The 71,888-nt window shown below is 45.6% G+C and overlaps 1 protein-coding gene across 2 annotated transcripts; it reads right to left on the reverse strand.

The window, feature by feature from the left end:
• Window positions 1-1,238: 1,238 nt before the first annotated feature.
• NTN4 (netrin 4) lies at window positions 1,239-49,002 on the reverse strand. Of its 2 annotated transcripts, none has more exons than XM_053944076.1 (10): window positions 48,933-49,002; window positions 44,867-45,396; window positions 28,018-28,296; window positions 18,336-18,462; window positions 16,829-17,017; window positions 10,454-10,670; window positions 9,661-9,773; window positions 8,423-8,491; window positions 6,570-6,740; window positions 1,239-2,953 (listed from the first exon to the last, which is right to left on the reverse strand). In XM_053944076.1, the coding sequence occupies exons 1-10, from the start codon at window positions 48,988-48,990 to the stop codon at window positions 2,817-2,819; spliced, it is 1,890 nt and encodes a 629-aa protein (XP_053800051.1). In that variant the 5' UTR covers window positions 48,991-49,002; the 3' UTR covers window positions 1,239-2,816. The 2 variants fall into 2 exon arrangements, with proteins under 2 accessions (XP_053800051.1, XP_053800052.1); XM_053944077.1 differs by lacking the exon at window positions 48,933-49,002 and adding an exon at window positions 48,058-48,362.
• Between the last annotated feature and the right edge of the window lie 22,886 nt (window positions 49,003-71,888).

Raw genomic sequence — 71,888 nt, forward strand, 5'->3', positions numbered from 1 at the left:
GAGGCAAGACAGTCAAGAGGACACAGTCTCAAGCTGTGCCAGGGGAGGTTCAGGTTGGACATCAGGAAGAATTCCTTCACAGGAAGGATGTTAAACACTGTAATGGGCTCCCCATCCCTGGAGGTTTTCAAGAAACATCTAGACATGGCACTTAGTGCCATGGTCTAGCTGATCAGGTGGTGATTGGTCGAAGCTTGAATTCAATGATATCAGATATCAGATGTCTTTTCCAACCCAACCGATTCTGTGATTCTTTGATATCCAGCTCACCCACTCCTGGTAATGGGACACTTCTTCCAGCCAAAATCCCCTGACAGAAATTTCTCATGGGCAAATTCACTCCTCAGAAGTTAACCCTTTTCCTCCATAAAACCATCAGTGCCCAGCTCCAAGCCTAGGACAGGAGTCAGACAAGATGCCATAGGCAGCACTGCTGACAAAGCCATCCTGATTTCCCACAGTGTTTGAGCTGGCTGGGACAGTGGGATCACGCCCTCCAGCTTTCACAAGGTCACATGAATCACCTAGCCATTGCAAATGTATTTTTAGTGGCATTAAAATAAAATGAAGCTAAAGATGTGTCAAGCAGGTAAACACACAGTTTTTAATCAAAACAGAGCTATTGGGGGCTCTTGGTCTCTGAGTGCCTCCATAGGAGAGTCTGTGCCTGCACTCTCCTCCACCAGGGAGATGGGTGCTGCTGCGGTCACTGATTAACCACCCACCTGGGGAGCTGCTGCCCACACTGCAGATTATGTCTTGACCCCCTGGCCACTAATTTCTGATGCTTGACTTCACTCTGCAGTGTTTCTGTAGACCTTTTGCCACAGCACTTCTTTCCCACAGCCTTTTGTTTCCCCTTAGTAGTTTCAAATGTAGGCAACAAACCTTATTTCTGCCATCCCCGACTTGCTTCTTATAAGTACTTGCTCTGCAGCTCAGTCTTCAAGACTGTGTGAAGGCAAGGATCTGGCCAGTTTTGAAAATATTTAGGTACAGTTCCCCTTCTTAGGAAAAGAGCTTATAAACCTCACAAAACAAAAAGTGAAATGGGATTTTTGTGAGCAATCCATGCTACTTCGCTTTCTACCACATGTTGCATTTTATCCCCCAGCCAGAGAGGAAAATATCCCCCATGGCAGCTTCTCCTCACCCAGTGCAATCTTTGCTTGTGCTCTTTTGTGCAGGCATGAAGACCCTGCTGCCATTGGCATAAGCAGTAACAGGAGAAGAGGATGTTGAAATCATATTATATTTATTACATACATGAGATACAAAAACAAATTACCAAAATAGCATCTTTTCTTTGTGAGTCCACAGGACCTTGAAAGAAAAATACATACTTAAAGTGGATTGGTAGACTAGTGACTTTTCTGGTGTTGTATGTCTTCTTTCCCCTCACAGTCATAAACAAAATACACTCTATGCAATGTGGTTTAAGGATGCTTTACAGAAAGGATATATTTTAGTGCTGAAAACTGCAGTAAATTGTGCTATATTTCATACTGGTGTTAATGAGGAAGTATAATGGCAGTATATATTGCAAACAATAACACAGAAGAAAACAAATAAAATATTCAGTTTTAAATACTAACATAAAAATAAAATAAACTCCAGGCCCACCATGAATTGCTGGGTTGTGATATGTAAATGCAAGTCCTTTCTGTTCTCTGCATCCACTCCTTTTCCTGCAGTAGGATTTTTTCTCCTCTGGCAATTGCATTTTTATCTCAAAGTCTCTTCTCCCCACTCTGTTTGCAAAGTCTTGCTGGAGTCCTGCCCACAGGGTCCAAGTGCTGGTCTGAAGCTGGGACTTCAGTGCAAATACTTTATCTTTCAGATTGCATCCTCAAATATTCTGAGTGGCCAGTGCCAGGCTGGCCATTCCCTTTATACTGTTAACGCTGTCCAACTGCGGGGGGCCCTCAGGAGTGCTTCTGTTTCAGGGAGTTTTTTTTTCATGTGCCACCTTCAAATTCTTCTTTCCCCAACACAATTAGACTTCCCGCACCGTGAAGTGGCAGGTAGTAAAGTGCTTTATACAATGAAATATTTACACTAGGGCTAGGTTCATTTTTTAACACTTCAAGGACAAAAGGTCAGAGACACTGCACCCTCTGCAGCTGTCTCTTCTCTGCAGCCATGCAGTGGGTGGAGAGCTGGCCTCTGCCCTGCATCATGCCTGTGCCAAGGCAGAGGGATTCAATTCACTCCAGCAGCTCTCTCCTCAGCAGCATCAGCAGAGAATCTAGCCCTTGAAACCTTCAGCAGGGCAAACAGGTTAAAAGCAAGTGCCACCCAATTCTCTTCCATGAGTGCCATGTCCTAACCTGTAAGGGGGTGTTTCTAAAGAGTGGTTCTCATTGCCACGCTGGTAGCAGCACCTACCCATTGCCTTCCCCACAGCATCCTCTGGGAGCCTCTGGAAGTCACTCAGGATCCACACTAGTGCACTGGCAGTGTTTTGCTTCTCAGCAGTAGCTCTTCTAGGGTGGCAATTTAGTCTTGGATGATCAGTGGCTTCATGGGAGTTGCTCCAACATTGCACTGGAGCGAGACAAGCTTCCACCACCCTTCCTTTTGTTTCCCTCAACATAACAATGAGCAGGGCTCAGGGTGAGGCCCTGACAAGGAAGCTATAGGCAAGTGAAAGAACATTGGCCAGAAAGGGTTAAATTAGCGCCTACAACTCTGAATGCCTCACTACATGTTTTGGCACTATTTTCTTACATTCCAGTTTTCATGCTAGAGGTCTTCTCTTTGTGGAGGCTGTTGCATTTTGTGCATAAAGAAATGCCCTAGGCAGTTGTACACCTCTAGTTGCAGTCTCTTTTCAAAATCTCCAAGACCTTTCTTCCAAGAGTCGACTTCCACTGATGGACAAAACTTTTCATGTTGACAATGAGTCTGCCTGTTCGGACATCCTCGTGTCCTGCCACAAGATACTCCAAGCCTGCAAACCAGCAAAGTGGTCAGGGACTGCTCGGTACCATGCTTAAGAGGCCTATTGAGCTGCAAATTCAGCCTGGATATCTAGTCTCATGCAAAAAAGCACTTACATAAAGAAATATTTGTATATATTGACTCTCACATATTGCTGTATTATCTATAGCTCTATCTGTATCTATGGCAAAATGACCCCTGTGGCTACTTGTCAGAGAGATGCAGTACACAAAACGTGACTTTGTGAGCTTCTAAATAGAAATGAAAGCTGAACTCTGGGGGCAGCAATGCAAGTTTTTACACCTCTTCTGGGAACTGCTATTACCTTCATTTGGCAGCCATCTGCCTCACTTCTCCCTGAATAAATATGGGCCTGGAAATCAGTTCAGTGAATTCAAGGAATGGAACAGTGCAGGACAGTCCAATGCTTGGTATCTTGCTTGGAGTGGCCACTGTCCCCTCGGAGGCAAAGGCATGCCAGACCCCAGTGAGAGGCAACACTAAATGTGCTGGCACCAGTGCCCTAGAAGAGCCTGAAGGAGTGGCTGTCACACTGAAAAAAACTGCTAATTTCTGCCTCTGCCAGATGTTTTAGAAACATGACAGCAGACTCTGACAACCTCAACTGGTTGTCCAGAAACAGATAGAAAGGGCTGGAGTGTGTCCCTATAGTGAGTGCCCTGCTGCAGGTCTTTCCTCAGGCATCTGCGCTTGACTTTCGGGAGACAACTCAAAAGAGTGCTTGGAACCAGATAACAACTGCTAAACAGGGGGATAGAGCAAAGCCTTTGGCTTGAATTAGCTAAAGAAACACTGCCACAGATCCAAACAGCCTAAGTGGGCCACAAATGTGCCATAAATGGGGATAATAAGGAGGATAATCCCTTTCATGGCAGGAGGAGCTCCCTGCCAGGGTGAGCATGCCACTGCAGCACATTTAGGGTACAGCCAGCATTAGACCTCTTCTGTACCCACTCCTTCTTGCACCAGTCTGGGGAGCACAACACGCCGGTGCAAACCAAGCATGGGACATGGGCCTTCCTCGGCGCTCTCAGCCAACCCACTCCATCCTGGCTGCAGCTTGTGTTGTCTTGGGCTTCCATTTTGCAGTCCAGAAAAAAGGGAGGGTGCCTCCCAATTTAAAGGTCAAGCAGTATAATTTGCTTTCTACTTTATCTGAGTTTTTGGGCACAAACATCATCTATTCTGCCAAGTAAACACAGGATATGTGTGTGGCAGCATTGCCCTTCAAAAGACATTAATTTTGGCCAAGTCAATCTTGCAGTTAAAAATATCACTTTTCAAGGGTTCCCAGATTTATTTCCCTTGAGAGAGAAATATGGTACACACACTCAGAGAGCAAGCAAATATTGCCGTGGTTGCTGACTGTGTCGGGCTTTCTAGATTTTCAATCTGATGCTACAGAACTGAACAATTAAAATGAGTCAAATGACTGAGATGCCACAGGCCAGGACTTGAGGCTGTGCAGTTTGCCCTGGCAGGCTGCTCTCTGCCTCTCTGACTGTGCTTGACAGAGCCATGGAAGGGATGGGCTCCTGTTACCTGGCAAACAGGTGAGACCTTTAAATCTTTCAGCCCAGTGTCCCCCAGAAGCAGAATCTGCCTCTGTGTGTGTGTGAGGAGCACAAGGTGTGCAAGGGTGGTGAAAGGGTTCCCCTTGTATGAACTTAAGCACATTTTTCACCTGAAAATAGCCTGCAGAGATTTGATAAATGTTTTCAGTTTTTTTTTTTTTTTGCCTTGTCAGAGCCTTTAAGAGCCTACTCTCCTTTTGGTATCCATTTACTTCTGTAAAATAGTATAATAAAAACACATCTGTCTTACTTTTACCTTTATCTTTGATCTCCTCTATGTTTTTGAAGATGTGATTTCCATTATAGCTGTATGTCAGAAAATTGTTTTATGTCAGCTTGACATTTCATCCAGCTGGTTTTGGTTAATTCACCTGTAGGCCATAAGCTCTTACTGTGATAGAGGGTTGAATCTGCTAATATTGTATTGCAAGCCACTCAGAAATGAATGCGGTAGCTAAAGAAAATAATGAATTAAAAAATAATCTGGGATCCTTTTTTCCCTCTTTGACATTATTGAATCTTAAAGATTCACTAAATGGATGTTCTCAAGTTTCCTATTAGCAACAAACATCACAACTTCTTTTCAACATGAAGGCTGAGACTAATTTGTACTCATGGGACCAGCAGCTGCATTTCAAAACAATACCAAGCTTTGCAGTATAAATCATGAGAGCTGGCAAGGAAGTAACAAGGGAGTAACACCTGATGTGTCACATACCTGGACTGCCACTAAGGACAGTTGCATCTCCCTCTTTCTGCTGTTGTCTAAGAGACCTCCACTGATTCAGTGATTAATGCTGTCTTTTCATCTGTTGGGGAAAATCAGTGAAGCTCCTCTGAAATTAGTCGAGTGGCAAATCTGGGTGTCAGGTGTGGGGCTGCCCTGCAGGCTCAGTTTTGGACAGCTTCTATTGCATTCCTTCAGGTTCATATTAAGGCAGCTGCATCTGGACTTTCTTGCTTGAGTTTTCATTGCATATGGAAAAATACACCATCTATAGCTATGTGATTAGTGATTTATGGTGTTCCAGCAATATCCAAAGTCTTACTGCACTTAAACAGTAGAGCCCTACCTAATGCTGCTGGTTCATCTGACCTTTGCACCTGACAAGACTTCCTAGCTACAGCTGTGCTATCACAGCAGCTTGCCTTCAAAACCAGACAGTCACTCCTGAGGACATGAAAGAAGGCTGCAAACACCTCATCAGTGAATAACCTTTCTGCATGACCCAGCCCCACAGACAGCCCTGTACCCCCTAGTTCCTAGTGCTGCACATGAAAGGGATGTCCCAGCACCTACATCAATGCTTCCATTGCCAATTTCCCAGTGGTGCATACACTCATGGAAAGAAAGCCCTTTATTTGAATTAGTTGGTAACTGCTCATTTATCTTGGAGTTGTAAAGAGAGGTGTGTCAGCTGGAGCTTAGTTTTGCTCTGTGGAAGAAACCCCTGAACCTGCATGTCCTTGTCCATGCTGGAGACTGCATGCACTGTTTAGCCACCGTTGCTTATACTCCATTTCAGTGAAAGAAGACAAGAAAAAATTGTGGCGCTCTCCCCTCACTGCATAAGAAAATTTCTTCCAAAACTTGTAGATGTGAGTTTGTGTTACTTTCAAAGAGAAATCTTCCCTTGAGTTTAGATAAGAACTTCAGTAGAGTATCACAACTCAAATTATATTTAAATGTGTTTTTATGGATTCAAATTAGCTTTAGCTTTGAAAGATGTATCATGCAATTGTGGCGTGATGTGCACCTCCCTCCCTCTGAGAACAGAGACTGGTAAAACAGAAAGCCTGTTACTATGCTATGTAAAGAGAACTGTGTGTTTCAAAGTCTATAGGATGAACCAAGTTTTCTCTACGAAATTTTAATTTGATGGAGATTGCTTTGGAATCCAAGTGATGTAACAGAGAATAATTTTTAATCAGCACTGGGCTGCAATCCCAGCTCATTGGTATGAGGGGATAGAGGGGCATGAAATCTGTGTATATGTGGTGGGGATGTACTGTCCAGGGAGTCAAACTTACCAGGATTGAGGATGGGACAAGTGCAGCCTCTGTTAGTCCAGGATTCAGGGTAGAGTGTCCTCTTGCCCCGGAGGATCTTCAGCTTTGTAGATTTCAAGACTTTCTTGATCTTCACACTGACTTCTGCATGGGAGCCTTTGTCATGAGCTGACAAGATCTTTGTCTTGATCACTGGGAACACAGGAATTCAAAACCAGGAATATACAAACTATATACAGGGCTCTTTTTTTTTTTTTTTTTTTCTTTTCTTGGTCTAGTGCTGGTGTCTGGGTGAAGCAGTGAGGACAATTGTTTTGTTACAGTGGAGTTGGCCCAGTGCTCCTTGCTGGGGAGCTCAGGATCAGGGCAGCTACTGGGAAGCACGTACATCTCCACACCCATGGGCAGAAATACTGCCAGCTGTTTTGGCCATGGCCCCTAGAACTGCCATGAGAGTGTGAGGTCACATTTTCCCCCAGAGTTCAGCAAACCCTTTGTGTTCCTTATCTCTTTTGGAAACCAATTGGATTTAGGGATGGACCTGGAGGCTTTGCTGGCCTCAGCCTCATCTCACCCTGGTGCCAGTCCTGCTGCTTTGCACAGCTGCCAAATCCAAATTCAGTGGAGGAGAACGAGACATTGGAGGGGACCAGAGCAAATCAGGGAGTATTTTGAGCTCACTCATACCCACATTTCCAGCACCTGACGTTCCACTGCTGAGTCCCTGTGTGGTGGAGGCTCAGGGCTCAGTTCCTCCACCTGACCTGTACTGGTAGGTATCCCCATATGGTGGTGCTTTATTCAGCACTCACGTTGGGAAGCTCAGGGCAGCCTCTCACAGTGTGACCTCCTGGAGCTCATGACGAGCCCCGTAATGCATCTGTCTCTCTAGTTTAGCTGATACCTTCACATGTTGACTGATGAAAGCTGGGGAAGCCTGAGTGCACTTTAGATAAGATTTATGAACTTGGAAGTTTTGTGACTTTTTTTTTTCAGTTTCTTATCTTTTGCAAGATTAAACACAGTTACTATCGTGGCTGGGAAGCAAAACAGAGCAGAATCAAATTTTTTCCTAATATCGCTAATCCAGGGCTACATTTCAACAACTGGAAACCCCTTGAACTCCACTTCATGGGCTGCTCTGCAGCCTGCAGAGGTATGGGCTATCTCTCTGTGCATTTTCAACTTCAGTGTGAGACGAATCAGGTGCAAGAGACCCCTGCAAGAGATTCCTTGTGAAGGAAGGGAGTGCTGCACAGAGCATTCCTTGCTCTGCCACAGTATGAAGGAGGCAGTTCATTGGCACACACCGGGGAGGTCTTGGGAAACAGAATGCCTCTTCTCATTCATTTAAGTCCAAGAGACACATAGACAATATACATCATCCCATTGCAATAGCTGAACTTTGTTGACAGTTGGAGTTCCCAGTAGCTGCGGAATTGTTTTATCCATGGAGTGGTGATCACAGTCCCTCTTTACATTCTGGATCATTCAGACACAGTCATTTCTAGACTCTGATTGGGGTACCTTGTCTACAGACACCGTTTCAGTGACCCATTTTGGGTAACAGTGGTTTATAGTTTGTCTTGGATCTAGACAACCTCCCAGGGACCTTTCCAGCTCTTTTCCTCCCATGATTTCTGTACAAGGGTGTTTTGATAGCAAGAGAGATGGGTGACAGAACAAGATGCTTCACCCACCTTGACTTAGAAACACGATACCTGTACATTTTGGCTGAAGATCTGCCTTTAGACTAAGTATCCCGTGGGTTTGCCAGGATGGAGTGGTGCACGCACAGCAACTCTCATGTTTTATATACACTTTTGCACTACCTTGCAGTACCTTCCTTTACAGCCCTCTCACCCACAACTCACCATAGGTATACTTCATCCCGCAGAAGACCTTGGGATTCCCTAAAACTTGCTCTTTACATTCGCATTTACCTGGGGAAAAAGAAGGAAGTAAATGGCTATGAATTGTGCTTAAAAGACAGGAGCATTTGCAGGCAGAGCCCAGGAACTGCCAGAGGTTTTTCAAGTGGTCCACAAGCCTCATGCGAAAAAAAAAAAAGGAATTTGCAACTGTTTTCAGATTGAGAGTGAATACAGACTCTTAGTCCAAGGGCAATTACTCCTTGTTTACAATTAGAAGAGAAGGAAAACAAAGGCCTTATTATTTTGCCTTGGGATGCAAATAACATGCGTATCTTTCCCTGTGGTATTTTCCACACCGTAATGTACCAGACAAAATTTTAAAAGGAAATGTTGCAGAGGTTAAGGCAGATTAATGACTTCCGTGATCTTAGAACAAAGAATAACATGATATACTTATTTACGTTTAAAATGAAGTCGCCTTGACAAATGATGGAGCCTTCCCCTCAATTAACTCAATTATTGTATCTTCGAGATGTTATCAAGCCTCTCTCTGAAAAATGGAGGAAATGACGCTTGCCTGCTTGCATGCAGCAGCTGCAAGGGAGGAGAGCTTGATGCTGCCCCACTGGACCAGCCTGCCTTGCACCAACCTTCATTAGGCACCCACCTCCCCCAGGCTGGGAACACGGGAGGGAAATAACTTCTCCAGCTGCATGCTAGACCATCTCAAATCACATCATAAGCAGCAAGCGATGCCAAAATTGTTGTGGGTATCGGGGAAATAAATTCTGAGTTAGAAATCCCCTAACTGCCAGTGAAGTGGCAAACCCCACCCTTTACATAAAGTTGCTGGTTTGTTGAGTTTGAGGGAATAGAAGGATACCTTTAAAACATGATGGTCAAGTAAAACATGATGGCACTCAGCCTTGAAATTCAGAGCTGGGACTGCAAATTCTTGCCTTACAACTGCTAAATGCTGGGTACAGGCATTCAGCATGGAGCATCTGTCGAATGGATTTGCACATCCTTGCATTGATGGGATGAGCCATGAGGCACCTCTGGCTCTCGGAGGGCAAGGAGGTGGTCACAAGGACATTCCTCCACATGTTAGTGGGGGAATGTCCATTCCCCCCTGCAACTGCCAGGGTGCTAACTACAAGTCAGTGCAGAAGACTAGGTCTGCAGTGGCTGCTGACGGGAGGGATTGGGCAGGTGGAACAGGAAAGCCGCAGTCCTACCAGAGTGCCGGAGTGCTGAGAAGCCCTGCTCATCCTCCCAGCCCCAGGTGGGCTCGCTCTCGTTGAGCACTGCCTGGAAAGGAGGTGCTTCATTGTGCCAGGAAACATCTGAGCTGTTGAGGGGAAAGGGAGATGATCAACCTTCTTCCAGGAGCCAGTGGAAAGCAGGGCCACTACCAGCCCATCCTCCAGACAAAACATGACTGCATGTCTTGATGATGGTTAAATGCAAGAGGCGGTTTTGGAAGGTGAAGAGGTTGAGTGTTGTCAGAGAGGATCACGGATCCATTTTGGGTTTAAAATACATTGTAGGGATTTATATACCACAAATATCTTCAGACTGGTAAAAAAAGCTACGTGTCAGATTTGGAGAGTGGGGTATTATTAAAATGTGATGTTTTCTAAAAGTCAGAGCTCGACTCCAAGCCACAGTCAACATAAGCTGAGTTACAACAGCAAAATTAAGCCTTCAATCTCATTCAGATGTCCCTGAGGCTCAGATTTTGCTTGTGGAGAGGAAACAATTGTGAAGGTTATGGGAAACACCTGATACATCAACACAAGCACAGAGAGCAAAAATTCCAACATTGCTGGTGCCCTGCCATGCTGTGCCAGGTACCCAAGGGAACTACAGCCTCAGCTCCCACTCTATGCCCACCTCTTGGCCATACCAAACCCATACCAAGCCCCGAGTATTTTACATAATGGATGCTTTTCAGCCTGCTTGCCATGTGCAAATAGAGCCTTCCCTGGAACTGAGATCACAGAGATGGGGTGAGACCCCCCAGCTCACCTGCTGCTGTGGCAGTCACCAGTGTGGGGGTCGCAGCTGCGGGCGCAGTCGCAGGGGCGGCAGCCGTAGGGCCCGAAGCCCCAGTAGCCGGGGAGGCAGTGGTCACAGCGGGGCCCTGCCACGCCGGGCTTGCAGGGGCAGTCCCCGGTGCTGGGGTCACAGAAGGTGCCGGGGCCCAGGGGGAGCACAGCCGATCCCACGGGGTGGCAGGAGCAAGCTGCAGGGGAGGGACACCGTGAGGGACAGAGCATCTGTGAGTGCACAACCTCTGCATCACAAAGGTGCAGGAGATGCCTGCAAAACCACCTCTCTGCTGAGGGACACCTCCGGGGTTTCTGGGCTTTTTTATCCCTCACCCATACAAATCTGAGCAGAGTTTCCCTTTGGAATCTGTAAAATTTTAAGTTTTATGAGCTAGTTTTTAATTAGTCAACCTACCCTGGTGTCATGTTATGTTTTGCCAAACAGGCCTTTATTACTTTCCTTGTAGCATCTGGATTCTAACCCAGCCGAGTACCCAGGGATGTGCCTGCCTCACTGTGATCTTAAAGCAGCTGCGGGTGCTTCATTGTAGAAGTGAATCAGAGCATAATTGCTTTTTAAAATAATAACAACTTTCTTGCATCCAGGAGGTTAAAAAACCCGTCAGAACAGTCATTTTAATTAAAGTGAAAGCTGAGCAAAATGTGCCTGTCTCTGTCTGATTTTTAAAGCCATCAATTAAAAACATTAGGAAAAAATAATGAGGAAACTGACAGCTCAGAGATAGGCTTTTGCATATTCTCCAGAACACGGGTTTGCAGAGTGCACGTCAGAAATGCCAGCTGCTCTCTTTTCTCCCTCACAGCCCCTTGCATCAGAACAATGCACTACAATTGTGCTGGGACGTACTGGGCTCTCAGAAAAGATGCTATATAATAGGTGGTGTAAAGTTTTCCTTACCTACTCCTTAATTTTTTTTTTTTTTTTTTTTACACAGACATAATGTCTGTTACAGGGCTACTTTCCCCCATAGAACAGAATTACAGTTATCAAAAGCATGAGCCAAACCTCTGACCATGTGGCCAGAGGTCAGCAGGTGATGCTGTGGCCTGCAGGACCAGGACTGGGTGACCTGTGTTCTTCTTGCCTCAGTGTTTGCTTCTCTGACTAGGACATGGTAAAGTCAGCCTTACACTTTATGGCAAAAAAATCCCTGCCTTTGCCCAAAGCATAATTTACATAAAATTGAGTTTCCTGAGTAAATTATACTGGTAGGGAATATTTTCACTAAATTGTAATACCAGTCTTTCTATTTTGCAACTCTGAAGGCAATAGAGCAGGAAAGCCATTACAGGCAACATATTTCTTTCTCTTAAAATACTTATTGCTGCACATATACATTTAATTGTGCTCTGACAACATTTTTGTGGTTTCAGGAATCTGACATACCTGGAGTATAGTTTCAAAATATTAAAGATAGATTAATATTGGCAGTTAACTTGGAGGCGACTATGATTCCAACATCTTTGCCAAAGTAATCCCCAAATTTTCCCCACCCTTTTCACTTGCAAACAAATATAATTATATAAAATTAAAAGATTAGAAAGCCTCTCCACAAACTGCGTAAGTAGCTGCAGGCAGTGAACTCTGGTACCTTTAATAGCATAGTTTTCAACAGCGTGCACTGAGACTTGCATACCTTTCTCCTGAAGTCTGTGAAGTGTTTTACACCTGATACATACAGCCAAATGCTCTATTTTCCTACTAGATGAGGAGGGTATTTCTGGCATTCCTCAGGCCCTTCAGGGGAAATATCAGGGACTTAAGGCTCTTCTATTCCCCTCCAGTTAATGAGATAAACCCACTGCTCAGCCAGAGATTTGGTCCTGTTTTGGTCAGATTTCAGCTGAATTTTACATACAGCCCCATTGAGGTTGGATTTTTCTGTTTTAGACAATTCTTTTACACACTTTTTTCCCCCTAATATAAAATTTAACATCAGTGGCAACACTATGGTGAAGCAACAATATTAAATTTACAAAAGTTGTTATGAAAAAGAGCAGCAAACTCATAGGCAATTAAAAAAACAACTAAAAATGAGAAAGTATCTGGCTGTACTTTTTAATAAAAGCCACAAAGAGATGTGTTGTAAAGCCTGGTAATTTCTAAGAGGCCTGAATATCCACTTCCATGGATCCCATCCTTCCTGGCTGCTCCTCAATGAGCCACCAAGGTGTCAACCTGCTTTCCAATGGTGGCTGGCAAATTGAAGGTTTTTGCTCTTGGATTGTGAATGAAGGCCAAGATGACACTAAAGGGCATTAATCTGAATGGTTTGTGTGGCAAGGTTTCAACACATTAAATGTTTCTGATGGGCTACAGTGGGAACTTGCTGAGCAATGCAGACATAAAGTGAAGCCCATCGCTATGCACCAAGCGCAGAAATGAGGCTCTAGAGCTCAGATGTGAGCGTGTTATACCACATTTGAAAGAAATGCATGGAAATAGGATGGAGTGCTTCCATACTATGGCAAGGGCAGGAAGGAAAAGATTGCAGGACTGGTTATACAATGTTTGAAAGCTGGAGCTATTGGTCCCTCATGGGCAGCTGTGCTGTGTTGGTTTTAGACCCCATTTTCCTCTTTCCGCACAATTTGCAGCTCACTGTAGCACAGGTAAGGAGACCCACATCCATGAAGGTGAGAGGAGCAGCTGAGCAGCAGAAAAAGTAGCTACAGGCAGTGTTGGATGGCATTTCATTGTGGATACACAGGTGCAGAGTGTAAGACTCAGTGAGAGGCTTCTGTACAATGCCTGTCTCATGCGCCGTGGCCGCTTCACCAGAGAGGCTGGGAATCTCCACAGCCAAGGGAGCTCCTGCAAGAGAAGGAATGGCTGGGCGCTAGCCTTGGATCAAGAGAAACTTTCCACAAGCTTGATCCTTTTGCTTTCTTTTTGATTTGTAAGCATCATTGCTAAAAATGCCAATTTACCAGCCAGTACTACATAGCAGTATTCTGCATGTGACTTTCATACACATATGAATTAACAGCTGCCTGTCCTGGCATTGCATGTGCTGACTGAGATGGAAAATCAGTGAGTGGGATGCCAGCAGAACTGGATTTCCCTGCCCTGAATTGGTGATACTGTTGTGGTTTCCTCGGCTGCCAGCTAACCTTTGGAAATCACAAATATTTACCCTCAAAACCCTACAGTTGAAAATCAAAATAAACTTGGCAATTATAAAACTCAATTTTATTGTCTGCAATTGCACTGTAGCTGAGGCTTAAAAACTCATGAGGATGGAAAGAAAAGGACTCATAGGTATAACAGGGGGAAAGAGTCATCAGATTGGTGTTTTAAACACCAGAATATTTCATTTTATCAGGTACACGCCTACTCCTGAGCAAATATTATATACACTCTTTGCCTACAAGAATCTTTAAAGTATCCTTAAAGATTATGGCTTAACAACTCCTTTATTTACTTTGACCTAGGTATTTTTAAATTTTCAATGGTTGAATAATAATGGTGTCTTGAGCCAGAAACAAGCAGGCAATGCCATGGCCTTCCCAAGAAAGAATAATAGGGCTCCACACACATCCCTTGTTATTGCAGACCACGCTATGGTGCTTGGAAATGTTCCAGGCATAGGCTGTAATTGATCTTATATAATTCAATTTAACAGTCATTAGTAATTTTCTACGGCCCTGCAGCTGCCATCTCCCCTGTGAGATGTTGAGTCCCTGGGTGCAGGGAGCATTCCCAGCAGCAGGAGACCAGAACTGTAGAGGTGAAGGGGTCTTAGGGAGGAGTGCATTTGTGAGAGTTTGAAAAGCCCAGAGAGAAATGATCTGGGAGTTTGTAGTAACAGGGTCTCTGAAAAGAAAGCATTCAGATAATCCCTACATTTGTGGAATTCAGTTTGTGCTAGGAAAAGTTGTCTTCCTCAGATACTTGAGGAAGTATCATGCTCTGCAAGTCATAAATGAAGAAAAAAAAGAGTGATGAAGTAGAGGTACGTAATGCAGAAGGTAAATAAATGTAAACTTTTTCTCACTATACTCAAGAGTATCTTTCTGTTCTTTTTATATATATGTTATCTTTGGCTCTTAAATACCGGAGTTCATGAATATCTAGTGTTCCATAAACCTGGATTGTTGCAATAAAGAGTAATGGAAGCAGACTTTTTTTTTTTTTTTTAATGTGGAAAGTGGAATGCCATGGGCCAGTGATTCAGAGATGAATGCAGAAAGCCAAGAGAACCAAGCACTGGCATATGTTGACAAAAAAACCCCATTAATCATCTAATATTCACAGCTTTCTCTGGCCCATAAAGGTGGGGAGAAACCTTTTATGCAAGAACCCTGAAACTTGGCTAACACATAGTTAATGATGTGATGTACTGCCTGACTTCATTAACAATGGTCTAACTTGCACACAGGCACATGCTCAGGGCTGGCAGTCTTGTCTTTGAGCAGGGGCTGCTTTGCAGCAATATGTCCTGAGACTTCTTGTTTCCATCTGGCTTTGCAAAGAAGGGGGCTCTGTGCTGGCCAGCCCAGGAGGTGCCATTTGACTTCTTCTTGGACCCTGCAAACAGCCACAGATTATGGACTGGGCAGTCTGGCACAAGGACAAGCCTATGAGTCCCTCATGAAACTCTACCCCCTCAATGGGCTGAATGAGGTGACAAAGGAGATAGAGCCAATTTTACTGCTTCCAAAGTGAGGGGTGGTGTCTTTAGGTGTCCAGAACACCACACTCAGCTCAGGGCCAAAGCTTCACTTGTCTTCAAAGACCTCAGAAAAGTGCATAATCTTCCCTGATGGGAGCTGGCATGTAAAGAATATCAGGAATTACAACCCTAGCAAAGGTACCAGAAGCACAATACAATGGTGTTTCAGAACTTGAGGGTCCCATGTAGCATTCATTTCAATCTTCTGTCCTGCATTATCTACCAGCAGTCAACTAATACTATTTGTTCTTTTTTAAATCAGCAAGGATGAATCCATGAGTTAGAAAAAACCATATAACCTCCACTCTGGGTGTAAATGCAAGACTTAAGCCTGTTTTTTCCTAATGAGACTCCAAAACAAAAGTTCATTGCCTAAGTTCTGGCTATAATTAAGGAGGGAAAGTATCTGATGTTACAGAGGAGACTTAGAACTTTGATATATACAAGTAGGTAATGAAACTTTTTAAAGTCGTTAAAATCACTGTTAAAAAAAAATCATTGTGTACATAATACAGCAGTGAAGTAATTATTTACACAAGCAATGAACTGTGGTCAATTCTGTTTCCATGAAGAGAACTAGGGCTGTAAAACAGGCAGTTCAGCTGTTGCTGCCCCTCCTTGCAATGAGTGAAAGGTGGAGAGGAGGAGGACCTCTGCAACAGACTGGTGGGGCTGCCAGGAATCTCATGAGGATTATGTGCAGCAAAGGAACAGGACAAAAGCAGCTGTTCCCTGCCAGACCTCGATGAACAACTGAAACCTCACACATCCTCCCAGCCCGGGGTGCAGCTCCCCACCGCAGGAGGGTTCCTTCTTCCTTTACACTCAGGTACTTCTCCTTGAGAGGAGAGAGATGTGCTCAGAGTCACCTCAAAAGACACAGGCAGGGTGTCAGTTGGATTTCATTCTGTCACTTGTGAAGGTCCCCCTCATAGTAAGTGAGTCAGGGAGGAGAAATGTGTTGAAGCTGGTGGGTGGCTGTAGACTCAGAGAGGAGGGCATGCCTGCACCCTGGATTTAGCTGACCAGTATAAAGTTCTCAGCATAATTTGGGGATCTGGAGTCCCCCATGGTGAGTCACCATCCTCACAGTGGTCCCTGGGGAGTGTGACTTTTGGATTGCTTCATTGTTTGGGAAAGATTTAATTTCACATGTGCCCGAATCATTGCTTTTAGTCTTGCCTCCTCAGTGTCCCACCTTCTGGAATATCAGTTAACTTGTGTTCCTTCCATACCCACCTGCTGCTGCTGCGAACATGAACTGGTGGGCGATGCTATTTGTCAGCTGCACCCCTGCTGGCTGAGGAACCCAATTCTGAGGTTGCAACAATCGCCAAACAAGGAGAACATGAAAACAAGATGCAGCTTTTCCTCTCCAAAAATAGCAATGGGAGAAAGTAAATGAATCATCTCTCTTCCCCTGCCCTCAGGCTACAGGGATCCTTGGGACAGATTTGTCAACAGCATCTGCAGACTTTCACCCTGCAAACATCATCACTGTTTTTTGCAAATAGTATCACAAAGAGGATTCAAAGAGCTCCCTGTCCTTCACTGAAGCAAGAAGATTGCTCCAAGGAGGGGCAAGAAGATCTCACCTTTTGTTTGACACTTTCCCACCTGAGAAGCCCTTCAGTAGTAGGTGGTCCCTGACTTACGTTTGCAGGCGTCGGGGGCAGAGAAGGGCTTCCTGAGGTCGCGGTAGAAGCCCAGCTTGCAGCGCTGGCAGTGCTGCCCTTCCGTGTTGTGCTGACAGTTGTCACAGACGCCGCCACTGCGATTGCCCGACGCCAGCCACGCATCCATGTCAAAATGACAAGTGTCGGCGTGCCCATTACACTTGCATGCTGAGGCAAAGCCAAAGGGAACAGAAAGGCTCATTAAGGCAGTGAAAGATACTGGTTTATACTGGTTTATAGAAAGGAGACAAAAACTCAAAACTACATTTCAGAATGGGGACTTGACCTATGAACCTGTTATCCATTCAAATGCATGAAGTATCACTACATTTTCATCTACACATACCAATTTCTGGAGATAACATTAAAAAAAAGTATTTTCTTTAACTTTTATTTCCACTACAGGTTTTCCAGTACCACAGGTGGTCAGGCCAGAACAGAGAGACCCACATTCACTGGTCATGTTGAGGAAGGATCCTTCCCTCTCAGCTTTAGAAATCAGCACTGCCCTATACAACATCTGCCATGAGGGTGCTGTCAGGATGTTCCCTGCAGCTGAGGGAGGAAAAAGGCAGGTGGAGGAGAGGTGTGTGAGAGAGTACAAGCATCCTCCTTACCCTGTGTTGCCAGTGGAGGAAGTCTGCATGCCCACACAACTGAAGTCAAGGGTCAAGTGAGATCTATTCCAACGCCTGCTCATCAAATGCTGCTGGTGTAAGTAGGAATTCACTGTCATTCCCTCAGGGATCATCCATACTGCAGTGAGCATGACCATAGCTCACATAGGCAGGTTGATGGCTACCTATGTATGGATAGTATTGTAGCCAGGGCAGGATGGCACTCAGCAGGCCTGCAAGCCTTCCTGGGGTGGTGTGGGTAGTCCTCAGCACCCTTCTGGCTAGACTGCTGCTCTTACTGAAGCAGATGGCCCCATGACCTCTGCATTCCCCTGCTAGTAGCACTCTCCCTAAACATCCTCCCTGGCACTGCAGAGCTGATCTTCAAACCTCCAGAGCCCATGGCTCCTCCTGCCCTCAGTGCCCAGGGGTGAGCAGAGCCCACATCCAGCAGCAGAAAGTCATACTTCCTGCAAATGTGTTTGTCAGTGGTGTCCATGGAGAGGAGAAATCTGGCCCCTTGTCACCTCCAAGGTACTCTGGTAGGCTGCAGTCTGCCCACAGCAGCAGACCTTACTGCAGTAGATGCACTTAGGTCCCAGAGAAAGGCCAAACCAACAGACATCACAGTCTCGTGAGGACTGCCAAGTGAGGGGCTGCACAAACAGGGCTGTCCTTGCCACACAAACACGTGGTGGGTGCTGGGCAGGGGTGTGGCAGTGCCTCTTCACTCACTGAGCTGCTTGGAAAGCACCTGCCCACCACCTCAGGATGTGCTGCCTCTCGGACAAACGGGAGGAATGCACGCATGGAGGAAGCATTTCACTCTGGCAGAGGATCTGGAGACACCGTTCCTAATGGCTACTTACACTGACACTCCTTGGGGGCTCCGGTTTTGCCATCGGCAGCCTGCCAAGGCTGGTCATTGTAGAGCGGGGCGCAGTGCTGGCAGTGGGACCCTGCAGTGTTGTGCTTGCACATGCATTTCCCATGGACCTAGTAAGGGAAAGAGAGCAAGGATCACCCACAGCAAAGGCCAGAGTCTCCAGGGCTCAAGCAATGCCCACACACAGGAATAGCATGCAAGCTACACGCTCTTGCATTGCCTAGAAGGAGGGATATAGCATCGTGTCCAGTTCAGCCAAGGGCAAATATTCTGTAGTTATACTTTCAGTTAGGTTAGTATGTGTAGATCTGCATGTCATGGTATTGTATAATCTTACCTTTTTTTTTTTTTTTTCTTTTAAGATCCAAAAGGGTCTTTAGCCATTTCCAGATGCAGTATGAATTTCCAGAAGAGATTAAAAAATGATGGGATTCAAGGTGTCCTTGGGAAATACTGTAAAACCTTTCTCTTTTTCTCTCATAAACATGAATACACCTTTGCAGTACTGCAGGAATAGCACCTACAATCTCAGCACCCAGCTCTGTGCACCCAGCTATCTCCAGTACAAATAAGTATGAGAAAAAAGAAAATCAACTCCCTAAAACATAAGTATCTACACATCCTAGGCAGAATTTTTGCCTCACAAAGGAAGAATCAAGGATAGCACAAGGCCTGTAACTGACTATACTCGGACATGTTCATGACAGATAATTTAAGAGCTAGACAGCCCAGTGTAAGGGGGTAATTAGAGATGAAAAGCCAGCACAGCACACTTGGTGCCAGCTGCCCTGTCAGTTGCTGGCATTACTCACCCTGCTGGCAAATGCAAAGAAAACAGGATGTAGCCAGAGGGCACGAGCAGCCGGCAGTGCTTGGATGCAACAAGATCAAGCTCTGCAGCAGCATGGCTCTGCTGGCAACACTGAAGGCCCTGCCTTTTCCCATGGAGCATGGCGGGTAGCTACTTACTGTAGCTATTTTGATATGTGCCTTTTGATATGCAGCTTTACTCTGCTCCACATTTTGCTTTTAAAAGCAGGGTTCAGCTTCTCCTGCTGCTCATGATCGAGCCAGGGGCCTCAGTCTGCCCTGCCAGCGTGGCCCAGTGCTCATGCCACAAGCTGGCCGTAAAACCACCGGAGCTGCACCAGCTGCCGGCTGCTTTTGGCATCGAGAGGAGCACAGGGTGGTTGGGGTGCCTGGTGATCCAGCCTGGAGCTGAGGCATGGCTTTAACTGCTACTGGAAAATGCTGCCTTCCACAGAGTTTAGCTTGTGGTTTTACAAGTGTGTTGTTCCTAACTGCATGACTTGCTGTCAAGACTGCCACACAAAGAGGCTCCTGTGAAAAGCCTGAACAGTAAATAAAACAGAAGAGGACCTTGAACACGCTGTAAACAGCTCCTGCTTATTACATAGGTGCACACACACACCACACGCACTCCTGGCTTATGATGACTTTCTGATTTATTCATTTGTAATGAAAAGATTTCAGCTGCTATCTCACAGGAGTCAAATGTAACCAGTACAGATAAAATTTCAAAACTGACCTGGAAAGTCCTTCCAAGAAATAAAAATAGCAACATTTTTCAAAAACTTCTTGAATTCATTCCTGCCCTATGAAAATGTCAGATCATCCAAAAAATACAGAACAGGAACTGGGCTTTGTAAGCAATGGATAGGTACAGATGGAGTCAGAATGCAGAAGCATCTAAGCTAAGGTGAAAATACTCAGCTAACATTGTTTTCTGTGCTATCTGGCCTCATCACAGGTATTAGTTGGTCTCACTGCAGATACTACTTGATCTGTCTGGCTTACCGTATTGATATAAGCTTAAATGTGTGCTAATGTTTGAAAGGAATGAGAAGTAAATATAGAAAAGAAACAGCATATATTTAGTATATTTAGTTCTCAAAGTGTGTCTTGTGTTTTCATATTTTCATTTTTGCTACCACCAACAAAATGTTCTTCAAGCTCTCAGATACCTCCCTTTCCTAAATTACCACCTGTCAATAAATTTCTCTCTCATATTTTTTAGGCAAGGTCCAGACACAAAGCAATGTTACAGAATCTCTTCACACACATTTAAACGTATACACACCTGCATGGAAACAGAAGATGACTAAACTTATACTGGTCATCTTCTGGTGGTTTTGATGGTGTCCTAACTCTTTGATGCCACTTTTGGTAGGAGTTTCTTGCAAGCCCTTTGGCCATTGAGTGGCTGGGGCTAGACATGTTGTACTAGCCTGAAACACATCTGTGGCCAGAGACATCCTCCAGAAACCCTTCCTCACAGGACTGTCCCAGCTGTAAGGGTAGAGGGACCCACCAGCCCCAGGACATACATGATCAGGAAGGGAAGGTGACCGGAAGGAGTCAGAGGGTGCCATGGTCAAAACCAGGGGGTCCTTTGGTGCTTTTGCAATCATCATGCCAAAGTGAGAAGGACATGGGAGAAGAATTGCAAACAGAAATTGTCTCAGACATGGGGACACTTGGGATTACTGTGGGGATGTGTGTTTTTCTTTTCTGTCCCCACAGCCTGTAGTCTCACCCTCCAAATTCAGCTTGCTCCTTGCCAAAGCCACACAAAGAATCAGTGGGGACCCAATCAATCATCCAGAAGCTGCTCAGTGTTAATAATCCAAAAACTCATCTGAAACTCAGCAGCACCTCAGAAACCCTCAAAGGATTAAGCATACCAAGACATCAGCAGAGAGCAAGGCAAAATGCCCCACCAAGGAGCATTCATGGTTCTAAAGAGCAAGAGCTTGTATTTTCTGTACAGTAATATACAAGTACACTATAATAGAGTATGCTGCATTGCTGAAATAAAGGAAGGTGGGTGAAAATAAAACAGAATAGGATGGGTATGCCAAGAATCTGCTGTCCCACCATTAATTTGGCATGCAGAGCTAATAAGTAAACCACTGAATAGCAGTGCACCAACATATTAATATTAATCTTTATGTGAACTCTAAGGAAAGAGGCTGTATATAATTAAAAAACTGTTGCGGCAATGGAAGACCTGTGGTCTCTCACGCTGTGGCAAGGACAGCTGCAAAAGATCCAAGTTGGAGATGATGCAAATCAAGCCAGCTGGTGTTTATCTAGATAGACTCAGAGGCAGAGCATGGCATGACACTCCTGGTATTGATTGCTTATAAACGTGCCATGCACCTGGGTGAAAGGAAACAAATGGTCTGGCTGAAAAGCTTAAAAAATCACAGAGCAGCACGATTCTGCCATCTGCGCAAAGGCGAGCACAGGACCAGCACAGAGGCCTGTGGGCTTGGGCTCCTGCCTGATTCAGGGGGTGCTGTCCAGCTGGACCAGGAGGAACATGTTCCCCATTCTTATCATAAGGGTATAACTGCCTTGCAGTTTCCTTTCCTCGGGGTTTATCAAACCCAGCCTCCACCAGCTGCTCCCTCCCAAGTGCAGATCGCCCTGTGGATCCCACTGCCCTCTGCTTGCCTGGGCAGGGCCCAGCATGGCTGTTCAGTAGCCCAGCCTGCAATGCACACTTAACTCTGCAAACCTGTGTGGCCCCGCTCGCTGCAGGGCTGGGGACTTGTAATCTCAAGTGGGATTCATGTTTGGGTGAACGCCTGCAGAGGTATGGGATGCAATGGCCTGGCTGACCCTGCTTCTGTATCAGAAGCAGCCACCAAGACCCCAATCTTTGGGAGTAAGCTTTGGAAAAGGCAGCAGGTTTCCCAATTCCGATGCTGCCGTGACTTTACAGCACTGCTACTTAAATGGGCTGAGAAAACTTTGCCTCCCAAGGTCCCTTCAGGTTTTGTGGTGGCACCAACCCCTCTCAGCCAGGCAGAGCATGGGGTGCAGACCTACTAAGGAAGAAGCTAAAGAGCTAAAGGAGCTGTCAAACCAAGGGAGCAGAGGGAAACGGAGTCTTTAACAGCTTGCTTCTCAGTGCAACCATTTGATTAGTACCTTCTTTTCTATATTCCTTTTTCACAGAAGTTTAATGAAAAGTCACACCTAAGTGATTCAAAAACCTTGCCTCTGGCTGATGTATTTATTCTCTTAAAATAGCATTACAATGACTACCACCCAAAACAGCTCTGCATTAAAATGTCTCTCCAACCTGGCTTTATCCAGCTGAAGAAAATATCTTCTTTCTTTTACATATTTCCAGCATGACAGCAAACATTTTTATGCATTGGAAACAACAAAAAAGGTGGATACTAGCAAGCCCTTTCTTGCAGCCCATAGGAAGACATGTATTTTTTTTTTTTAGTTATAAAGAAATACTATGAGAGCTAGAAATACGAGAAAGGTCAAGAAGGAGTAATACAAGGAGAAGTGGCAGCAGGTGAGAAACAGCCAACAGACTGTCTACACTGGACAAAATTAATGTCTGTAAGATTTGTAGGAGGGCCACTTGCAAGACTGGTCTGCCATACCAATACCCTGTCATGTCACAGAGCAGCTGGGAGACGGGGCTGAGAAACCAGCTCAGCAGCTCTGCTGGGACACAAGGTAGACTGGGAAAATGACATACCTGGCCTTCAGGATTTCTCCAGCATCTCAGCACCTTTCTGAAGGCAGAATCTGATCCCTGTGCATTGACAGGGGGGAAAAGCACATATTTTCTTCCCTTTTCATTCACCTCAACTTAGAGCTAGCTGTAAGGCATAGCCACTAGGGTCATTATAGAGCATCACTAAGTACACAAACACAATTCCCAGTATGTCTCACTCCTTTAAGCATTCACATGGCTCCTGACTCATTTAAGCAGCAAGGCCTTCCTATAACATTTTTCATTTTGTCATGGGGTCTTTATATCCCAGTTCACTTTCACACTGTTCCCCTTCTTAGCTTGACAGCCCTGTCACAACGTCAGTCATTAGAGGGCACAATGCAAACAGTGTTACAAAAGTTGCCTTCTGTAAGATAAACGAGCGACTGATTTCTCTATACAAAGACAGTTGCTAGGGCATGCTTCCTTCCAGAGCCTTTTGTTGCCAAATTATAACCTTCCAGCGCTTCCTTTCAGATTGCACATACATAGGCCTTTTTCTTTAGTTGAATCCTGTAAAATCCTTTTCCCCATATTTATCATGTTCCAAAATGTTAGGCAGTGACAAAGACTGCTGCACTGAGGGAAAAATGCTTTCAGTCACCTGTTATGAATTGATTTATATTGTAAGAATTCACCCACTATATGGAGTCCAGCACAAATGCACACCAAAAGAAAATCAATGTCCCAAAGACCTGTTACCATAAACAGTCTAAATAGCTGGGAGGGACAACTGTTTTTAATAGAATTTCCTTTTTGGAACTGCTAAAATTGTAATTTTTTTCTCTCTCTCTTTTTTTTTTTTTTTTTAATAGCTTTCATGGAAAATGGGCATGATACTAGCCTAAGGGAAAATGGCAGCATTCACACTGAGTCTCTAACCATAGCTTTTAAACTGTGTTGTGCTCGAACTGCCGTGCCAGTTTTAGAACCAATGCCTACTGGTGGCTGTCAGCACATGGAGAGGTATTCTTTTCTCAAAGCACCAGACAACCAAATTTATGCATGAGAAAATTCTCATATCCTATCTTGTTCTTGTGAAAGAATACAAAGCTTGTTGTCCAGGGTGTGGGGGGCTGTGCAGTAGGTTTTTTTTTAATTCCTTGTACAATAGGCTTCTGTCAGCGTTGCTCTGGAAGACCTTGAACATCTTTTGATGTCAGTTGCATGATAACAATTTATAACAGCCACTGGGTTGGCCACATGGGAAGTGGGGGGGGGAGGAATATTCACCCTGCCTAACTACACAGAAGTGCTTTAGCAGAGCATCTTAGTCCACCCAGGATCCCGACCTTCATAACTATGGAAGAAGCTTGGAGAGCTCAGCTGGCTAAGCTGCAAGAATCCACATTCAGGGAGGGCCAAGGAGTCTCTGAGATGGATAAACTCCAGCTCTCACCTTGAGACAGAGCTGCAGAACCCAGGTGAGGTATCTCTGGGTTTGCTTTTACCACTTTGGAGTCCTAAATTGCAAGATCCTACTTATCTCCAGGCTTACACAACACTTGCCTCTCTTCTTGCATTACCACTTGCCATAGCTGCAAGCAGGCCACGGAGATGTTTTAGCTGGTAAGAGGCATGCAGTGCATGCAAGCATGCATGCAAGCATGCAGTGCAATGGCTCCATGTGCAGAGGTACTGGCAAAGGGTGAGAAGCTCCTGTGCCACAGATCAGAGAAAAAAAAAGTTTTCTTATGGCCACTGAAGATCAGGAGGGATCTCCTATATATGTGAATTCATTTGTTTGCTCATAACTGTGGTTTGCCATGTAATGCAGCTCAAGAAGTGATCAGCTGCTTAGCATGGTATGGTAGGAGGTCTGTTTGTACATGGATCTCTTTTCCTGGGTATGCATTGGGCTTTTGCTGATGAGATTTGAGTAGCGACCCTTTGAATAAATTTGGGAGAAGTAGGAAAGAGAGAAAGTGTATCTGTATCAACCCTAACAGTTGTCTGTTGCACACAAATGTCCAGCAAGGGATAGACAGGATCATACTACCCATGAGGAGCAGCCCTTGCCATCCTAGGCAGCCAGGTCTTCTCTAGGGAGCTCATGGAAATATGCCTTCTGCTAGAGCAGAAGTTCCACCTGTATATTCAGAATTCACCTAAAGGCTGACATGGCATTTCTGACACTCAAACAAAACCAGAGTTTTCCTACACAAATTCCATTCTCTTTTAGGAGAAAGGGTAGGTGGGTGAATTGCCAGGAGGAGAGGAGCATCATGGAGAGTTTTGCAGCTCTACGGTGGTGAGGGCACAGAAAAAAATCTCTTATCAGACTCTGTCAAGTTGAACTTTGCTTTGACTTGACTCAGACAGATTGCAGACAGAGGTTTCCCCACCCCAGAAAATTAAGCTAGAGCTGCTTCTGCCAGGGCAGAAGGAGCCCCTCTTTGTTCATGAAGCCACCCTGTCTGCATCCCAACCCCACAGCCTGAGGGTGTCCCAGGTAAGTATTATCTCACGGCCAAGTGGACTTGTAGCCTCACTTCAGCCACTCACAATATGTACCTTCAAAACTGTTACCTTCTCAACACCAAAATTGTCAAGATCTCAAGAAAAAAATACATCCAATGGGAGGAATCCTGTGGCAGTAAGCTGGGCCCCTGTCCCAAGCTGACCATCCTGGCCCATTGGGTCAGGATCCTGTATCAAACCTGCCAGAGCAGCATCCCCCAGCATTCTCACATATCCACGCTCTTTTGTCAGATCATCTCTGGGTGAGGTGGCTGAAATGCTTCTGGTCACTCTGTAAGATCTGACTGAGACCTGGCAGCTGTGCCCAGTGCTGCTGGGATACCCCAGCTTACTGTCCAGAGCAGCCCAAGAGAAAAATAAATATATCACATCTGTGTCTTCTGCTGGCCAAGCAGGGACTGAAACTAAGGCTGCGGTTACGATTTTGCCTGTAGGCTAAGAACAAGTGGGGGGTTAAGAGAACTTGCACATAGATTTTTTTTGGAAAAGTTGTTTGGTTTTTTTATTAAATGATCTTAAACATGCTTAAATTTTGATGTTAACTCTCTAACTTAGAGCATATTCTTCAGGAGTAGTCTTGTCTAAACAAGCATAAAATAGAGCCAGATTTTATAATCGTATTGTGAAATGATACTGTGCTTCCCTGCTTTTGTTGCCCTGTTTTACACTGATGGTTCTGATAAAACCCTTGGCAGGTAGAGGTTCATAAAAACTATACTGAAGTTTCCACCTACCTCTTGAATGACTGGTCATAATTTTCAGAATTATGTTTTGTGTGAGTTTTCCGCTCAAATGTATAAAAATGCTCCCTCTCTGAAGTCCTACTCTCTTTTCAGAAGTTTTTTGACTTCTACCACTTAAGCAGCCACGGACATTGCAATCTTTTGTCCCTTTTCTGTTCATTCATGTGTGTGATGAATCCTTCCTATCACCTTGGAAATAATTCTCTCTTCCAATCTTGATGCAATGCACTGGCAAACCCCAGGCTGGGTTGCACGAGGTGGGTACCACTGCAGTCCCCAAACAGCAGTAGCCTCATGCCACAGGAGCCTTGCACAGACTAAGCTCAGCCAAAACTGCCCCAGCTCTATGTTGGAAAAGGTGGTATTGGGAGAGGAAAGCTCTTACCACACCTTGACCCTCCCTGCAAACCATGGGGCTATGTCATTCCTACACTGGAACATCCCTCACAGGACATGCAGGATGAGGTGTTAGTAAAACACATTATGAGACAGCAAAATGAATCAGCCTCACTGCAGAAACGTCACCTTTGGGACTCCTGCCACATAAATATTTATAACCAGAGTTGAATTTCCCCCTTGGGGCCAGCACAGGGGTTTGTTGCTATTTCTTGTTCTGTTTTCAGTGCGATTTTTGGCACTTGCTTCCTTCCCCCAGCCCTGCCTGTTACCTGCACACTATGGTTGCCATAGCCTGTGGCTGTACTGGAAGCCTATTTGGCTGCAGGCTCCATTACAGCTCTCAGTGGTGCTCCAGGGCACGCTCCCGTGCAATTGTATCCCACCAAAATAATCCTGAGCAAACAGCTCCTTTCAAAGACTTTCATTCAGGGGACATCTGCGGAAAGCAGAGCAGTGCTACTTGAAACAATCTTATCAATCACAGCGCTGCATGCTTTCAAACTGGTATATTTTCAAGATGTTGCAAGGCTAGCTCTATTAGAAGGGAAACATCCTGTCTGCTTCATGTCTGAGATTGTAATTTAGGTGAAATGAGAGCTCCCCAAAGAGCTGGACTCCTTACCTAGACTAACTGCCTTCTTTTTTTTTTTATGATCTTTCTCTGTCTAACATTATTCAGCACAGTGTGTTTGGCTGTTGTCTTTCCCTACTGCTCCTCCTCCAGCAAAGCCAGAGTTTTCAGAGTCAGCCCAGATGAGCAGAAAGGATAAGATGTGCTGGCAGCAGCAAGTGTCCCTGGACTGGCTGGGTGTAGGCATGCCGTGCCACAGGCATCCAACGTGTTGGCCACTGCTGTGCCCGTCACCTGCCCTATGGGTTAGTGTCTCTTGCTTCCCTGGAGTTTAGGTCTTGTTGAGTCCTTAGGAATTTGAGCTCAGAGCTCTTGTGATGCAAGTCTCCTTTAAACCAGAGAACAGAGTTTTTATCCAGAGAAAGATACTGCAAAGTGCAATAGAAAGCCCATGAGTGAGAGTCAAAACCATCTCTATCCCCTTGGTTCAAGATCCAACCCAATATCCTTGGATCCTCCGGAAGCAATGATGCCTTGTATCTTCAGAGAAGCTCTCCTCCTTCTTTGTTACCAAAATGCCCTGCATTTTTTATCCTTTAGATGTTGTGTTATTGCAAGTTAGCATTTGGGGAAAGATGGGTGTCAGCAATTTAATTATTTTTAAAGATTTACCTGAAATAAATCAATTACTGTGGAGCACCTTTGAAGGATGAGAGTCCCACACCAAGACACAAAGGAAGTTCAGCCTCACATGGAGACCACCCCCTTTGTAAAGACCATTTCTGCTCACTGTGCTTGGAGTCCAGGGCATCACACATCAAATATTGCATACTTGGACCTACACCATACTCTACACAGTCCCTTACTGTTTTCAAAATTCTGCTTTCCTGCAGTGCAGACATCGTTGGGTGCATGTACATACCACATGGAAAACCCCAGCCGCCTTGGTGGGCCTGAATCCAGCGACAGGGATGCAGTGGTCAGCGTGGCCATTGCAGAAGCAGCTGCCCTTCACGATGAAGTCGTAGATGGCGTAGTGCAGGGATGGCGGGGGCTGCGGGGCCGGGCTGGCCGGGAGGCAGGGGCAGCCCTGCCGCCCCAGCAGCCGCACCCGCAGGTTGGTGATCTTCAGCTGCGCCTGGGCCTCCGCGCTGTACGGGTCCTCCTCGGCGTAAGGCGGTGACAGGGCTCGGAAGATCACCTGGGCAGAGAAACACAGCAGGTGAAGCAGAAAGGAGGATGTCAGCCAGCCCCAGGGTGGGCCACGGGGTGAAACGGCAACGACAGCATCCTCTGGGAGCATGCACCAGGCTCTCATGATGTTCTTCCCCCTCTACAAGGGGTGGGAACAGCAAATCCACCTCCAAATCAGTGTGCACAGGGTGACCCCCCCCTCCTTACATTCCTCTCCACAAGAAATAAGGACCTTATGGGTGTCAAGTTACATTTTGCCATTAGCTCAAATCAGAGGTGGGTGCCCCTGCAATGTGGTGTGGCCCGGCACAGAGACTAGCGCCTTGCCAGGTGATGCACAGGTGGGCACTCTTCATTAATGTCCCCTCTCCCAGAATGGGTGTATTTTTTTAACAAGTATAGCTCATATTTCCAAATATTTGGTTCCTATCAGTCCCAGGCTGCTTCCTAGTGGAAAAGTGATTAGATGTGGCAATTAGTGACAGCAAGCTGATAATCAAGAAAACCAAGATAAGAAAGAAAGGAAAGAGAGGGGGCTTCCAAAGTTTAAATAAATACTTATCATTCATTCTTTATTTTAACTTCAGTCTGATTGAATAGGTAAATATTGGCTCAAGCTGAATATTGAGAGCACTAGATAAAAATAACCAATTTTCTTGAAAAATTGTTTTCAAATGGAAAAGGCTTATTTTAAAATTTTTGGTTTAGCTGCCTACAATGAGGGATCAGAAACAGCATATACTTTATATGACTACCACTGATATTAAACAACACATCTATGACATAGATTAGCTATTGGTACATTCAACTTACAGTGACATTTTCTGAATAGTTAAGTAGTTTTTCACTGAGCAGTCACTGAACAGTCACTGACAGCTTGATGAACTATGATAATTATAAACAACATTTGATCAAATCACTTGAGTGCTTGAGGGTGTGCTGCAGCTAATGGCTCCCTGCACTACTCCCAGCAGTGAATTAAAACCTCCTCAAACTACAGTGCTGCCCCACTGAAACCATCCATGCCACCCAAAATGCTGGCCAGCCTCTTGCAGGCAGCAAGGAGGTGATCACTGTTTCCTGCCCGGTGAGAGGCAGGGCACCAACTTGCTGCTGTCGCTATCAGGGATCACAGCCTGCTGCCCCTAAATCCACTCCTTCCATAGAAAGCTGCTGATACACTTCAGCTGATGAAGGCTTCCCTTTTATTTGACCAGGATCCACAAATCCTGGAAATAATGACCACAGTGCTGCCAGCTGGCCTGCCCACAGGCTTTGCCTACCAGCTGCTGCCTCCATCAGCCCCACCACTGCTGGCACTGCTCCTGGCTGGGACCTGGCTTTTCTCCAGGGCTGCCCGAATGCAGCCAGAGGAAGCTTTGTGTCAGCCTGGAAGGAGATTTAGCCCTTGTTTTGGAGCTGGACGGCGGCAGCGTGCTTTTGCGCGCCCCGCCAGCCTGCCAAGCGCAGCTGCCACCAGCATGCTGGTGACAGCGGGGCTCGGCCGTGCTGGAGCTGGCCGTTCATCGTGGCTGCAGTTCTGCACTGCCCTCCTGCAAACACTCCCTCCCAAAGGTGTCTGAGCATCTTCTGCCAGAAAGACACAGGTAAGGGAGAAGGTTAACTGGGAAAGGTGGTCAGAGGACAAGGCTGGTGAGCATGCTCCTTGTGCAGAAGTGTTGAGTCCAGTGAGGGGTATTAATAAACAGTAAGACACTTCAAAAGAGGTCTTTTCCCCCCTCTCTTTCATGGATATACAGAGTTTTTCTTCTTTCTTAAAATAAAAATACAAACCAGATATCAATAGAAAGCCAAGTGAACCCCAACTATCAAGTCTTGCACCTCTACCCAAGACTTGTTATTTACCCAAATTTAGATCAATGACATTCTGATCACATTTACTGGCTAATGGTTTTGTGAACACAAGATGCTTTCAGATATGGAAAGAAAATTCCTTGGGAAAAATCCAAACTGAAGACATTGATGTCCTTTTAGTGGAGTTGATAGAAAATGCTGGGTGAAGAATTTTCAGTAAAAACTAGCATTTTGGGTTTCTTGATATTACATAAATGGCATCTCAGAGAATTCTTTGTTTGTCCTAATTCAGATGAGAGCAGGGAAGACACTATATAAATGGGAACAATTTATGCTAGATGGACCTGCAGACTATCCTCTCATGCTTTCAGTTTTCCTTGTTTATCTGTCCCTGTTTAATTCATGTGACTGATGTTTGTGGTTCTAGTAAAGACAATCGCAGCAAGGAAATCAATAACCCCGAGTGCCTCTGCACTGACAGAGTTAAATCTTGTCTGTGTGGAATTCAGGGGGAGTTATGCTGCTGATTTCAATGGAGCCAGTATTCCTGCTCAGACCCTAAAATGCTACAAACATTTCTTTTTATGGCTACATGAAAACAGTGATGCTAAACATGAACTCTATCTGTAATTCCCAGGGGCTGCGGGCTCTCAGCTGCTCCCCCCCTGGCTGTCCTGTATCGCTCTGGCTGTGCCCAGCAGGCCCGGCCTGGGGAGCTACACTGTGCCCTGCAGCTGTGTAACAGAGTGAACCTGGTCTCAGTGCTGCCAGGACAGTAAACATCTCCATCCCTCCATCCCAGACCCCGGCAGCCCTGCTGTAACGAAATACTAACTGGTCATTATAATATGTAGGGCATCATACAAATAGCAATTTTCTGCTCTGACACAGCAGATTCAGCTGGGATTGTACAAGCCCTCAGACACTGCATAATAAGGATAAGGATGTGTTTCCCAGCAAGATTTTCCTGTTCAGTCGTTAACATGACTAATTTATCCCATCTGGTCTCAGGTGTCTGCATGTGACTGGGGCCACACTGGTCTTACACAGCTATCGTGGCTTTGCACCCCTGTGCTTTCCAGCAGCCCAGCCACACATACACACATAGGCAGTGCCAGATTTCCTGCTTTTACCTCTTCTTGGGCTTTTCCATGCAGTTGTCCCACCAATAGCATGGGCACAGCATCCTCTCTACTAATGAACCATGGTTTGCACAGCAGACCTGACCAGAGGGTTTTCACACCTCTGATTCTGCTGGCAACTCCCAGCTACAGCAGAGATCTCCTCAACCAAAATATTGTTTAGTTTTAGCAATGTAGAGGAAGGGTGTAGGAAAAAAATAGAAAAGAGCGCTTTGTCAACATGTGTGTGCATCTGACGATGTGGTTTTACAAGCCCATTGTCTCCCTAGTGCCACTGTCCAGCCAGGACTCTGTTGGGCAGCGGTCCCCAGCCACTCTGCAGGCAGCAAGCCTCACCAGTAAGCACCCCAGGGTGACCAGACTTCTGTCTCCCACTCAGGTCCATCTCTGTGTACGAGGCCTTCTAGCAAAACATCAAAACCTGGCATTACAACATTAGGCAGACTTATGCAGTAGTTAGCCCTACATATGATAGCAAAGTGTGGGAGGCCCTGATCTTTACACCAGCAGCTCTGAAATGTATGCACTAATTAAAATGTTATATTTTGTAAAACAAGTCAGAAGTAATACATTGAAGCACCCCAGCATTTCTGTGCTTTACATCCATATTATATCCTATCAGAAAGATGTTTTCATTCCCAGTGCTGCTAGCTCACAAAAAAAAAAGTCCTATGATATTTGGGATATTTCTTAAATACAGTCTTAGGAACTGAATCTTTATCTCAGCTTCCATTTAAAATTAAATATCTAGCAATAACTCATGTCACACACCAAGAGGCAAATAGAACAGCTAAGAAACAAAATATCTAGTCCTTGAGGTAATATTCCTTCTGTGATATGTGGAATGATGCTTATGGATCCCTTGTGCTATAAAAGCAACCTTTGCATGAAGCAACATCAATTGAGGAGTGATTTAAAAGTTGCACAGAGGTTTTTTTTTTGGCATGGTGGTGGTCTCTCTACACAGCCAAATAGGAGCTGCAGTCTTCGTGAGTGAGGAACGCCACTGCTGTGCCTCAAGAGGGTTGGCTTCACTTGACCCTCTTAGTGTGATGCATTTGGTGGCAGGAGGGAGCCCACTCCACTCCCACAGGAAGCCCATTCCACTCCAAGGGAGCAGGAGTGGATAAGCTGTCCCACAGTACCTTGCACATGCCATGGAGTAAAAATACTCTGCTCTTCAGCCAGACCACTGCAGCTCTCTGCAGTTTGGTCACATCATTACATAGACAGCTTCTAATAAATTCCCACAGGGTTTTAATTTCCTCATGGGTTGTCATGAGCAACTCTTGCTCTGCTGATTATTTCACAAGTTCTAGCGGCAGAAGAAGGCTGAGCTCCTGACCCTTCCGCAGATGCAGAAATGTAGCCCTGTATATAAATAAAGCAGCAGCCATGGACGTGGTGCACTCAAGTAACCACTTGCACTGCAATGACCTTGATATATAAATACATAAAGTCCCTTTGCAAGAAGTACCCTAATATGTTTATGTGTGAGAGGCAGTAAAAGGACATTTTTATATATATCTCCACAGTGGGAAGGAAAATGCTAATGGATGATTCTGACAGCAACAAAATAGGCTGTGAAGTCAAAGTTGCCTGAGGAAGTCAACAAAACCAAAGAAAGACTTGCCAGGAGCAAAGCTTTCTCAGTGAGTCAGAGACACACCTCCACTGAATGCAGCTGCAAGGTCCTGGACCTTTGTCAAGATGCAAGTGTCCAGAGTAATGGAATAGGACCCTTTGGGATACGAAAGCCTGGGACATTGAAGAGACCTGGGTGATCCACAAAAAGTTTCTTCCTCACAGACCTTCAGAAACAGGCTCAATTACAGAGGCTTTGCACAGGGTCTTGCAGCTGCTGTGCATGTGCCTGTTCCCTGGGTCCCTGCACCTGGTCAGAGGTGCCATGCTCCAACCTCCAACTGAGAGCCTGGCCTCAGCCAGAAAGGCAGCCGGAGATGGTTCATGAAATGGCAACATCAATAAATTACAAACAGAGAGAACAAATGGATAGAAGCCTCAGGAAGCATATACACATGGGAACAAGCCAAGAAACAGGAATACGGCAGAAATAAAAGCAATAAACAAATATTAAAAACAACCACATTTTTACTTGGTTGTAAATGAAAACCAGGGTGGTAACATTGCATGAAGTGATGTGTGGTTTCTTTCCAAAAGAGACTGATGAACTCTACACTGCATTGTCTGACCTAGATGCATGAAAATATATCTATAATTACTCTACAACAACGACACATTAGTGATTCATGTAATTAGCTTAGGGGCATTAGATAAATTCAGTACTGATTTATTTGATTTTTGCTGGTAGATTTATCCCTTTCAATGCATTTTACAGGAACAAATGAAAAAATAGTATGAATAAAAAGAATGCAAAGTTTGTTGTCTTATCTAGATAGACAGCAAAAGCAATGAGGGATGTGCACCACTTTACAAAAGGGCGTATGATGTCTAAGTAAGTGTTTAACAGAAAAGGTTTGCATTAGGAGTCTGCAGTGACTCTTGGTATGTAGGCACTAAATAAATGTGCTTAATTGGCTTGTATTCTGGGGCCCTGTGGAATCTCCACGTCACTGGAAGTGATCTGATTTATTTAGTGCCTGGACAAGGCTCTGAAAATGTAGGCAGTAAATGCAGTGGTGGAGCTCTGCCAGCACATCCAGGACCTCAGCCCTTTGCCTCCTGAAAAATTTCCCTCAAGCACAACAAGCAGCTGAGGTTAGGCACTGCTTGCCTGGTGCTGGGGCTGAGGTGAAAGCGAGCCCTTATCTCTGACATCCTGGCCCTGGGATTCCCAGCTGTGTGCCCAGCATTGCCTCACATCTGCTTGTGCTCACAGGCCTCGGCTTTCATTTCAAACGATGGCACAAGCTGAGATAGTCCATGCTCTACCCACTGCATGCTATGCCTCTGGCATCCCCCAGCCACTGCCTGCCTGCACCCCTGCACCTCCCTCCACAGCCAGCCCAGCCCGTGCAACAGCCCAGGAACTCTCCTGAAGGCACCACCCAAAGGTGGCAACTGCTTTCAGCCTTGGCTGGTCTTGTTCAGAGAAGCTTAGTAGGGAAATTTTATTGTGGCAATTAAGCTTTCCTGCTCACTAGATGTAAAAGTTACAAGTAATCAATTCTCTTGGTAAACATTAAGGAAAACTCACAGGGAGCAATTTCATTTGTAGAAATGTGTAACTAAAAATATTAATAATGATGCAATGTGTGCCAACTGTCAACCTGCCACAGTCAACCTGCTTTCAAATTCCACCTGAGAAATGTACTAGAAGCAATAAGCTCATCATAACCACAAAAGCAGAAATTGCAGAAATGCAATACCAGTCAGGTGCTCCCCCTTCAAAGAGAGTGTTCTCACACCTCTTTCCCACACCCCTGCTTAGTCACCTTCAGTGCTGCAGAGGAACCTTGAAGCTAAGACTGCGCTTGTTCCCCTGTGCCTTCCCAGAAAAGAGTACTTAAGCTTCTCACACCACAACATGTGCAGGGAAGACTGATGTGAGACTGCCTTACTGTTCATATGAGGATGGCTTGACTTTCAAGGTTTGCTGTGCCATGCAGCAAGACTCAAACTGCAGCAATGAATCAAATTTGGTACCTTTGGGGAACATGGACAGTCCTACTCGCCTTTGGGGATCTTTTTTTTTTTTACAGTGGGAAGCCTCAGACACAGGAGCTGCCTGGTTTAACAGGGCTCCCTCAGCAGGAGCAGCTCAGGCACACCTGCTGTCAGATGCATGGTCTGACCACCAGACCTAGTGCTGGCAACAGCCAGCAGATTCCCTGCCCTCATACACCTTCTGAGAGAGACACATACTCTGCAGGTAGCTTCTTTTGTCTCCCATTTTCAGTACTGAGGGTGCAACTCTATGCTAGCATTTACCCTGCTGGTCAGTATTTTAGTTTCTGGGATTTTCTGCATCAATGTGGTCAAAGTCTGCCAGGCTCTTCCTGGAGGGGACAGCTGTGTCTGCAGAGGAATATTTTGCTACAGAAATGGACCCTGTGCCATTGCACTCCATCAGTTCACACTAAAAACCTCTGAAACCACTGTCTAACTTCAACCACTTTTTGGAGATACACCATAAATGTTAAGCTCCTGAAAGTTTTAAGAAAACAATCTCATTGCTTCACAAATTTAAGCCTGTTGGACTACTACCCCCTGTGAAGAAGGCTGGTACCTCCTACCGACAAAACAGACTTGTTTCATGTATTACCACACTGAGAACAAGATTTTAGGAGAGAAAACAATGTGCATCTCTGTGCTATGTTCATTGCAATGACTCTAGGCTAAAAAAAGACAGATCTGCTTTTGGCAGATGCTACAAATAAATCACATGGTGTGGAAAATTCATCAGTCTAAGCTGGGCAGGTATTACCCACCAACTCCTCTAAATGCTTTGTTTTTCTGCCTGTCAGACCAGGGCAGAAGAGCCTCTTTTGCTTGTGGAGAGGTCTGACCGCCCCCATGGTGTGCATCACCATGCACTTCAGTATCACCTGGATGAGGTGAAACAGCAATAGAAACTGGAAAACCTGCCTTGCCACTGCAGAGAGGAGACCATCAAAGACACTAAGATCACAGTGAGTATTGGAATCTTGCAGGCCATGGCGTTTGGCACTCGATCAACATCCCCAAGCAACCATGACAGAAACCCACTGCGTACCACCACCAGCCGTCCCTGAGCTCCTTGAGATGCTGGAGAAATTGCACTCCTGCAGCAGCCTTAACAAGGCTCCTTCATATAATCTGACATAAAACAGCATTTGGCCCATGCCTCCAGTCCTTCTGCAGTCTTTTACAGAACATAAATCAAGGCAAATAATCCCTTGCCTCACCATCCAAAAGTTATGCTATCTTACAAATACTTCAGGAGGAAAATCCAACTATTTCAAACAATCAGCCCTCCCAAATTAATTTATACCAAGGTAACTTCTGTCTCTTGGGAATCTCAAAGCATTCTTCTGCCATTCTCAAAAGTGAGAAGCTATCCAGGAAGAGTTCCAACTCACATGCAGCAGCTGACCAGTGAGGGACTGGAAAAGGCACAAGGAGAGCTAGGGAAGACACTTGGAATTTCTCCAGGATCCTTGGAATCTCTGACAATAATCAGCCAGATGAGAGCCATCTTCTCAGCTTTTCTTCAACATTCAACTACAGAATTTCATTAGATGAAAATGAAACACTGCTAGGTCATTCCTGTCTTCATGCAGTCAATGATCACAAAAGTGTTGTTCTTATCAGGAAAATCTTGCTACAGCTCAAACCTCTTGGATTTCTTCATCTCCAGTTAATAGTGCTTCTCCAATAATTCATAATTTATTCCACAATGGCTCCATTTTGCTTAATCACTACTTTCGGTCATTGAACAGATAGAAACAGTTTCTTGGCTCACAGAACCCTCCAGATGCATGGTATCATTGGCTATGGACTATCAAGGAAAACAATTATTGCCTTTTTCTTATCTTTAGAATCACCATTTCCAAAGCTGTGCTAGCCCAGTCAGGAAAATGAACCATCACATCTCAGCTGATGATATGAAGTCCTTTGACCCACCAGGAAGAAAGATGGTATTTAAATACTCATCTCTCCAGCAATTTCCCTCCTTTCCCTATCCCCATAAAAGATTTATGTTCTCAGCCTTGGCCGGCTGGCAGTACCTGTTGTGCACATGGAGGACCAAAAAAAGCCTGGAGCTACCTCCAAAGAGCCAGACAAAGGACTGGACTTGCTTCTTCATTGGCAGGGCTGTAAGAAAAGCTGGCTCGCTCCCCAGAGCTGCAGAATAACCTCTTTAACAGCTTCTGAGCACAACACAACACTGCAAAAGCCTGAAAGGCAGCAGGTTAGTGTTTCAGTAACTGCAATGGTACTAAGGATCAAGGGGATTTTCTTTCAGCCTAAGAGTAACACAATTCCATGAACATTTTTCAACTGTTCTTGTTTATAGTGAAAAGGCTTTGTGTCTATAGGACTGTCTGCTTGAACTACCCAGCTACCATGAAATACGCTAAATTCCAGGAAAAAGAACACCTGTTGGAATTATATGTAACTACAAACTGTCAAAAGGTGACAAGAAACAGCACCCCTCTTTCAACCCATAGCTATAGATTTTGATTACTGGAATGAGGGATGCTGCAGAGAGACTGGTGGTAAAAGACTTGTAGTATATGCATTGAGTAAACTGTGTTCTGGACATTAACTTCTTTTCTTCCCATGAAGAATTAGAGAACTTCACCATTTGTGTAGGATTTTGAATGTTGTTAGACTGGGTATCTCACAATGACACCCACTGTTGCATGGCAATTAATCTCAAATGAGCTTTTGATCCAAAACTTCTGAGACACGTCAATGCATTGCTTTAGGTTACACACTTCCCATGTAACCAGCTGTATCCAGGAATCCCAATGAGAAACATGGCAGTCCTACTTTCTAGCCAGAGAGCTGGGAGCTGGATAAGTGAGCTGGCCTTCTCTTCATGCCAAAAATGAACTGTGAAATGAAGCAGTGGGGTGCAGTGCCTGAAGAGAGGCTCCGGAGGAACTGTTAAAATCCTGTGGCACTTTTCTCAAGGGAAGCAATACTCCCACTAACAAGGCCAGATGCCAATTTAGAGAATTAAATTCTGCCTACCCAAACTCCTCTTGTTTCATGTGGGTACAGTGCTCTTCACATCCTACATAAGAAGTTTGGAAAGGGTCTCCTGGAGCCCTGGGACCCATTCCCTCCTGCTGTTGGCAGCCTACAATATCCCCCCCTTTCACACACTGGTCAAGCTCCCTCCAAAGAATAATTTGTTTTAGCCATAATTGGAGGTCGATCCAGAAGCAGTTGTTAGAAACTTGTTTTTCCAAACAGGGGAGTGCTGATCTGCACTGTTAAACACTGGCTATGCTCCATCCCAAAGGTGGCTGCATTTCAAGATCTGGCCAAGCAGAGGGCCAACCCCCAAGTGCCAAAGCACTGGGAAATCCAGGAAGAAAAGCCTATGGGCTACTTGTAATGGGAGAAATCATGCAGAGGATCATGGAGCAGATTGGAGAAGCATCTTGCTCTTCACATGCCCTTGTCCTTCAGAGGTGCTGAGCATTCAGGAGGCCTCATAAGGGGACATGTCACTTGTCTAGGATGGCTTGTGGGAGAGGGGGAGGGATTTGTCACAACCAGGTGAAAACAAAGCTAAAGTTTCTCCTTTTCCCCTGATTTACTTTTTGCTGCCCCATTATTTAAAGGGCAAATCTTCTCTCCTCCACTGTTGGAAACTTGCACCAGCTTGGAAACCTCCCACTGTGTTTGGGGAGATGGGCTTCCCTGCAGGAAGGAAAGCTTGAGGACCAAAGCAAGGGATGCACTTCACCACAGTCATCAGCAAGGTGGCTGGTGTGAGATGGTGTCCTGCTGGTGTGCTGCTACTTCCAGCTACCACAACTGATTTCTAGGCTCTTATATAATTATATTGACTCCATCCTAGTCTCATTTACTTCATCTCATTAAATTTCCCTAGAAATCATTATTCTTGTGCTTATGAAACAGCAGTCCCCATGTCTTGCTAGATTTAGTGATACAATGCAAAGAGCTGGACAGGATTTGGCCATCACCCCAACCATGCCTAGCTGAACAGACTCTCCTTTGCACATGGCATTTCTGAACAGAGCCCAGCAATTTGTGTTTTTCCAAGGATAGGATGATCAGGAAGATGCTGTTAAAGAGGTCTTTTTCCTACAACGTGCACTTCTACAAAGTGCAGAGATGGGACTTGAAAACATAATTCCCTAGGTATGTCTTCACATGTCCTGAGCATTGCTGAACACCTGCCAGGATCCCTCTTTTATTCTCATCAGTTTTCCTCTTTGTTTTCTCTCTGTGCAGATGTCAGTGGCACAGGACAATTAAAAAAGATGTTTGCAGCCCTCTAATGGGTTGACATCCCAGGCTGTTTTGAGGTTACTCTCGCATATTTGCCCAGGTTCTTTGTGGAGTCCTGCAAGTGACTGAACTCAAATCTCTTGTTACCCACAAGATCCTTGAAGGACCTCAGCACAATTAAAATGTAGCTTTAGTTAAGGACAACAATGATAAGCTTGAAAACCAAGCTTATTTGGGCCTAAAAGGTAAAAAAACCCAACCAGGCAGAAGTTCCTACAACCCAAAATCAGGACTCAAAAGTAAAAGTTACTCACCGTTTTTAACTCCTATTAGTTTCAGCAGCGAGTGTTACAACCACTCACTGTCATGGTCAGACTTCTGAGTAGAAATACACAGTTTACTTCTGCTTTACACAGATAATTTCAGGTAAAACCAGTAGGTCTGGTGTTCAAATCCTCAAGGAAGAGAGGCAGGCTGCATGCAATAACAGAAAAAGGCAAAACATAGGAAGGTTTTTTCCGCTGCGGAAGACACGAGATCAATAAAATGCTCGGTAAGACACGCATCCCACAGCAAAACAGTGGTAATGTGATGTTTCAAAAGTTAAAAGCGTGTTAGAATTTGTTGCTGGAATATAGTCAAAGTCTTCTATAAATAGCAGACAGCAACAATAGCTGAGGTCTCCAAGTGATTTATTAGCAGTATTCTGAATAGATGAACACTAAAATAAGTTACTAATTTACTAAAATCTTGTCAAGGAGACTCTGCTTCAGTAAGCCCTTTTATCCTGGAGCTTGTCTAAATGGGGACACTCAGGCGAGCTAATCTGAATTGACCACAGATGGGAATGTAAAGTGAATGAGATAATTGCATTGCAGAGTGGACAGTCACTCTCACTCACAGTTAAAGAATTAACATCTGCTAAGGGCCCCTTGCAGATGAGCCCTCAACTGTGATCCCTAGACAAGGATAATTTTAAGATTAGTGCGTTGAAAAGGAAATATTAATCTGAACTATGGGAGAGAAGATAGCCTTTTATGCATACTAGTAAAATTAGTATTCCTGTCTGAGCATGAAGCTGAAAGAGTTTATTTCTGCATCTTGTTTACTTAGATCAGATTATGTTTGGCTGGTGGATCCAGTTTTGATTTCCCTTGCAATAATGTGGCTGAAGGGTTACACCCTGAAAAACAGCGAAAATACTCAGCATTTGTAGCATTTTTGTATGATTCAGGCTAAAACTTGGCCATAGCCTTTCTCTTAAAACACTGGTGATACAAGGCTAACAATTAGAGGATTTCTGCCTATGCTTAACAAAGTGCTGTTGTGAAACTATTAATTCACTGTATCAAGCATAGGGGAAGTCTATAACGACCTCTCTGCATGCAGCTGATCCGAAATGATTCCCTGACATGGGAATGTGTCCCCTTCACAATGTTGCAAATCCAGCTCCTCAAAGAGGCAGATACTTGAAGCTTGCTGGGAACCCAGGTTGGCTGTACCAAAGTTGGGGTGCCAGGGCAGGAGGTGGGCACCCACCATCTGCCTTCTTTCCTGTTCCCTACTGAGGAGAGGCTCAGTTGGTTTGTTTGGCTTCTGTATACCTGCAGAGAAATCAGTGATTCCTTTGCTGGTTGTTGAAACAATGGTTCTTCCTTGCATGAGGTCAGACTGCAGCCAGGCTGCCCTGGCATGGGGCTCAGCTCAGCAGAGCCCCTGAGGTGTCTGGGCACATGCTGACCTGTGAACTCAGGCTTATTTCCACCAAGAAAACCACTTAGACCAAACCCAGGGCATGTTAGTGCAGTGTTCCTGACGTCAGTACAGCCCTCAACCTCTTTGCTTGGCAGTTCTGTCCAGATTTGTCCTTTTTTTCTTAATCCCACTGCTGGGCTGTTGATCCTCCATCTCTTGCCTGCCTCAGGCTGGAGCCGCATCCACATCAGAGATAACCAAGTCTGGTGAACTTGCAGCATTAGGGACAAGTAGCAAAGAAGAGCAGGGACCTACCAAGTCCCTGATGAGGTGATTCTACCCATCAATAGACCATCCAAGTGCCACACATGGCATGTGACATAAATTACCTCGTATGGTTCCCATTACTGAGGTGGCACCCAGCTGAGGTGACTGCAGCCTTCCAAAAGTATCGCTCTCCCAGAGCTCCCCAGCACCCCAATCCCACCACTGCATAGGCAAGCCCAGAGCCACACTGCTACAGGATGAAAGGCATCTGCCAGAGCCATTTCAGCATTTCTGAGGTCTGGGTCTTTGAAATGAACCTAGAGGATTGGCAGCTTGTTTTCTACACTATCATAAATCTCCTCAAGATCAACATCATGGCAAATTCTGATGAGAGAGGATTTTTGTCATAAGGCATCTAAGGAATGACTCATGATGATGAGGGCAGAATGCAAAAAGTCTGATCTTTCTCTTTAATAGAAAGTGAAGCAGATACACCTTTGACCCAAATTAAGATGGGTGATATATTGAAAAAAGGCCCTAAGCCCCTGAGTACTGTGGGGTTCTGCCCACTGCTGCCTTGAATTGGGGCTTGCAGGCACCATAACAGTCAGCAGAAATGCAGGTGGATCAGCACTGCCTGTTCTTTACAGAGGGTAAAACCAGAAACCACCAGCCCAACAAGCCGTTGTGTCTTCGCCAACCTCCAGTGATATTTTGGGGTGCGTCACCACCACCTGAGGCCTCACCTGAAAAAAACTGCTCATCCAAAGGGATAGACAGCAGTGAGTGACCTGCCAGCACCATGCAGAGAGACCCCACCATCCTGCAAAGTCCTGCAAGCCCTTAACGCCGTGCCCAGAAATGCACATGTGGCGTTGAAATGTCTGAAGTGTGAGAAAGCAGTACACAGACAGTGTGACACATGTTCCAGTTGTTACATCACAGTTTAAAAAAAAAATCTAAAAAGTTAAAAAAGAAACACAGTGGCACCCACAGAATTCGTAGTTGTGCTTTAAAGAAGACGAGTAATACCTTTAAGAGTAATGAATAATACCCTTCAGACGTGGACATTTTGGATGACTGCATATTTGAAACCACTGTTTCAAGTGAAATTACTGTTTCCATATGTCTGAAATTAGGTGCTACCAAAGTGGGAGTAAAGCACAACATAACTCCAAACAGAACACAAAACTCTGATGTTTCTTTAGGTCAGATACATGTTGCTATTGGCAGCTACTAGTAATTGCTGGAATGCAGCACACTGTAATAAATTAAATGTGATATTTGCTAAGCATGCAGGCTTGCCATCTGGAGAGCTGCTGCTATTACTTTGCAGGTAAAAAGTGGTGTTTAAGTGCAGGAAACTGAAGTGCACCATGTAAGCAAAATCTTCTAAGCTCCAGCCCCTTGGATGCAATATTTGTTTAAAACTTGGAACAAGTAAATGCTCTTGACTTTTATAGCTTCTTTGCAATAACACAGACTAAAGCGATGCCAAGAGAAGAGGTCCCACAGAAGCAAGCTCAGTACACAGACTCTCTTTGCAGCATGCTACTACAGATGCATCAAACACCACCAAATTACTTTTATTCTTGAGACAGGCATTGGTTTCTACACACAAGACCTTGATTCTACTGTCCCCAGATTGCACCAGCCCAGAGAAGAGCTTGCCTGAGGTCAGGATTTGTACAAGTTCTCTCCTGGCACAGCCCGCATCCTGTGTGCAGGGACAGCACCATGCTGGTGTGCAGTGACCACAATGAAAACTGCACCAGGATGCTAGCAAGAGGGAACCCAATACCAGTGAAGCAAATACGGCCTTGTAAGATGCCCTGGGTTTCTCATCCCTGAGTAAAAATCCCTGGAAAGCTAAAAAAGGAGCATGCAAATCATATACCCAAGAGAAGTCCCACTGGTTGGCAAGAGCTGTGGATTTCTCCATGTCCTTCATCACAGGCTGGCATAACTTTATGATTCAAGTGGTGGGACACAGAGGCTGGAACAAGTACTGAGGGCCTGAGAAATTCCCAGTGGTGTTCATACATCCTTCCTTTTGTAGGTCTTACTTCGTAGTTAGACCTGATTCAGAATCACAGAATTATTTGGCTGGAAAGAGACCTTCAAAGATAATTGAGTCCAACATCCCTGCTATGGGTAGGGACATATTTCAGTAGATCAGGTTGCTCAAAGCCCCATCCAGCCTGGCCTTGAATACTTCCAGGGATGAGCCATCCACAGCTTCTCTGAGCAACTTTTTTCAGTGCCTCATGACCCTCATAATCAAAAAACGTCTTATGTCCAATGTATAAATGTCTTATGTCCAATCCACAGTATAAAACTGTTGCCCTTTGTCCTGTCAGAAAAGGCCATGTTGAAAAGTCTTTTTCCACTTTTCTCATAAGCCCCCTTATATATTACACTCTGAAAGAAAGTTTAGGCAGCTTTTTGGGGGCACAAGAAAAGGATGGCAAGAAAAGAAAGGTAGCACTTGTTATCACCATTTGATTTAAAATGTGATGGAATAGTTCACCCTGGATCTGTCTGACAGCTCTGGAGATCCTTGTTTCTCAGCTTATGAGAGCATGGAACAGCTTCTCCTAGAGCAAGACACTGGCTGCCTCCTGATGCACTTTAGTGGAAAAGCAGCTCCCAGTATTTCTGCAGAGAGTGGCTTTCTAGCCAGAGCATGGCTAGAAGTGGCCACAAATTATTGCAAAGGGGTCTGAACACGTGATTTTTCTCAACATGAATGTTGGTCTCCAAGGATCGGGCTTTCACCTCAAAACCAGTTCTCAGCAGATACTGCAACGATATAAGTGATCTCCGGATTCACCAACCAGATTTTATCATTTCTCTGCGTTAGGCCAGAGAGAAATTTTAAGTTTGATAAAGCTTTCAGGCAAGTTCATTAAATTAGGCCACTAGAGGGAGCAGCCTTTAAAGCCCAGAGCTGGTGACCCGGGATGCCTCCCCACGAGTGGGGGACAGAGGAGGGCGGCCCCATGGCCGCGGCTCCCAGGGGAAGCTCCCCAGCAGTGGGGGACGGAATTGCACATTGCTAAGAGTATTATTGGTAGCGCCTCCAAACGCATCATTTGTTATCTGCTGTTTCTGATATTGAAAATCATCCGACTTTCACATAAATTTTTCTTCTTAGCAAATATGATTTTTTTTCTTCATTTTTTACAAGTTCTTTTCACGTTAGTATGCACAGGAAAAAAAAAAAGACAAGGTATAAGTTTTAAAATTACCTGGCTAACCTGGTTTATGGGAACCATACTTCAGTGTGTGCTGAGTAGCTACTTTGGTTATACGCCTACTTCTCAGTGAAGGCAGTCACTATTAAAAGTCAATCTGGTGATTATTCATTTTAACATAGTTGCATTTTGGTCAGACTTATTTGCATCACCTTAAAACCACACAACTGCAAGATCTGGAGAAAGCTGTCTAGAGTGACGTTCCCTTTGGCATTCCTGAGGAATTAGCAGCACGTGCCTAGGTTGCAGTTGTGCAGCGAGGTTCACCAGGCGAAAGGAAAGGATTTTTTTTTTAAAGAGAGGGACTATGAAGGCAGCAAAGCAAGAGGCAGCGTGGTGCCTACATCATCTAGGAATGAATTACGTTAATTCGCCTTGTGAAATACGTGCGATGACAAGAGATGCCGGTGTAGTGAAATATGAAGTGCAAACACGGGTGCAGAGATTGCAGAGAGAAAGGGGGCTGGAGCGGGGGCTCTCTCTCGTCCCAGCCAGGCAGACTTACCTCTCCTCCAGTGCAGGGGAAGGGGCTCGAATATCTGGAAGTGCAAATGGCTCCTCTCTGCCTCACGTCATCCTCCAGCCCGAAGGTGGCCGAACAGTTGGCAGCAAAGTATTTGTAAGGCTTCCACGTCTCGCCGAAGTCCTGGGAGCGCTCCAGCACCATGGCAGCCGGCCTGGGCGACTTGAAGACCATAATCAAGTGAGTGAAGTAGAAGGCGGTTTCCAGGTCCAGGCGGATGGTCTCGCGGGTGGCATCCTGGGCCGCCTGCCACCAGGTGCGGGGCAGGCGGAACGGGGAGTCGGCCATGGCGGCGGGGGGGTGCGCCAGCTCCTCGTGGGCGCCGCTGCAGCGGCCGCACGAGGGGCGCCGGCAGCGCCGCTCCGCGTCCTCGCTGTAGCTGCAGAAGCGCTCGGCGGCGCGGGCGCCGCAGGACGTCTCGGTGCGCAGCGCCCGCCCGTGCGCCAGGTCGCCCATCCGAGGGTTGCAGGCCTTCTCGCAGGGACTGCTCGCTGCCGCCACGCCGCCCAGACCTGCGGGGCAGAGAGCGGGGGCTGGAGGCGGCTCCTGAGGTGGGAGCACCTCACCCCGTCAGAGCAGACACGTCCCGCGGCACGCTGCCCCCGCCGAAACCGTGTGCCGCTGGTACCCACCGAGCCCTGGAGGGGCTGTGGAACAGTGTGGCACTGCTGCTCAGCTTTCCCCTCTGTGGAGCTCATTGCCTCTATAAGAGGAAAAAAAGCCACCCCTAAACCTTTCAGGGTTTCCCTGCACTTGGGAAGATCCCTACCTATCAAGAGACGCAGAGCAGGCAGCTGATGGGGAGAGTTGGGTACGCCCTGCCCTCCCGCCCGGGGCCACCAGAGCAGGGCTGAGGCTTCAGGGCCATGCCACCCATGCCCCGAGGCCTCCACAGGGATCCAGGCAGCCCTGGGGAAGCGGAAAAAGCAGAAGAAAGGCAAGCTGCCGCCAAGGCAGCATGCTGCCATGAGGCCAGGAGACTGCCATGGGGGACAGCGCTGCTGCAACCCAACCCACCGTGCAGCACATCAGGTGTCAGGGTGTGAGAGACCACAGGAATATCACCTACCAGCAAAGACCTCAAGTCTTCACCCCCTTTCCCACCACTCCATCCCTATCCCAAATTTTCCCACAATCAGAAACTGCTGCTGACACCAGTGTTTAATTGTAGTAAAGGCTTAAGTTTGGAAAGGCTGTTGCTGGTGTGTGTAAATGAAAGAAAAAAAAAAAAAGTTTTGGTTGAAATTATGCTGGCAAGCTGCCACACAGCTGAGGCTCTGTGGCTTTTGTTCAAGCTTTTCTGGAAATCCTGTCAATTTTAAAATCCACAGTTATAGAGTCAAAGAAAAATAAAATCACCATGGGCTTTACTGTGAAACCATGTAACTCTCACATGTAATCAGTGTAACTCTTGGTGCAGCAATGCTTGATTAGGGGCTCTCCAACTTTTTATTAATAAACTTAAGAGTAGGTCAAAGCGGTATTTGGGGAATTGTTTAACATAAAAAAAAAATCTCTGTTGACTTGGATGTGTGGAGGTCAAAGCATCTGAGGTGCATAATGTCTTCTTTATCATCAGGCCAGTCATACACAATCAGCTTTGTGCACCAATTAATGTCTTCTTAGCATTTTTGTTATGTCTGTAGGTCATTTCAGTTTAGCATCCAATAAATCCTTTATCTGGGATTTATTTATTATATCTTTATTCAGCATTTGCCTACAGTGTCATAATTGCAATTAAGCTATATTATGCACTAGCAGTGCTAAGCCTTCCAAGCCTGATAGCATCCCCCATTTCTCCTGCTCCTCAAGAAGCACCCTGGATAAAAACCATTTTTACCACGAAAGTTCTATACAGGTTTTCTATAGTGTCTCCTCAGAACAGCTGTGGAGCGCTGTTTGCTATGCACCCAGTACAAGGCACTTCTGAATCCAGTCTCTGGATTTCACTGGGTAAGCCGTCTTGGGAAATTTTTAGTGAACAAAAAATGCTCAGTCAAGTTAGCTTCCTACAGTGTGCTGGTAAAGCTGTGTTGGAGATGACCTATAGTAACTGTGCAGAATATGTTTGTTCTAGAAAAGCAAACAAATAGAACTGTAAGGTCAATGTAATATCACCTACAACTCCTGAACATCCCTTTCAAAGCGCTGTATAAACATTAACTAACCTACCTAGCTTTCCTGAGGGGTAGGTAAGTTAAGTGCTATTATCATATTATCAGTCAGGCTAGCCAGTAGTTGGCCTAATTTATGTCTTTGGCTGCTTTCCTGGATTCTTTGGCTTACGTGTAACACAGTGCACTTGGCCGCTACACAAATAGATGAACATTTACTGCGGTTCCCTCAGTTGTGTGACTGCAAAGCAGATTTGGGAAGTGGTAGGAAGAGCAGGGCTCAGTCAGCCCCATCCGACAGGTTGAGATTACTGTTTGTGTTCATCAAGTCCTTTTGTTTTTTGCACACCAGACTGCTGTCTCCAGGAATGCAGTGGAGGAGGACCTGGTCAATGGGAGGTTTCCCGTGACTGCAGTTGGTGGTAGGGCTGTCGTAGATGGCCCCAGGGCAGGGACAAGGCTCTGCCTAAGCCCAGCTGGGAGGCTTTGGCTACAAAATCCCATGTCAGACCCCGGGAGCTGAGAGTATTTGATTGCTCCCAGATCGGGGTATGCTCCAGCCCTGGTCATGCACGGTCACTGACTGCAGCTGTCTTCGGGCCAGGCATTGAGGGTCCCTTCCTCATCCGGTATCAGATCTGGGGCATGGGACCTTGGCTTCAGCAGGGTTTGAGAAATGCTGCTGGCACATAGACTTGGGTCCCAGGGGCAGAAAGGGGGGAGAGGAAACCCCCTTTGAAAGGGTGTTTGTTTTCACTTGAATTGGAAAAGAGTTGCATGACCGATGCAGAGCACTTCATGTTATGAAAAGTGACAGCTTTCTAGTGTAACACTGGCTGCCACAGGAATTCAGTAAAAGGACAAATTGAGAGCATAGAGATTTCTATGCTGGCAGTCACAAGTTCACAAGTGGTCTGCCACAGCCCTGAAAAATGTGCTTTTCTCTATTGCACTTAATGCATCTGCCCAACTGAATCTTCCCATTCTATCTACTGTACATGCCACCAGACTGGGACCTTCAGTAATGAGTAAGAACATGCAGCAAGTACCATGACTCACCTGGGAAAACATCCATGGAAAATCATATGCTTCCTGCTTAAGCATTTTGGCAACACATGCCTTGTGATGTTTCGTTTATATCTTATGCCTGATTAAATGTTTGTTTCCCATCAGAGTTTTTTTCTTCTTTTTAAAAAAGAGATTTGGCACTCGGCTTGCACCCGGCTGAGGAAGCGTTACGCAAACTGTTTATGCCCGAGTGTGTCTGCTGCGGGACCCCGCTGCGGGCAGCTCTGAGCGCGAAGTGTTTACGCTGCGGGAAGGGGCTTTGAAAACCCTGCCCACCCTCCTCCGCACCCCGACGGCTCGGGGCACCGCCGCCTAAAGCGCCTGCGGAGCCCGCAGCGCCCCGCCACTGCCACCCGCAGCGCTCCGCAGCCGGGCCCCGCTTCCGCGGCATCCCCTGAAGCCCCGGCCCGAGCCCACCCGGCCTCGCCGATCCGCCGGAGGCTCCGCGGGCAGGGGCGGCTCCGCGCAGCACAGTGCGGTGCGGCGCGGCCGGACCCCTCTTTGTCTGCGGCGCGGGGGGGACGCGCATCCCGGCCCCTGCCTTTCCGCACCCATCCGCGCACACCGCGTACCGACACGCACCGCATGTGCGGACACACGCGCACCCAGCCTGTGCGCACATATATGCGTACGTAGAGGCGTACGTGCGTGTGTGCGGACACGTGCGTACGGAGACCGACGCGTGTGAGCACAGTGCGCACACGCGTCCGTGCGGTTCCCCGTGCGTGCGCACGCCCGCGTACTCCGCGCACAGGGGCGCGGACGCTCCAGCACACGCGCGTACCCGCACACGCACACGCGGCGCGTATCTACCTCGCACGCCCGCGGAGGACGGAGAACGCCGAGCGCGGCCGGTCACGACCCACCTGCAGCGGCGGCGGCGGCGCCCAGCAGCAGCAGCGCCAGCCGCATCCCGCGCCCCATGGCCGAGCGCCCCGTGGCCGCCCGCCCTGCGCGCCCCGCCGCCCCGCGGCGCGACCGGCCCCGCGCGGCATCAGCGCCCCGCGCGGCACCGCCGCCCGCCGCGCACCGCCCCGCGCCCCGCGCCGCCCGCCGCCCGCCGCGCAGCGCCCGCGCACCGCCCCGCGCCCCGCCCCGCCCGCCGCCGCCCTGCCCTCCCGCCCGCCCGCCGGGGCCGCCGCGCCGCGGGGGGCTGTTGCCGGTGCGCGGCCAGGCGCGGTACTGCAGCGGAGGGCACCCGTCCACACACACACGTACACACCCCCTGCCCCGTCCCCGCAGCACCAGCGGCTCCGCCGCGGCAGCCCAAGGCGGGCGGGCTGGTGCCCGGAGACGGAGAGAGATCCGCGATCCCCCGGGACAGGGGCTTACCCCTCGCCAATCCCCGGAGGCTTCGACTTCCGAGCCCGGGCGCGCTGTCAGGGCACAGAGGGTGGAAGTGAAGCTGCACAAGGCAGCCCTCCTCCGGCCCGGCTCTGTTTCAAACGAGGGACTTTACCGCAGGTAACCCCGGGCCGCTCAACTTTAAAGACGTTACTTGTTTTATCGGCTCTTCTGGTAACTGAGCGATGGAGCCACGTAAACGTGAGAGGTTTTCCCTTCTTTCCTGGGACGTGGCAATCTATGGCTTAGCTCCCATATGGTCTGATAGATTCGATAGCACCGGTCACCATACTGCAACAGCAGTTTTGGGCTCTGAAAATAGGAAAAGACAGTTACATCCACTGTTTGCCATCAGACCTTTTTAGGTCTCAGAAAAGGACCATTAAGAGAGCAACGGTGGAGCACTTCTGAGCAGTCTTTTTTTTTTTTTTTTACTTACCTGAATCTAATCTGGGAGGCGAGCATGTTGCAAGAGCTACAAAATTCTACAATATGTCATTCTCTGCATTTTGAACTTGGACAATTTAAGAACAATTCCGTTTTCAAAAGCAGTGTGACAGTATCTTAGGATTACCCTGCTGCTTCCTGTAATGCATTTCAAAAGAACCACACATTTTGAGCTGCTAGGATTATATCATCATCAAAATACTCACTGAAAAGTATTTAGTGCATAATCATCTGACTGGACAGTGTTATCTCTATGTCTTTACCTTAAAAGGTAGAGGAAGGTTTTTTTGCCATATTTCCAATTTTCAGTGCTGAGTTACATGCCACAGGGAAGCATTTTGCCACTGTTTTTTTCTGCCCTCCAGGTGAGAGCTTCTAGACAGGGACTTCTAGCCCCCAGGCAGCTGTTGAGTCCCCATGGCTACTTGTGAGCTACTCAGGGGCTTTTCCTGCAGCCTGACTGTCATGGTGTGGGATGCTTCCACACATCTGAGCCTCCTTATAGCAGTGACCACAGAGGTAAAGGGTGTTCCAGAGGCTTTCTGCCTTGCATCTTTCAAAATGGTGATGTATTGCCAAGGAATCACGCAGGGGTTTGTGTTGTTACAGACAGGTTGCAGCAGTCACATTCTGTAGGGCTGGGAAATGAAAAGCCACAGGTGGGGGAATTTATCTCCATTGCAACTCATAACTCATAGTTCCTTCTACATCGACAGTGCCAGGTGATAAGTCTGCTGTAGGGTGATAAGTCTGGGTGGACCTGAGCAAGACCTCACACTACTGTGTCAACCCTTTTGGCATCAGGAGCACAGAGCAGGTTGAGGTCCATATGCAGCAGGAGTAGTTTTCTTGATAGGGCAGAAGACAAGACCTGACAGGAGTAGAGGATGGCTCTGGAGAAATCCCTGAGTCAGGAGGGAGGGAGATGATCTGGACTGAAAAATGGCAGAACAAAAATTTTGAAGGAGGTGAATGGTGCTATCACAAGCTGGAGAGAGAGAGTGCAAACAGGCTCAGGCTTAAATTGGAAGAGGGAAGAGCAGTGTCCAGTGAATGGAAATGAGTGGTGTGGGGATTATTGTGGGGATAGGAGAGGGAGAGAGCATGTGCTCGGGACAAACTCACAGCATTGTCAGAGCAGGAGGCTGGATATTGCTGAAACAGATTAATGGAATAGAAAACTGGAGAGAATAAAGGACAATTTCCAGATAACCTCAGAGATGACATCCCGAAGTCATCTTAGGTATCCATACATTTGAGAGCTTGATGGCATGATCCCACTCCTTTGAGATGCTGCCTGGCTCATGTGCCTGGCTCATTTAGTCTAAGAGGACTAAATAACTCAGCTACACTTTCTTGCCTATCAGCTCTGCTCTTCCTAGAGGAATTTGTTTTACTTGTTGGAGGCCTTACAGTCTGCCACTTGGGCCATGGGAAACTCTTATCCTCCTGCACCCCTTTCCTGGCTCCTGGAGGGTCCATGGGACCTGCACACACCTGCAGCCATGAGTGCACCCAAGCCTGTGGCTCAGTGAATACAGCCTGGGGAGCTATACATCACCACAAACTGTGGGCATCTTCCCAGGATGGTGCTCTTGTCTGCTGCTTCACAGGGCTGCTGGGAGTTCACCAGGAGGTTAGAAGGGCACAGAGATGTTTCAGCACAGTTTTATTTCCTTTATCAGTCAGTGTTGCCTCTTGAGTTGCCAGAGGAAGAAAAATCACTTATTTGAGAGGAGGCGAATGTACACCTCTCACCAAATTTCTTCAGGATCGTGAGCTTTTGGGTTCATACTGTACTGCTAGTTAAAGAAGAGCAAGAGTTTTTTACAGCTGTCATTTGATAGTTCATCACCTTTCACTGTGAGGGTGGTGAGGCACTGGAACAGAATGGCTTGGAGAAGTTGTGGATGCCCCATCACTGGAAGTGTTCAGGGCCAGGTTAGCTTTGAGTTGCAACCTGGGCTTGTGGAAGGTGTCCCTCCCCATGGCAGAGGGTAGATGCTAGATGATATTTGGCCCCTTTCAACCCAAGCCATTCTGAGATTCCATGATTCCTGCAGTGTGGCTGTAGGTAGACAGGTAGATGGAAAGGCTCAGAATAAGATCACCTGTCGGGTGTATGCATTTCTCAATTCTATGTAGGAAGTCTTTAAAGGTAATGACATTCCATCAACAGACGTGTCACAGTAAGTGTGAAGGAAATAATCAGGGATGACAAGCCTGGAGGCATGGCCTCTGCCTTCTCAGAGATGCTGAGGAGGTAACCTGAAGGAAGGAGCCAGCTGCCTTGGCAGAGGTCCCCAAAGGCATGATGCTATCCCTGGGGAGTGGAAGCAGAAGCCTTTTGGTCTTGGTCTTATCTGTCAGTGCAAAATCCCAGCACTGAATCGTGTGAGGAGAGATGATCCTCAGTGAATCCCCTCCCCAAGCACCCTGCCAAGGGTAAGGATGAGATGGGAGTAAAACTTTCAAGTCACTGTATGAAGCTAAATTTAGAATCAGACCATGGGCGACGGGGTGGGGGGGGGCAGAAATACCTCACCCAGTTAGAGCCACCTGGTTTAGACTTTTGTCTAAAAAGTCTAAAAATGAAAAAAATCTCAAAAATTCAAAAGATCAAACTTATTTTTAACTAGAAGCTTGTTCAAAGATCAGCATTTTGTCTGTTGGCATCTGTGTAAGTATGCAGAACTCCTGTTACAGTTTAACTGGAGGCCCTTGGGGTCGGTGCAGTCCTTCAGACATGCCTGACTATTTTAAGTGGTGTGACGTGTGCTGTTTGAGCCTGCTGGTTCATTCACTGCTCCTCCACCAACTGGGCATGGCCTGCTCAGTGCTGTGCACGGTGTGGAGGTGCTACCCAAACAGAGCATCACAGTTTGGTGGGGAGGTGAGAGGCTGGATCAGAGCAGTCTCTGCCAAGCAGTGTAACTGCAGGGCAGCAATTCCAGCTGAGCAATTACCTATGTGTTTTAGCTCTAGAGATGCTTACTTTTAGTTTGTTAATTATTTTTCGTTGAGGGACCCTTTCAGTGTCCTCTGGGCAGGACTGGATGTATCTCACTCTGCTCAGCAGTAGAACTGGTCCTGTACTGTGTAGGATTTGGTGATGTTACTGTTTACATGAAGGATCTACTGGATTAGCAGTCCTACTGATTTCAGAGAAAATTTGGTTGATCCAGATCTTGTGGCTGTTGCAATTTTCAGGAGATGATCCTCTCTGCTAGCTATGAACGGAGGTTGGTGTACCATGCACACATTTAAACATGTTAGAAGAACTTTGTAGAAAGGAATAGAAATTTGTTTCAATAAAAAATACGGTTTTGATTTAAAACCCACTGAAGTCAATGGAAGTTGACAGCTGATAAGTGGATTTTGGATGGGGTCTGAAGTCACCTCCGACCTCTCTATTGTGGTACTACATCTTTAATTCTTCCTATTAAAACACCTTGTTAACTCTTGTACTTCTCCAATTTTTTTTTTTTTTTTTTGCAAATCACTGAAAATCTTCCAGCCATCATCCAATAAGCAACAAAAACCTTTCACTGACTCACGAGATTTTGAAACAACTCGATTCCCAGGTTTTCTGTATGAAAATAAACCAAAGGAAAACCCAGAGCAAACGTTACTGATTAAAGCTCCATATTCACAGTGCCACAGAATCACAGACTGGGTAAGACTGGAAGGGACCACAATGGGTCATATGGTCCACCCTCCCTCAAGCAGGGTCATCCTAGAGCAGATTGCACAGGATTGAGTCCAGACAGTTCTTGAACGTCTCCAATGAGGGCAACTGCAAAGCCTCTCTGGGCAATCTGTTCACGTGCTCTGTGATATGCCAATTCCTGTTAAAGATGAATTATTATACATGACAATACCCTAGAAACAACTGGAGAAAATGAGGGAGCCATTTGCCTTTTACCCAGTGACTGATTTAACTTTTTGGAGCCAAGTATTTTGCATGCTCGACCAGTGTGCATATAAGAATGGGAGCACTCTCATGGGATTTATGGAATTCAATGTAATTGAAAGTCAAGTCACAGAGTGATTATACAGTGATAGTGCTATTCTTCAGATGGAAGATGTAATGTGGATGGAAAACATCCTATTTCTGCCAACAACTAGGAAAAAATGCAATGGGTCAGTCAGGAACCTGAAAAAGAGAGGAAGAAGAAATCCTGGAGTTACTCACTGCACTTCACATTTTATGTGAGGGCAAACTGGGCCCATGACAGTCTCTTGGGTAGACTTCTGCGCCTGGCACATAGTGCTAAGCCCCTTCATTAATCACAGGAAAACCTGTTTGCTATCTAGTCTGGTAAAGTTTTGAATCCTTGTTACTCTGTGTATAGCATTGGTCCTTTTAGTGTGGGAATGGGTCTCCCCACTCCAGTAAGTGTTCATCACCTGGTTATGAAGGCAGGTATTGCTTCTACGTACAGTCCTCTCATGGGAGGGATGAGAGGGTTAAGGCTGTTTCAGGTATCCAGGAGGTCCAATAGCTGCTACACTTCTCTGACTAGCAGCACCAAAATGCCTTCTGACAGGGATTTGTTTTAGGAAGAAAGGTCAGTCCCAAGTCCACTGCTGCAGGGGATTGCCTGGCAGTGCACAAGGCTGGATGAAAGTGCATTAAATTCTCTACATCCACTGCTATAAAAACCCCAACCTCAAACCCTTTTTTCAATAATACTTTTTAAAGGCTTTGCCATCTTTCTGGAAGGGTGAGTTGGTGTTTCATTCTCCAAGCCATAATAGCTCAAACCCCACATCAATTGTTTTTCATGTGCAGCTGTTTTTTATCCACAAGCCATGGCTCCAGGCATTTTGAGTTTGGGTTTTTTTTTCCCTTTCTCTCTCCTTCTCTTTTTAATGTTCATTTTGGACAAGCAGGAATGAAGGGGAACAAGCTAATCTGCCCATGCTCCATTTACAGGGGATTCAGGAGGAAAAAAAGCAAAGTAAAAGACAGAAAGAGATGGGGAGGACTTGCTAAAGAAAGAAAAGTGTTGGTAGGCAGTCAGCATAATTTTTTGCAATAAGACCTGTGCTTGCTGGACTATTGCTCTCAGTATTTTCTTAGGTCCCACATAACCTCTGCCCTTCCTCCCCCCCTTCTTTTCTGGGTAATTGATATGCAAATATCAAGACCAGGATGAAATTTAAATGCCATAGAAACCCACAGCATCAACGCTTTCTATGTCAGTTCTCTGTGTCCTTCAGGCTACAAATTATTAGGAGGATTAACCTGCTGGCTGCTTCCTGAATGCCACCTCTGCCAACTTCAGCGTCTAGTCAGCAGAAACACTCCTGGCAGCCAGGGAGAGCGGCGAGGCGGCGAGAGGTGGCTGCGATGCTGAGAGAGCTGGCCACGGCCAGCAGCGTGGGGCAGGCGGTGGGACGAGACTGGGCACAGCCCTCCCAGGCCCTCACCCTGGCTTTGGTTCAGCCCTGGCACCCAATCCCCAAGCCGGGAGCAGAGTGCCAGAGGAAAGCCCAGCAGCCAGCAGTAGCCACCGCAGTGGGATGTGGGGCTGGAGGAGTGGGCTGTGGATACAGAGAGAAAAGGATTAGCTGAGGAAATCTGCTGTCACCTGTCCCCTACCCTCCAAGCCGCAAGTTGGTCTGGACCTTTGCCTTGTGTTGAAAAACCATCAAGGGTAAGAGTTGGCACATCTTTCACCCCCAGGAAACACCTGGCTGGCCATGGGATACCACAGCATGTTTCTCAACTCCTGATGTGGGAAAGACCCTTGGCATTGCTGTATCTCACCACTGGTGTAAGGTGAGCCAAACCCCCAAAGCTGGGGTTCAGGGTGACTGAGGGAGGGGGCCTCCGCCAGCGGGTGTTATTATGTGTATGGACACAGAATCCATCATGCTGTGCTTCCCTCTGTGCCTTTTCCAGCAGGAAAGGAGGGCAACACAGCTGTGTTTGCTCCCACCTCTCAACCAGGACGTCTGTCAGGAGGACCCTTTTGTGAGACCTTGGATGTATTGGACATAGATATTGGTGAGGCCATGCCACCCTCTTTGGCGTCTGCTCTTTACTTTTTGCTTCAAACTATGAGCATCATCCTTCTGTGATCCTTCTCAACTCTACAGTGCTGAGCAGTCCAGGCATCCTGGGGACTCTCAAAGCATTCAGCTCTTCCCTGGTGGCCTGATCAATGGGAATTTGGTACTGAAGTGCAGGAACAAGCCTATTGCACTGCACCTTACAGAAAGGTAATTTAGCAGAGACAGCTGCAGGGACTTCCAGTTGCAAACACAGAATGAATTTAGAAAACCAGCTGAAAATCTAACTAAGCTAGCCAGGAGTAGGCACTGGATGATCAGGGTTTCCTCCAGGACAGTGACTTGTTGCTGAACCTGCTTCCCCAGTGGGACTGATCAAGAACTGAACTACATTTGAATTAAATGAGGTTTAATAGCCTTCAGTTACAATCACTACTCATGCGGAGGAAAGGTGGTATTAGCAGAAAGCAAGATGGGAAAAACATGCCTCTGTCTGCCTGATCAACAGGATGAGCAAAGAAAATCTGACAAATTCAGTTTAGAAATGCTCAAACAAGCATTTGGCAGTGGTTTCATGGCAAACTTAGGGAGGGTTAGGCGGTTTTAAATCACCCCCTTCAGGCATTCCAGATCAATTTAAATAATGACCATTTATCAAACATGGCAATAAAGGTAGCATTTAGAGAAAGCACATTACTCTTTCATGATCCCATTGGACTCCATCGAAAAAGAAACAGAAATGATTGTCAGACAACATGTGAAAAAACATTGATTAAAAGATTTCACTTGATTAATGGGGCTGCTGGAATAGAAAGTTCCTCCCAGCGTCTAAGAAGTACTGTAAGCATTGGTCCCCTCTTGAGCCTGAGTCCCTCTGGGCAGCAGTGCAAGGGCTCCCACCCTGCTTGCTGCAGGACATGCAGTGCAGCCTCCAAAGGCAGGCAGAGCCCCATGCAGAAGTGATGGGGAGTTTGTACCGACTAACCAGTGGCAAAGATGGAAGAAGCCACAGTCCTGAGTTGTGACAGCACAGCTGGGGAGGGCAGGGACATGACTGGCTGTCCTCCTCCTTCCCCCTCTGTGTAGCAGAGACTCCACAAAAATATGACAGAAATGATGCCTGTCCTGTACTGATGGGAAAGCTCTCTTGACAAAGAGGTGTGGTGCAGAAGGTCTATTTTCCCTCCTTTCTTTGAAAAACAAAGTATCTGCATCTAGGACATCAGGAATAATCCAAGGGAGCCACAGTCCTGGTCAGAGGAAAATACTGGCCATGCACCATGGGGTGCAGTGGAAAGATCTAATGCTAGAAAGAGCTCATGCTAATTGAGATACTTTCATTGCAGTAGGACTTCATGATGCAGGTTACTGGGTGTGAGCATCACTGAGTGCTGGCTGGTGGAAAATACACCTTCAAAGGAGAATTACTTCTGTATGCCTAACATGCATCCAGCAGATTATCTGGAGTATATCATGTAGTCAAATGAATTAGCTTCAGTGGAAGTGGAAATGGAAGAGCCCTTCTCTCTTTAAACAGAAAGAGCTCCATAAATGTGGAATGTGCTGTGTGCATACTGTTATAGCACTATAATGTAGCAGAGCTATGGATTCATGTAACTTGTGTGTTTACTCTAGTCACCCTTTGGCTGCTTTCAAGCTTGGATCACTAGGGAGCTTTTAAACATCATTTTTTATAGGTAGTTAAATACAACAGCCCTGGTTGTTCAGTGTGTCTGGACGTAGAACACGTACAGAGTGGGAAGATGGCCAGAGAGCCAGCCTAAGTAACACTATTCCCAGCTGCCTTATTCCTGCATATGTTAAAGATGCCAGGGGCCTCATGACTTTTGCTCTGGTTGAAAATAGAGCAATTAGCTAAATTACCCTGTATTAAGCTCTTGCTTACAGCCAGCTTTGGTACCTCTAAGCCACGCTGCAGGCAGCAGTGAAGACATGAAATATCAGCATGGCCAGAACAAAGCCTGATCATCTCTGAGAGAGTCCTCTGGGGATTCTCCATCCTCCTCAAAGCAGCTCAGATTTCCAGGCCCTGGTGTGTATGCCTGTGATCCTACTACATGCAGCAGGAACATGGGGATCTGGAGACATTTTGTAGTAGATAGTAGTAAAGTGACTGATTTTTACCCCAGGACATGCTAGCTGTGCACCTGTACCAAAGAGGTTTGGGAGGAGCTCTCAGAGAAGAAAAAGAAGTTGAGGCAGCTTCAGTCTGCACAGCCTCTTCTTACCAGCTGATCTGGTAAATTCACAGGAAGAACAGAAAATACAGCTTCTATAGAGCTGTGAGGCCTTAAATGCCCAAAGCACTTCTGCAAGTGGGCTTTGGGCACTGGGAACTATGGGGGAGTGGAAGGGGCTGCTGTTCCTACATGCAGCCAGATGCATTGGTTCATCTACATCTTTTAGCAAAGGCCTATGGAATCCTATGAAAACATATCAGCAGGCAAGACTTCTTCAGGTTTAAACTCCTGAAGGGGAACTTCAATATATGGTGGCTTAAAATCACTTTTGCTGGGCAACAGCGAACTCCTTCAAGTGCCATGACTCAGTGCTGTGACTGTGCCTGGAAGGGGAGGAAAAAGGTCACAAACAGGGACAGATACCAGCCAGATTCTTCGTTTGTATGAATAAGACCATTCTATCAACAGCCCTGACCATCTTGCTCATAAGGGTATGCTAATTCTGTGGGGAACTGGAACTCTTTTACAGTATTTTTGGAGGAGTTTGCATGCTTAGACTAGGATATACAAAGAATGAGGGGATTTGCTCTCTTTTTGCTGTTGCTTTTGACCTGGTTCCCTGCCCAGGTGTGCTGTTAAGCCTTAGATGGGATCTCTGCTTGGGGTCAGCTGGCACAGCTGCTCCTTAAGGTTTGATTGCTTCTGATGCTTACATTGGGAAGACTCGGCTTGTTCATTAGAGACTGAAACTGCTGAAGTTCCCTGGCATACATTAGATGTCAATCCTCCTGGATTTCCAAGCTGTCTTAGTGGTGGGCCCCTGAAACCACTGAGAGCTTGGGTGCTTCTGTAGCACTTCTAGGCCATGGAAGACCTTTTCTTTTAAAGAAAAACTAAACCACTACCGAGGACTGAATTAGTAGCTATTTTTTCAGTTCATCATCTGATCAGAAATGTGATTGTCCTTTTTTTGGATGACCTCTCAGTAAACCAACACTAATCATACCATTCGTATTCCTGAAATTAAACTCTGAACATCATTGATTTTTTGAGCAACTTTTCTTAGATGTTGCTTTTGACTATGGTGCCTGAAAATTTTCCTATTTGCCATGCTCAGCATGCTGAAATGCCAAGCCCCCAAAGGAGCTAAAGCAGTGAAAAAAAGGCCTCACCAGTGAACAGCAAAGTATTGATTTGAGTCCTGGGCAGAATTAAACCTCCTTCTCGGGAAAACATCCTAACCAAAGATCTGTTGTGGGCTGAATTATTATCAGTGGTTTTTTTTTTTTTTTTTTCCTTGCTAATTGAGGTTTCTTTAGCAAGTTTCACAGGCTGCTGCTGCATGGAGATTGTGCAAGAGAGGATGACTTTATCACCTGCAGCTTTGGGCACCACATTAGGAGGAATGGCTCACCCTTACAGTGATACATATCCAAGTGCCAGGTGAATGTGTATGCAAAGGCTCACAGTGTCAGCAGAAGCAATGAAAAGCAGCACATCCCAAAACACCCAGCATAACCCAAAGCAGTGTGGCAGGAGACAGGGGTCTCAATGTCTGCAGGTAGTGAAAAGGCTTGAACTGGTGCATGCTGGATGCTCTGGTATTTCAACTGGGATGACACCAGCAACAGTCAGTGTTGATACCATTGCTGCTTAAATTTAAACTTTTGCTGCTAACACAAATGAGTCCTAAAAATTGCTGTGAACATTATGAAAAGGTTTATCCTAGCATTTCCAGATCATTCTTTCTTATTATAGCTAAACCTATGTCCTTAACCCAAAAATATTTTCTGCTACTCCAAACTGCACCTCTCAGTCAATGAAAGCTTTGACAGGGATGTTTTTTCCTCCTAGTCATGAACTTATCAGCTGAAACACATGCTGTATACTTTAAGGAGAAAAAATGGTCTATTTGGGCTGGAATATAAAATTAAATGAGATTTCATTTCTATTGTTTCTTTCTAGCTCTTCTTGTTGTTTTCTTCCTTACTCTAAGTTCTTCCTGAGTCTCAAACTTGCTCTGCTTTTCCATTTACAGCCTAGATCCATCCTTTATTTCCTGCCATCATGACCTTTAATTCCCTCCTGTTAAAAAAATCAGTTCTACTCTTGCAGCCTACACCTGATATCTGTCTTATCTTCCCTGATCTGTCATTCATACCCACCCACTTCTCTCATTGCCCTTCTGCTGATATCTTTTTTTTACAAAATTAGTATAAGATTGTGTGCAAGAAATTATCCCTAAAGAATACTAGACAATAAAGGAAACGCTTAAACATGACAGACTCCACTCTTCTGGGTCATTATAGTACCCTTTTGTGCTATAAAGCAGGAGTCCAAAAGCCAAGTTATCTGCAGAATGAAAAAAATATGACAGTCACTCTTTGTGTTTCCTGTCTTTACAAAATAAGTCTAGACTTCTTAGAAAGTGTCCATTGAGAGCTTTGAAACCCTTCCTTCACAGGGCAAGCACAGTGACTGCAGTGACAAAGTGACTATTGTGTTAGCATCTGAAAACAACAAAGTCCAGCAGTGCAGTGGCATGTTTCCACTATCACGACCATAAAATCTCTGACAGACAAACATGGGAGTAGTCTTGGCTTTGTAGGAGCAGTTGTGCAGATTGTAAACAAATTCCCTGATAATCTCCACTTATCTCCAATCTTGCTTACTGGTTGGATTCGCAGAGTGATTCTGGCACATGAGAATGAGATTTCCTTCAATGACCACTAAACAGGAGCTCTGCTCCAGGTGAGCATCAGCAGCACCCAGGGGCACCAAGAGGATCACACGAGTGACCTGTCCTTCAGGTCAGGCCATTAGAGTCCTATAAGCCATAAGCATGATAGGGACATTACAGTCCAAAGAAAACCCCTTGGACAGATATGGTAGATGCTGATTTGACATAAGAGATCCATCCAGCATGATGAATTACCTACCCTACTCGTGTCCTGGATCTCCAATGTCCTGACCTCTCTAGTCCCATTCCTGGGCACTTTCTCCATCTCCTTACAGTGTGCACAGACAGCTCACTCAGGAAAATATGGACAAGAAGGTGGCAGGATGCCTAAAAGGAAGATGACAGGATACTTTGATTTGCAAAACTTCCATCTGCTTGTGGCTCCAGTCCCACTGGAAATTGCATTCCTAGTTATTTAAGTACCGCTAAACCGTGGTCAACCCTACTCCTTTAGCTTGAGTTTTATGACTCAAGGGGGATTAGGCTGACTGCCCTCCAATAACCCAGGCAATGAATTAATGGTCCTTTTGCCCTATGACCTCTTTTGTAACAGAAAAGCTCCTTAGAAAGGGCCTAGAGGTGTGTTCACCAACTTGGGAACCCCACTGTTGGAAAGATGCTGACGTGCTGATGGGATTCATACAAGAACGGGAGGAAACAAAGAGGGAGGACAGATCTCTGCTAGAAGCACAGACAATGAAGCCTAATCTGGCTGAACAAGGACTGGAGAGAAACCCTGGTAGTAAATGAGTCATAGTATGGTTGTTCAAGGCAGTATAGTGTGCAGGTGTGCATAGAAAAGAAAATCATAACTGAATGCCAGGAAAAATTAAATTAAATACAGAATGAAAGAACAAATTAAAGACATTTAGGGGATTTCCAATTCCATTAAAAACATAATAATGGATAATACAAGGACATCACAGCACTGTAAGAGTGAGACATATCAGAGATTTCTTTTCCCATGTCCAGTTTCTATATCTTTACAGTCCATAAAACAGAATGTGCTGCCCTGCAGAGCTAAGATTTTTTAGAGAAGCAAATAAACACATACATAGCTGCATATGAATGAAGAGACTGTAGCAATAGACAGGACCAAAAACATTTTTAAGACACATAGCAGACACTAAGCTCTGGGGAATATCTCTAATTATGGTAAAATAATTTGATTTCATAGTTTTCCATTCTGAGCTTACTTGGCCCTTCACCAGATCTTGGCCATTCTCAGAGATGGGACATTGAATGATTGAATTATGACTGAGATAATATTCTCTTTGGTTTGAAAGAAGAAATCACTGGAAAAGGATGAAGACAGATAAGCAATGCTTAAGAGGAAATTTCAGAAAGATTCAGGAGTTATTAAGGATGGAAATATTTTTATAGCTTTGTGATTTTGGCATTGGACAAAATTTTAAATACATTCCTGACAGATGAGATACTGAAACATCTGGAGACATATGACCTGATACAAAGCCACTTACTCACATTTCATACAGGATAAATTTAGACATTTCTAACAGCTGGAGTGACTGTGAGACTTGGGCAGGGCCATGGATGTAAGCTCCCAGAAGTTCAGCAAGGAAACAGACTGACAGCCGGACTGAAGACCAGGGCTTCACTTCATCATTGTCATGGGGAGGATTTTCCAAGTGCAAGGGGATTCGAGGAGGTAACAAAATTTTCCTTATGTCCTGAAGAGACCACTGCAGATCTGGGTGGTGGGAATGAACTTCTACTGCTTCTGTAGGCCAGTGACATCCTAATCCCCCCTATATATCCCTGGCTCAGAAATGTCTGCAGGAGGTTACAGACTGAAATCTGAAATCTACGGTCTGAATCCCATCCACCCCCAATGCACCACAGAAAAATGCTGATTTGGGGAGAGGGTTTCTAACAATGCTGGCAGGGACATGAGGTTGCCCCACGTCCCTTTTTCATGCCAGGGTCAGGCCATAGGCTGTAGCAGCCTTGTGTAACCAGAGCACTGCAGCACTGTGCCCTGCAACAGAGGGGACAGCCAGGACAAAGCTCGGACCACAGGCTGGGAGGTATTTTGGCACCTTACTGCCCTTGCCTAAATAAGACATCTGAGCTTCTGGAGGCCAGGCAGGAGTGGGAACACTACGGGACAAACAGCTCAGATTTTTAATGGGTTTAAAATTGGTTTGAAATCAAAGAAGATGAGATCCATTGATCCAATGTCGACTGACGTTCTTGAGAGTCAGCCAAGAAAAACAAGCTGCCATTCAGAAAGTCACTGAAGAACAAAGGACAGAAGTAGGAGATGAAAGGGGGAATGGAAAAAAGCGTGAAGCCACTATACATGTATCTCACAGAGGTCTGCCATGTAAGCACAAGTGTCTAGTGAGGTCAGCTAAAAAGGGATATTTCGTTCCATAGAAACCTGTTGATGTGTTTGAAATGTCTCTTACTTAACTAAGAAAATAATTTCTGATTTCTAAGCACATTTGAAGACATGAATTCTCTTTCCAGACTGGATGGATACAGAACAGTTCTGTGATTTGATATGATTTAAAATTAATTAAAGGGGTCATTTTTCTTTCTCTACCCATTCTCCAATGTATAAAGCAATATTGCATTCATGTTTGCTGATCTAAACTGAAGTTTCTCCCTTACCCTGTGGTCTTTATTTCTCCTTTCTAGTGTAGAAAGGCCAGAGAAAAGAAAAAAGCAAAAATGTAAGTGGCTTGGGTTTTTTCTATCAGGGCTTAAATAAAAGAATTTTTATTCTATTATGAAACCACTTTTTAAAAGTCATTCCACTAAAAATTCTGTTCTAAAATGTTCCACAGAAAGTAATACTCATTTTGGTCTCCTGCTTTATTTAACATACAGTATGTTCCTCATTGCTGCAGCGACACATCACTAAATCTGAGCAAACTTCACTATTCTTTGAAAGGCGAGGAGATGAGGAGCACATTTTTTATACATTTATTGAACTGGTATAGAGACATAATTAAAATAATCAAACTATCCCAGCTTGCCAAAGAAGACAGAGACCGACCTAAAAGCACAGGTTCAAAACGGAGCTTGGAGAAAAGCCAGCAGTGACTCAGATCACAGTTGCAAAGGGACAGTGATTATATTTTCTATCTTGGGACAATGCTTTTTTTGGTGAGTAATTGTGTGGGTTTATTTGTGGCCTCCTACACACAGAAACTCTGTATTTTGAGAAAAGCAATGTCCAGTGGGATTGACACTGAACTGTCTGATGGCAAATTTTAGTGTTTAGTGAGCAGCCACAATTGCTTATATTTTTGAAAGTAAGAATGCATATGAATTTTGGGTTTCTTTCCCTCACTTAATTTTCAAGATTATTCTGAACAGTAGACTAAAGGACAATCTCCCAAACCCAGCAACTGTTTTGTGTATGTCCACATAACAACCATAATATTCGCAGTGTTGCTGGGACACGTGCTGTCTTTATGGGCTCTTCGTGTAAGAATTTTAATTTATCCAAAGTTGAAAGTGTAAAGCTTGTGCTAGCTTGTTCCAAAGACCTTTTGTAATATTAACTGAATTATGTCAAGTATTTTCTGTCAGCTATAAGATTTGTCATAAATCACAAAAAATCTTGTAATAATGTAGGTCTGAGCATTATGTCTCCAAAAAGCCCCTTTCATAATGGGAAATACTGTCTTATGCTTTTTAATGTCTTTTTTTCCTCCCTTCCCTTGGGCTGTGCTTTTTTCTTTCTTTTGTCCTTTCTAGGGAAATTAGAGCTTTCCTTTGGACTAACTGGAGAAAATCAACCATTTAAATTCTCTGTTTGTACCTTCTTTAGCTCCCTGTAATAGAGGCAATTTCCTTTCATCTGCACAAATATTTGGTACACCGGACTCTCCATTTACCATTTAGTTTCTCCTCAGTAATTTTCCACTTGAGATCTTTTAGCAAAGATGGACATAGGTGAGCTTATGAGAAAGACTTCTACATACTGGGAAGATTTGGTTTAGAGCCAAACCCATCTCTTGTAAATGAGCAACACCTACAATCATCCAGCCCCAAATACCATAACCAGGAATACTGCCTGTTGGAGCAGATACTCCTAACATAAAGAGATCTCCTGGATGTCACTTTCCTTGCATATTCTTAGGAGGCTCAGGGCAGAAGATGTTCTTCCATTGGCACCAGGATGTCCAGAGCAAAGGCAGGGAAGCTGAGTTGGGCCACATGCCCATTTTCAAAGGTTTATTCTCCTGGGCAGTGCTCATTGGTAGGCCAGGGCTGTGCACTTTCATCCTGACGAAAGAAGATGCTGGCAACTAAACAAAGCCAGCAAAGGGCTGTCTTTGATGAGGGAACCCATCTAGGACCAGCTGATGGGAGAGGCTGTGTCCCTGAGAGCTGACATTTCCACCCTTCAGTCATTCAAGACAGGCGGCAGCTTTGGCTAAGCTGCACAGAGCAGAGTCACTGAGAGATGGCTACATTTACTTGCTTCAGACCAAATCATGAAAGGAGCAGCTGCTTCAACCTCCTCAGTTCCAAAAGAAGCCTTGCAGGAGTGTGCAAGTCTTTAGGAAATATATCTGTGCAAAGCTCGCATGTTGAGTCCCATACTGGGGGCTTAGATGTATTTCTGTGGTGAACTGAGGACCCCGTTTTGATCACGTTGCTTCAGCTCTTCTCCCTTCTCCTGCCAAAGAGCACTGGCCCCATCACTGGGTGATGGTAAGCTTTGAGGCTGCTCTCAGACAATGGGAGCCACAGAATCACAGAATATGCTCAGCTGGAAGGGATCCATGAGGACCACCTACTCCAACCCCTGAGCAGTACCATCCCCAAGAGCCACACCACATGCCTGAGAGTATTATCCAAATGCTTCTTGAACTCTGTCAGACTTGTGCTGTGACCACTTCCCGGGGGAGTCTGTCCTCATGGAGAAGCAGCTGGATGCTGCTCAGAGCCATCTCAGTGTATGATCTTCACCTTCAGGAGGGACAAATGAACCTGAGTTAGGCTGTCAGGTCACCTCATGAGACAGAGCTGGATGCAGCAGTGCAATGAAGCACGAGATGATTCTGGGCTCTGCTCCAGGGCCTTTTGCAATGTGGACTTTAGGCCTGAAGTACCCCTGAAATGACAAGCAGACACTCAAAAAAGCTTTGAGCAGCAATTAAGTGACAGGCAGAAGCCTAGCACCAGCCCCCTGTAGATCCCCTGGTCTGAGCCACTCAGGGCAGTCATGCAGCAGGGGGTATGAAGTTTTGGGAAATGAGTCTGAAGCATTTGGGATATTTTTTTTAAACATTAGCTGACTGTCTGGGCAAAACATTTTCCGCCTATGAGTGTCATACAAAAAGTTGACTAACATGCTACCCTAATGAACCTTTATGAGCGGGGTGCCTTGTGGATGAACCAGTATAGTTTCTAATTCTCTAAGCAAACACCGACATTCCCTAGCATGAGTAAGTCGAGTGGTTAGCAGTGACTAATGAACAGCTGGTATGAATTCCTGACACTCCTGGAATCCAGAAATATGTTGATGAATTCTGGCAGAAGTCCAAATATTTGCAAAGTAATGACTAAGGTGGTAATGAACTACAGCTGACTGGCTCATTCATGTTCAGAGGCTCAGCAATTTATTCCAGAGTACATCCAGCATCTCTAACCCAGTTCTGGGTCACCTCTTCCTGTGTGGAAGGTGCTGCATGTCTAGGGATGCTACAGGCACTGCAGCAGAATGGGGACCCGCTGAAGTGGGTTTGCTTGTTTTGCAAGCAATTGCACACACGCTCCATCTCAAGGCAACCAGGACTTCTGGCTTGTGTGAGGGCTCCAAGCCCCTTCCTATCTGCAAGGCAAGGTGCACAAGCAGCTCTACAGATACTGGCCCAGGCAGAGTAGATACTTCTGGGAAGAAGGAGACTGAGCATTAAATTAGGAAATGTCTCATCTTGTACAAGAAGCAGAGCAGTGAAGGCTGAAGCTGATGAAGGAGATGGAATGACTGCCAGGCCAGCAAGGACGGAACAATTTGGGATTAGATAATTTCAATCTGGAAAGAAGATTATTCTCTGGAAATACAACCCACAGATGAACAATAGAGAAGGATGGGAAAAATCTATACCAAAAAGCACAGATTCTATGCCACAAACATACGTATTTACAGATGCTGACAGGCACCAGTAAACCAGTGTCTCCTACTGGGTCACCTTTTAATGCTAGGTTTATGCCAAAGCCCTGCACTTATTTCGTAGGGTTCCTTTTGGCATGCCAAGAGATAAAATGACCAAATCATACTTTGGACAATGTTCCTGCAAGAGCTGGGTACGTATCTGGCTTGTCTTCCAGCCCTTCCTTGCAAGCAGACACATTCAGTATATGTGAAGACGTATTTCCCAGCATGGACTGGGAATGTTACTCAGAAATTTCCTTTGGTATATTCAAGCAGACATCAAATTAAACTAAACTCAACCCAACACATTGCCTCACTTTTCCTTTCCCTTTTTTTGAAAGGGATTTAATCTAATGATAAATTCATTTAACTGTCAGGCAAAACCACAAATGGGAGAACATGACAGATTGATGTAGGCAGATGGAATAATGTTTGTTTTTATCCACCATCAGTGGGCACAGCAGTGACAGCCTTTTAATGCTGCTTTATAGGAATCAAGTGCTCTGAAACTTGACTGGAATTATGTCATGAGAAATAAATAGCCCAGCTGGAGCCAGAGATAACAGAGGGTGTAAGGTAATGGTGGTGCAAAATTGCTTAAGGGGAAAAATGCATCCAGAAATCGTTGAATGTAACAAACCCAAGGACTGAGAGGAATCAGCTGACCTGAGGGAATGTTTCGGCTGTCACTGACTGCTTGTAGGCCAGCAATGAGGTTTCTACCTATCATTCAGGAGCAGTGAAAAACACGGCAAGAGTTTTCTTGGCAAGTGCCACTTTTCCACTGCTACCTCCCCTGGCCTACTTTTCCTCCTCCTGCCTCACCATCAGCTCCAGATGCAGATCCCACAGGGACAAGCACCCCACCATCCACGGCCCGTCTCCACTGCATGCTGGGGGCTATCCACTGACACACAGGGGCTTTGCCTTGGAGCAGGATTTTGTATCAGGGCAGAGATTTAATTATGTGACCTCTGTTTTATGGTTTGCTCACTGCCAGATTTGAAAAGAGGAATCTAGACCACTGATGAAGTTCTCCCCTCTCTCCCCACTGGAGCCCCTGACTCTTTTGTCACAAAAAGCCATAGCTGTTAGTGCTCTCCAAGAAAAGCAGCAGTGTTGTGCTAAATGTGCTGACTGGCAGCAGGTTGGCATTGGGTTTCTTTGTTAAAAGATAACAGAGCTTACGTTTTCCGGGAGAAAGAAAAGTCCTATTGATATAATAATATCATGCCAGGCAGACAGCCCTGCTTGTGTAATCCGCTTTGAGCACAATGCCGTGTTGTGGCTCGAGCATTGTTTCCAGCTGAAAAGTGGCTGTGATTTGCCTGGTCAAGGACGTTATCCTGACTGACGGCTCTACAAAAGGAGACAGCATGTGTGGCTGGTTCAGAGGCCAGGGGAGTCCACCTGAAGGGTGAAGGGATTGAGCAAGGATTGAGGCGCAGGGACCGCTCCATGTGTGCACCTCCTGTGGGTCAAAAGGGTGCCAGGGGCATTCCATGGAGCTGGGGGAATCCCACGGTGCTGGTGGCATCCCACAGAGATGGGCTGCAAGGGAAGCAGTGATATTTCTAAACCTGACAGCATTGTATAAATAGAATTAGACACCGTTTGCAAAACCTCTTGATTTTCACTTTGTAGTTTTTGCTGTTTACTGGCTATTGAAAGGCCAAGCTGGTTTACACTTTCAAAATGCATGATGAATGTGAGAATGTTTCTAAACAAAGAGTTAAAAGATGGTACTATGTTGTAGGCAGCAATCTGCCTTAGGTTTAAGCCTGTAAATTGCCCCTTCACCTTCTACCTCTTCTTGACAATTCATGTGAAATCAGAAAGACACCATCACTTCAAAGTATTGATCCCAGCTTGCTTTGGATCACACATGAGTTTTGTAGCAAATATGATGAACCTTGTGGGCACTTCTGTCACCTTATGGGTTAAGTTTTGTTTTTGCAATATAGCTATGAAGTTAAAGAGTTTGTAGCAGAAAGTCTGCTGTGAAGCATTGCATGTATATCTAGTAACTCTCAAGTTGTAGAGCATTTGCCACTGGCAAAATTGTGTCCTCTATGTAAAGTGGTTTATTACGACCACTTGTGTCATAATGACCATCCCTAGGCTTTTGCAAAGACTTCTTTAGGGCTAAACTCATCTCTCAGGTATATAATGATAAATCTGGCTGATACAGAAGTCTTACAGAAGTCATTCAGGAGTCCCGTGCTAGACATTTAAACTGAGGGTGAGTTTCACTCATATGTGAAAAGTGTGGAACAGCAGCATGGCCAGATGAGTGTGGGAATCAGATGGATAAGCAGGACAAAGAATGCAGGAAAGAAGAGATTTGTTCTCCTCTTTGGCTCTTGATACTCAATCAGCATCCTATCTCCAGCAAAAAGAAAAATTTCAGTATTTTACGGATGATAAATGAGCACCTGCAGGACTCCAGACCAAACCACCCTCATTTTCATTACAAATACTCAGGGAATGGCACTAGGAGATAGTGCCATGCCAATGGCCAGCACATGTGTTCTGCAGCATCAAAGTGCTTCTCTGTTCTCTGAATAGGAATTTCAGGATTCAAATGCCAAGTAGCTCTGTGCTGGTCTTCAAAATCAGGCTGGCTTTCTCTGTCCTCATGGAAAAATGGGTGTGAAATGCTATGCCTGTAATGAAATCAAACTTTGCTCTGGATGTTCCAGACTGACAAGCTAAGTGTGGCTGGGACAGTAGCTGATTACTGAGAGAAGTACATCACCTGCAGCCTCTGACACCACTCCTAAATAAGGCATATAATTTTTTGACAGCTTTCCATCTGGTACTGACCAGGCCTGAACATGCTTAATTAGTGAGATCTGATGAGTGCTAAGCCTGAGGTTGTATTAGTCTTGCTTCTAAATTTGGACACATGCTTTGAACTAGTAATACAGGAGTTAAAAGCATCATGTAAACAGGATTAGACTTGGCTCCCAAAACCTTGGCTTCTTCCTTGTTTGAGGGAATAAGAGACAGCAAGAAAGCATGCAGCAGAGCAGATGCTTCAGACAAAAATGGCTAGTGACTCTAAAAACACACCTTTCAACATCTGTCTCTGAGCATGCAAGAACTTGGTATGCCTGGGGTCCTGTGATGGGCGTCAGCACTTGCAGGTGGGATGATGTGCCTGGGAAAGCAGTGGCACTCAGCAGCAGCAGGGAGGGGAGTCTGCCTACAGCCCCACGAGCACACGCGGGCCTGGCTGTGCCGTCAGGAAACACATCCCATGGACGGCGCTGCACATCTGCGCTGACTGCACTGGAGCACACAGTGCTATGGAGCAGCCTGTGAAGGCACATCCTGATCCAGCCTCCCTGCTGAGAGGGACACTGGGACATCCACGGCCCTTATGGGGAGCTGGCAAAAGCCATCTGAGCAAGACTTCCAGATGGAAAACAAAGAAACTCTCCAGGAAAGGAACCTTGTAAAGTTCACTCTGTGGTTGCAACACAGCACTTAGGTTGTTCCCTGGATCCAGGGAGTTCCTTCTATTGCTGAACTGCAGAGATCACGGACCAGGCAACCACTGCCTCCAGCCAGGGTACAGTGCTGACACAGTGAGCACTGAAGGAAATAAAATATGAAAGCCTTCCCCTCAGTGTTGTGGTGCAGGCATTTATCTGGGGATTTGCAGTCTCAGCAGGAGTGCACAAAGAATATATGGAGCTTGATATGTTTGAAAATATGTCAGATGGCACTGAAATCCTTGCACTGATGGATGTATGCAACTCAGCATGTTTCATATATCTGAAGTATAGCTCCATGAGGGGAATTCAAGCTCTAGGGAGCACAGTGATTTTCCAGACGAACGTCTTCATGTGTGTAAATTCAGTCCAGAACACTGAAATACAGATTCTGGTCTGATCTCTCGACATTTCCCAATGTAATTATTAAACAATAATTTATTATGTCTTGTGAATATGACCATGAATGAACCCCAGTTTTGGAGCTCTAGGTAACATGAATGCTCTGAGAAATGTATGTTCCCATCCAATATCCAGCATCCCTGAGCAGGGATCTCCCAGGCTAGCTAGAATTCCTTAATTTGCATTTCTGTTTTAGAGAGAATTAAATCCCCTTTATGTGCTATTTTGCCCTCTTTTCTTTTTCTCATTTATGTGCAGATGTTTCAGAATTTGAGTAAATTGCTTAGGAAAAAGTCTCCCAGCTAATAAACAAAAGACAGCATTTAATTCAGTCACTTTCAAGTAAACCAGGCAAGCCATTCAGATGTTTGTAGCCTAACAAGATCATCAAGGCTAAGAGGCTCATGTTGTTCTGGTGAATTATTTGCCTCGTACTTAGAGCAGTCTGTGAACTGTTTCTCTCTATATAATGAGAAGGAATTTTACACATGTAAAGAATTCTCCATGCTTCAGTTTACAGATGTGATTTTACAGTCCTTGCCTTCAGAGAGCTTGATGAAGAAATATCTGAGGTATCTAAAATATTATAAGAGGGGTCAGAAATGGCACTGAGAACTCAGGACTGGCAGCTTTCTGGACTCATTTAGCCTGCTGCAGCAAAAGAGGTGCTTTGAGCTTTGGGAAGTGTATTTAGTGGGCTTGGAAAGAAGTGTACTAAAGCCAAAAACATCTTCTGGAGACTTTGAAAAACATCCTCTATTCTTCTTTATGTATTTGTTTTCCCATTGAAAAGTAGTTTCAGCGGAACATATCAAAATGTTGCTGTGAAGGTGTTCCAAACACTATGAAATACTTTATATATAGCCTCCATATCATAAAGTGGAAAAACTCATCTTCTGAAACCATTTTTTCCTTGTCTTGACTATTTCCAAATGAACACGCACACAGAAAGTGGAGCTCTTCACACACCAGGAAGAGTAACATCAGCTCCTTCCTTTGCCCCAAGGAATATCAGATGAGCAGCT

The sequence above is a fragment of the Vidua chalybeata genome, chromosome 5, assembly GCF_026979565.1.
Source record: "Vidua chalybeata isolate OUT-0048 chromosome 5, bVidCha1 merged haplotype, whole genome shotgun sequence".
Taxonomy (NCBI): Eukaryota; Metazoa; Chordata; class Aves; order Passeriformes; family Viduidae; genus Vidua; species Vidua chalybeata.

Coding starts and splice junctions, on each gene's coding strand:
- NTN4 (XM_053944076.1), bottom strand. CDS start 48,990: ATGGGGCGCGGGATGCGGCTGGCGCTGCTGCTGCTGGGCGCCGCCGCC. Junction 18,463..28,017: donor CGGCTGGGGTTTTCCATGTG/GTATGTACATGC, acceptor TTCCCTTACTAG/GTCCATGGGAAATGCATGTG. Junction 8,492..9,660: donor CTCAGCACTCCGGCACTCTG/GTAGGACTGCGG, acceptor CTTTTTCCCCAG/GTAAATGCGAATGTAAAGAG.